At 40.7% G+C, this 72,089-nt stretch overlaps 1 long non-coding RNA gene and 1 pseudogene across 1 annotated transcript; one reads left to right on the forward strand and one right to left on the reverse strand.

Moving 5' to 3' along the window:
- Window positions 1-16,759: 16,759 nt before the first annotated feature.
- LOC106999726 (uncharacterized) lies at window positions 16,760-43,215 on the reverse strand. Its single transcript, XR_013396885.1, has 3 exons — window positions 43,104-43,215; window positions 18,798-18,932; window positions 16,760-17,112 (listed from the first exon to the last, which is right to left on the reverse strand). It is a non-coding gene; the product is annotated as an uncharacterized LOC106999726 (long non-coding RNA).
- Window positions 38,034-39,265, forward strand: LOC700784 (SWI/SNF-related matrix-associated actin-dependent regulator of chromatin subfamily E member 1 pseudogene; annotated as a pseudogene).
- Window positions 43,216-72,089: the final 28,874 nt, after the last annotated feature.

The raw sequence follows: 72,089 nt of genomic DNA on the forward strand, positions 1-72,089 counted from the left end.
TTAATCATTACAAATTGTATGTTTGTATTGAAATAGCCCACCTCACAAATGTGTGCAACTCCTATATATCCATGAAAATTAAAAATAAAAAAATTAAAGGAATAAATTGTGGAAACCCTTTCTCATGATAGAGGAGGTGCTAGGTTGCTCTTAGGCTCTCTGGACAGTTCTCTGGTTTTGCAAAAGTAATAGCAGCATAATTATGAAGCCAAATCAACCCACCCCCCAAAAATGTTGGTGATATTGTCATTGTTATTCAGAAGAGAACAAAGATCCTGAAATATAGAACAAAAGAGGAAATTAGAGACATTTTTAGAGTGATGGTGAATGTAGCCCCAACTACTAGCAATAAGTCATAGGTGGCCAAAGGATCATGGCATTTTCTGAAAATTTTCATATGGCAAGAAGGCTGAAAGCATGGTTTCAGGCTGTGTGTTATTTTTGCTGTACTGTAGTACATTTTACTTTCATGGTATTTCATTTTACCTCCAGATATCACTAAGTCTGTTGCACACGACATGGTTTGGTTCTGTGTCTCCACCCAAATCTCGTCTGGAATAGTAATCCCCATGTGTCAAGGGAGGCACCCAGTGGGAGGTGACTGGATCAAGGGGGTGGTTTCCCCCATGCTGTTATCGTGATAGTGAGGGAGTTCTCATGAAATCTGATAGTTTTAAAAGTGTCAGTTTCCCCTGTGTGCTGTCTCTCTCCTGCTTCCTTATGAAGAAGGTGCCTGCTTCTCCTTCTCCTTCCATCATGATTGTAAGTTTCCTGAGGTCTCCCCAACCACATGGAATTGTGAGTCAATTAAATCTCTTTTACTTCTAAGTTACCCAATCTCAGGTAGTATCTTTATAGCAGTGTGAAAATGGACTAATATACACACAATAGCACTGATTAATAAAGAAGGAAGAATAAGCCCTTCCAGGGAGAAAATACTATGGGGAAGGGACCACAGCTGCAGGAATTTAAAGAGAAAGTAGGGACCACTGACTGACTTTGGAGCAGGAACTTAGTGTAAAAGGTGACAAGTCAAAGCAAGCCCATACTACCTTTCTATTCCTAGACCGTTTTGGATTCTTTAAAAATATTTGGGAAGTAGGCTGGGCATGGTGGTACACACCTATAATTCTAGCACTTTGAGAGGCTGAGGCAGAAAGATCACTGGAGGCCAGAAGTTCAAGACCAGACTGAGCAACATAGTAAGACCCCATCTCCACATTTAAAAAAAATTACATGGGTCTGGAAGCATGTACCTATAGCATCAGCCACTCAGAAGGCTGAAGTGGGAGGATTGCCTCAGCCCAAGAGGTTGAGGCTGCAGTGAGTTCTCATTATGCCATTGCACTCCAGCCTGGATGACAGAGCAAGATCCTCTCTAAAAAAAAAAAAAAAAAAGAGAGAGAGAGAGAAGGGGCTGGAATTCTCACAACCAACCCGTAGTTAGGCTTCTGTTACCTTCAGAGAAGGAATTTATACAAGAAAAGCATTTCACTTCTTTTACTCTAAATTCTTTCCAAGTGTTGGCAGCAATAAGATAAAGATCTCGTCTAAGGAACCCTGAGTCTGTCTTCCCTATGCTTCATCTTTTTCTGATGCATTTCAGCAGCCGTCTCTTCTTTCCTTATAATTGGCTTGAAATCTCTTCTTGATTCAAAGAAGGCAAGTTAGAAAAAAAAGTGATACATTTATCCAATATTTCCCTTTAAAGACTACCATTTATAGTTATCGGAACCACATTTCATCAACTTTTAAAAGTTTGACAGAGATAGGGAGCACTGCCAGTATTTGCACTCTCCTTCTCCAGTTTTGGCCCCAGGCGTAGATCAATTAATGCATGAATTAACAATGCTATTGGCACTACCTGCCATGGAGAAAGATGCTATAATTCTTAATGGGCCTTAGAAATGCCACTGACCCAACTTATTCTTAATATTTCTGGAGACAATTCTTATCTCCAGTTTTACTGTTTCCCTTGTATAGTAATCAAATCTGGGTAAAACCTAACCTCAGACATCTCTAAATAAGCAAAGGGATTTTTAAGTGTTGAAGCTAGAAGGAACTTCAAAAATCATCTAAGGGAAGCTGTTTTTTTTTTTGAGATATGGAATCAGAAGCTCATAAATATGAAGCGATTTGACTAAGGTTGTATATTTCCTGATGTCATGTCTAAGATCAGAATACACTAATACTACTCATTCATCAGTCAATATTTGTTAAGGAAATCCATGTGCCAAGCACTTTTTGAAGACTGATTTGAGAAACAAAAATGTAAAGATATAGTCCTCTGACTCAAGCTGCTTATAGATCTGAGACAAATATATAAAGGATTACATTTTCTTAAATATAGTTTTCAATAGTATACATTTCAGTAATTTAATCTGCCAGGGGATAAATGGGGAGGCAGGCAGACAGGGGAACACTGTGGCACTGGAATCTCAATAGTCATGCCTCCTGATCCCTAAATCACATTAAAGATGGTGTATTTTTGAAAGCAACAGTAGTTGGTGGCTTACTCGCACTCTAAACTTCTTTGGGGTGTTTGTGTTAGCAACTTGTTAATAAATACTTCTGTTTTAAGTATAATACCACACACTAGAGGGTTATCCTGATGGTGTCTTTGGTGACTCCACGACTCACTGCAAAGGGAGAAGGGGAGTTGGAAATTATTGCATTCAAGGCCATGAAGGTGTCTGTTTGACCACAGTCCCAGAGCAAAGAGCTCAAAGAATTCATAGGTCAATGAAATCCTGAGTTTAGGAATTTCTGTAGTTTGGTAAAGATGGAATGGGAGGATCAGAAGTTAGAGAACTACATTTTTTTCAGGCCATGCAGGTTAATACTACAATGAAAACACCATAGAGTTACTAAAGAATATATATATCTTGACATCAGGGAGGGAAATTAGAAACCCAGTCATGCCCCTACAGAGCAAGTCTGCAAATCTAGGTGCTTACCTCTCTCTCTGAATCCTAGATTCCTCTGGTGCATAATTGGCACCACAATGGTTCTGTAGCGCCTGGCAGATATTTCACACCTCCTAAATCAGACTACCTGGGATCTGCCCAAGCAGGCACACTCATCCTGCACAGTGGCCTCATTGTCTGGAAAGAACCTGCCAGTGTTATTGACAGAAGGCTCTGAAAGTATATTGCCTCCTTCCCCAAGAAACCATAGTGCAGCAAACTTCAAGCCAAAAATATAATACTGCCCAGTAGAGGTTACAAGACAGTGCTTTAGAATGGGAAGGCAAGTTGCATGTATCAGGAGTGGAGCTGTGCAAATGCATTAGCCCAAAGGCATGAGAAGGCCGCCATGGTACATGGTCATTCACCCACTGAGGAGACAAGGACCTTGACAGTGGCTGTCTGGTTGACTTTCTGGGGGCATTCAGCCAAATAGCCCTAACTCCTTGCTCCTATGCTAGAGAAGAGATGGTCCAATGTTTCTAGATGTTTCTTGAGCTTATAAATCATATTATCCCAGAGGTCATTTCCAACAAATCTCACATGCAAAGGAATGTTAGGATTATTGCCATGTTTAGAGCAAGAAATAGGTATGGGTATGAAGTGATTCAGTTTTCTCTTCCCCTAAAAACAATCATTTCATGAATAGCAAAGATCTGTAGAAGCAATAGTAAATGCATGTCATTTAGTGTTTATTTTCTTACATGTAAAGCCAACTATGCACTGCCCTTTTAAAATCACGGATAGATGAGTCTACAAGTATACCTTCAGAATCATTAAAGGTTAACTTTGCACATTTCATGAGAATGCTTTTGAGGATATCTGAAACTCTCGATGGTGACACCTGTCAGTCTATCTCTTGGACCGAGGAACATTCTCTCATAGAATTATGTCTATTTTCAGTGTGGAAAAGTCCACACATCTGAAAGTATTTGAAGGATTTCTGCATGGTCATGGCTTTAGACTAAGATACATGGTGTCTTGCTTTCTTTCCTTTGATATCATCTCGCCCTACACTGTCATTTTACAAACAAGAAACTGAAGCTATGAGGTGTGGCCTGACTTCAAACGTGACAGAGGCAGAGCTAGAACTGTAATCCAGCCCTCCAGTCCAAAGCTTTTCATCTATGACAGTGATTCATTTTGGGCCATGATTGGATCAATAGCCATTCCACATTCCACAGCATTAGCAGAAAGTTTCACAAAGAGGGAAATGAACAATGCAGAACAAATGATAATAGTATTCCACCAATAATTTCATTTAGAACAAATGTATTGTAGTCTTGCAGAACTTCTATAGGATCAGCCTATGACATAAGCGGGACAGGGAGTGGGGAAGTCAAGTTATGTGTGCACATGTGTGTGTGCACATGCCAGGGGGTGCTGGGGGAAGAGGGGCAGAATTGGAGGTGAGCCAAAATCATAAGAGAAGCCTTCCTCATAGATTCTGCTTTTCTTAGCTTCCCGTGGAGCCTAGTATGAAGAAAGAAGGCTCGTGTCTTTGCTGTGTGTTTACCTTCCAGTGGGCTATTTTATTGCTTTCCTGTTTTTCTCCTGCTCTATTTATTCAGGTTGGGTCCATGCTTGGGAGATGAGGGTGGGAGGAAATTCAGAGCCGTGTGGTGAGGCCTCAGTGACTCCTCTGAGATTTCCACGGTTGGGCTAGACACCTTCCTGTTTGCCAAGTTTCCCACCAAGGCCGTTGAATAAGGAGTTAACTACAGATCCATACGTGACCCACAACGGTCAACCTCCAGTTGCTATTAGCTATGAGCTGAGGGGAGCATAGTCCCTTTAACAAGGATGGTACAAGAAGAAAAACATTTTAAAACGTAGCCTGGAAAAAATGCTAAAATTGGTCTTTTAATATGTCTTGACCACTGATGGGCCAAAAAAGTTTTCTATTAACATATGAACCTGCACTTATGTTTTTCACTTATGGACTCGATGCCTCTAGCTCTCCATGACACTCTAGTGCCTTGGTTTTACAGCATCCATGAGAAGAACTACGGGACCTTCTTACAAGCCGTGGCATATGGAAGGGAAGTGTCTCCATGACACTCTAGTGCCTTGGTTTTACAGCATCCATGAGAAGAACTACGGGACCTTCTTACAAGCCGTGGCATATGGAAGGGAAGTGTCTCCATGACACTCTAGTGCCTTGGTTTTACAGCATCCATGAGAAGAACTACGGGACCTTCTTACAAGCCGTGGCATATGGAAGGGAAGTAATAAGTACCTTTCATGAACTGAGTACCTTTCATGTGGCAAGTTCTGTTCTTAATGCTTTGTGTGCGTTACCTTGTTTTATTCTCAAGGAAATTCTATGAGATCTTAACTCCTTTGAGGTTCAGAGTCAATGTCTGATCCATGTTTATTTATCTGTGTGCTCTGTGCCAATATAATGTCATCATTCCAGCTTAAGTGACACAGTTAGAAAGTGTGGTTGAGGAGAGAGTTCAGTGTCACTGTGTCCCAGAGATGAGACCTCTAACAAGTTACCTTGATCTCTATCTACATCAATTCCTCAGCAAATAATGAGGATAATAGCAGTGGCCAATACCTACATCATTAGATGACTTTGAGAATCAAATGAAATACTTTAAATAAAGTGTTCAGTGAATCATAAAACATCATGCAAATATTAATTACTAGTAGAATGGAATTTTGGCTTCTGTTTTAATTTATGTGAAGATACAAGAAACTTATGAACTACGTATAAGTTAAGCATTTGTATAAGTTAAGCATTTGCAAGTCTACAGAACAGAATCAAATACTAACTCAGTCCTGATCAGAGTGCAAATACAATGGATTCCATGTCTGCGTAATCTAATGTCCTTTTTATGTTTAACTCTTTTAAACTTTTTTTTAATCATCCTGAAGAAATTTATAAAAAATATAAACTGCTGACCAGGCACAACTGGCTCATGCCTGTAATCCCAGCACTTTGGGAGGCTGAGGCAGGAGGATCACTTAAAGTCAAGTGTTTGAGATCAGCCTGGGCAACATAGCAAGACCCTGTTTCTACCAAAAAAAATTTTTTTTTAAATTAGCCAAGCATGGTGGCATGTGCCTGTAGTCCCAGCTACTCGAGAGGCTGGGGGAGGAGGATCGCTTGAGGCCAGGAGTTCAAGGCTGCAGTGAGCTATGATCATGCCACTGCACTGCAGCCTGGGTGACAGAGCAAGATCCTGTCTCTAAAAGCAAAAACAAAAAACCCACAAAGTTATAACCTACCTGAACACGTAAGTTTGAAAGTCATAGAGCACTCTGTTTTTAATCATATGATGGGGAAATTCAAGGAAAGGGTTGCAATATGTCAATACTCAAGCATGACTTCCCTGGGAGGCAGCAATACCCGAATACCTTCTCCTCTGTGTGCAGCCACCAGGAATGTACCAGCCACAAATGAACACTGTTGCTGATACATTTATTGTGATTTAAAATAACACAGTGGCATCTCTGTTAGTGATATATTTTCTAAAATAATGAACAACCCTTGGAGAAGTGCCATATGATGCCATCCTTGCAGCTTGAGTGACACAGCAAGAATGTGTGATTCAGCAGAGAGTCCAGTGTCACCGTATCCTAGAGATGAGATCTCTAGAAAGTCACTTTGATCTCTAGTTATATCCATTCCTCAGCATCTGTGTGCTTTGTGCCAATATAATGCCATCCTATTTTCTGTCAATTTACAAAATTGATGCTTTACTGAAAGATTCAGGGAGTATTTGAACAGTGCAAAAATGTTTTTGAATTTACACACAATATAGATTTAGGCTTAGATTATTCCAAATAGGTCTTTCACCCAACTGTATGTCCAGTGAAACATTTGAAAATTACATGTGAAATGGGTAACTTTTTCATGTATGGAATTGACCTGTGTATTGCAAGAGGTCTGTTCCCCTTGACCCCATCTACTAAATGCCAATTACAATGATGGGTGAAATCCCACCTCCCCTAGGAGTGGCAGCTATTCTCCATCCTGTCCCACATTGAGAACCACTGTTTTATCAGCTTTCTTGTGCTTCAAGTTCTCACCCTTCTGTCTGAGCTCACCCTCTCTCCCCAGTATCCAGGATCTCTCTTTCTCCTTTTTACTTTTTTATTCTCTATGTCTTATAATCCAGCATTTCAACATAACAAAACATATCTTTCTTTCCTAACTTCTTTATGCTAGCCTGGCACACTGGGTCCTCTGAATTATTTTGCTTCCAACTCAGCCTGGGTTGAACCCTGAAGGAGTCAGCAAGGCTTAGAAAAATTTCTTGGAACCAGAAAGTCATGTGAAAGTCATTTAATTTAACCCTCCTTTTCTACATGATCAAACTGAAGTTTAAATATGTGCAGTGATTTGCCTGGAGTCCCACAACAGGTAGCTTTAAGACCTGAGTGTTTCCACTATCCTTATACCTAGCTCTCTCTTGCTCAATAAGCCAATAAACCAAGCAACAAACCCTTATTAACATCAAACGTAAGGCACTTTGTTAGGAATGCCTTACACTTCCTGAATTTAAGTACAATTGGAAAGATAAGATAAGAAATGGCAATAAAACAATTATTCCATTTAACAAAGTGTATGTCTTGTATTCCAGTTTTGCACAAGACTTTGTGCTACATGTTTCAGGATATACAATGAACGGCAGCAGCTTCAGCCTACTCTTCCTCTAGAGCACATGGTCTGCTAATGAAATAAGACCTTACTATAACACAAGGCAGAACCAAACACAGCCGACCCTTGAGCAACATGGGTTTGAATTGTGCAGGTTCACTTATACAGAGATTTCTTTCTACCTCTGCCCTGCCCCAAGATGACAAGACCAACCCCTCTGCTTCATCCTCCTCCTCAGCCTACTCAATGTGAAGATTATGAGGATTTTGGGGTATGGTGTGAGATAGGGGTTCGATTTCATTCTTTTGTATATGGGTATCTAGTTTTCTTAACAATATTTGTTGAAGAGACTATCCTTTCCCCATTATGTATTTTTTGGCATCCTTGGATGCATGGGTTTATTTCTGGGTTGTCTATTCTGTTCTAATGGTATATACATCTGTCTTTATGCCAGTACCATACTTTTTATTATGTCTTTGTAATATAATTTGAAGTCAGGAAGTGTGATGCCTTCAGCTTTGTTCTTCTTTTTCAAGATTAGTTATTCAGGGTCCTTTTGGTTCCATAGGAATTTAAGAATATATTTTCTGTTTCTATAAAATGTGCCTTTGGGATTTTGATAGAGATTGTGTTGAATATGTACATCACTTTAGGAGTATGGACATTTTTACAATATTAAATCCTCCAATCTGGGTACATAGGACTTGTATCTTCCCATTTATTTGTATCTTTTAAAATTTCTTTCATGAATGCTTTGTAAGCTTCAGTGTATAAGACCTTTACTTCTTTGGTTAAGTTAATTTCTAAGTATTTTATTCTTTTTGTTGCTAATGTAAATGGGACTGTTTTCCTGTGGAGAAAAGAGAACGCTTGAACACTGCTGGTGAGAATGTAAATTAGTAAAACCATTATGGAAAACAATATGGAGGTTCCCCAAAAACTTAAAAATAGAACTAACATGATGCAGCAATCCTAGTTCTTGGTATCTAAAGCAAATGAAATCAGGATTGTAAAGAGTTCTCTGCACTACCATGTTCATTACAGGATTATTCACAAAGCTAAGATATGGAAATGACCTAAAGTCTTTCAACAGATGAATGGATGAAGAAAATGTGGTGTGTGTGCGTGTGTGTGTGTATGTGTGTATAACAGAATGCTATTAAAAAAGAAGGAAATCCTGCTGTTAGCCACAACATGATGAAGCTGGAAGACATTTTGCTAGGTGAAACAAACAAGACACAGAAAGAGAAATCCTGCATGATCTCATTTATATGTGAAATTGAAAAGAGTCAAATTTATAGAAGCAGATAGTAGGATAGTGGTTTCCAGGGCCTGGTCGAGGAAGAAATAGGGTGATACTGGCCAAAAGATACAAAGATTCAGTTATGAAATATGAGTAATTTCTAGAGACCGAATGTACAGCATGGTGATGTTAATTAACAGAACTGTATTGTATACTAGTAATTTGCTGACACGACAGATCTTAAATCCTCTCTCTACACACACACACGCACACACACACACAATGGCAACTATGCAGAGGTAATGTACACGTTTAATTAGCTTGATTGTGGTGATAATTTAATAATGTATACTAAAACATCAAGTTGCACATCTTAAATATATACATTTTTATGCGTCGATGATGTTTTAATAAAGCTGTGTAAAAATGAGACAGCCAGGTGGACAGCTCCATGGAAGCAAGACAGAACTCCCTGGGGAAGTGAACCCTGCCTGAGTACACAGTTGGGAAGATGATCAATTTTGATGTCGGAGTCGCTCGGATTTTAGCAAGGAAAGGGAAGGCTGTGAGCCAGATGCTGGGGTCACTCAGGAAAGCAAGAAAGTGTTAGAAAGTGCTGTATGGAGTCCAACACCAGCAAAGCTCTTGGATAATAATCACAAAACAATGGACGGGAGAAGTACCGGAGAGAAGGGAAAAGCCGATTCCACTTCCGTTCAGTTAGGGGACAGGAATGAGAGAAAGATACTTTGAGAAGATTATGAGAAATGGTGTCTTCAGAGAAAAGGCAACGGTCACCTAATGGTAGAAGCAGAAAGAGGTACAAATAATTTTTTGACAAGATCTGTGCAGGTTTTTAAAATATATAGTCTCAAGGAATAGGTTGTACAGGTTCAGGTTAGACAAACCTAAGACAAGAGGTTAAGACTCTCTGGATAGGGATGAAAATAAGGGCCCAGGTGCGGGGAGAGTGGAATCCGAGATTTAAGACTTTGACTTTAATGACCAGGGCTTGGGAAGAAGAGGATGGAGGAGGCACTTGTGAGCAACTAACAAAAGAGGAATGTAGATTAGGCAGAAATCAATGAATGTAGGAAGTGTTGGGTTTACATGACGACCACTTGGGGGAGCTCCAGCCCATTCCTCCCTTAGGAGCACAGGTTCCGGAGCTCGACAGAGGAGTTCAAATTCTCAATCTCTTCACTAGTTCTGGGACAAACCACTTAATTGTGTTGTAGGATTCGCCACTTAATCTTTCCGTCAAATGGAAGTCATGAAATGGGGATAATTACAGTTTCGAGAATTAAATGAGATACTACATGTCACGTGTTGTTGCGTCATCAGCCCAGAAGTTGTGTAGTTACATCAGGCAACAGTACCAAGACCGTGAGTGCTGCTGAGCAATGGTGCTCAGGGCTTGAGGCTTAGTATGACAAGAGAAACTGTTAGCAGGTGTTGACTCTTCCTTAGGACGATGGGGATTGTCTTTTTCTCCAGCACTGCCACTCGAGCCATACAGTAAAAACAAGGTGAAGGTGCCTCCAATTGTCTTTTCCAGGAAGAACCAATTGACACGGAGTCCGGGACCAGGACCCCTGGCCTCCCTCGGGCTTTGAATGAAATCTGCTCCTTCGTTGAGGTATGCATCTCCTCCCTTGCCTCTTCTCGCAGTAGAGTGGTGGGATGCTGGGATCGTGGTGAGGGTCTGGGCAACAAGGCCAGGGGCGCGCATCAGCCCGCTTCGGACCCGGCCTTGGGGCTTGGGACTCATGGCTCTCTCGTGGTCTAAGACCGCCATGGGCACACAGGCCTGGAGCGCAGTGGGCTGTGTAGACAGCTCGATGACACCAAAGGGACCGCCCACTCTAGCGGGAGACTGGAGGAGAGAAGGAAACCCACCTCCGCCCACTGTTTCCATTCCGGGAACATCTCTCCGGGCACACAATCTCTCAGATTTTGCAGGGCAGTCTTCGCATACATTGATTTGGGATAAGAATATGGGCTGCTGGGCACCGCCACCAAGGGCTGGACAAGCAGCAGGAAGTTTCCTTGAAGTAACTACTTGCAGCAGTGCCCTTGTGCGGGTCCTGGGTCTCCTCATTATCATTTTATTGCATTTCTCTTCTTTGCACCCTGGGGACTTTTTTTTGGAATAAACGTAAAACCAGTTACTTTAGAAATAAAATGTGTTTTTCATTAAAACCCCATTCTGGCTCCTCCAGTCCCAACAAAGCGTTTCCTGTTTGAACTAATTGGCTTTCAAGTTATCAATGATGCTGTTTCTCTACAAGGAGGTAAAAGTATAGGACATCCCGGTGTCCAACTAAAAGCCCTCCTACTACCTATATGAAATGAAACTTTCCTTTGTGAAGCTTTAAGGAAAATGCAAGTATAAGAGGAAAAGTTGTTCAGAACTTGAAAAGAAAGCCTCTCATCCTCCTTGTGGACCACGGGTCCACATTCCTTCCACTTACCCTCATCCAAACTGTCACCCTCCCCACTAAGGTGTCCTCCCTCATCCTACCAGCCAAGGGAAGTACACATCCAAGACTAAGAAAAGCATGGTCTCTTAGCCTGCCCAAGTTGGAGGCACCCAGAATTTGTCCCAAGAGCAAACTTTCTAGAATTCTCAACAGAGAAAACCCAAGCAGAGATCTTCCAGAGCAAGTCATTCTCCATCACACCCCTGTCCAACAAGAAAACAGCCATGGTTAACACGGGCACCTACTGCGTGGCGCCCCTGACTGTCCCTGAGCCACGGTTCTCAATTCTGGCTGAACATTACACTCACATACGAGGAACTCTGACAACTTCTGATGCAAGGATCCCACAACAGAGACTCAGATTTAAGTGGTGTGGTGTGGAACCAAGTCACCAGTACTTTTGAAATATCTTCAGAAGCTCTGGGTGCAGTGGCTCACACCTGTAATCCCAACACTTTGGGCGGTAGAGGCAGAAGGATTGCTTGAACCCAAAGTTCGAGACCAGCTTGGGCAACAATAGTGAGACCATGTTTCTGTGATATTTTTAATTAGCTGGGCATGGTAGCATGTGCCTATAGTCCCAGCTACTCCAGAGGCTGAAGTGGGAGACTCACTTGAGCCAGAAAGGTCGAAGTTGCAGTGAGCCATAATTGTACCACTGCACTCCAGCCTGGGCAACAGAGTGGTGAAACCCTGTCTCAAAAAAAAAAAAAAAAAAAAAAATTCAGATGTGCAGCCTGATTTGAGAACCACTGTGGTAGCACAGTGCTGTCCAATACAGCAGCTACCAGCCATACAGCCATTCATGGCTCCTTAAAGTTAAATCAGCTAATATGAAATAAAGTTAAAAATTTAGTTCCCAAATTGCACTGGCCACATTCAAGGGCTCAATAACTACAGGTGACCAGTGACCAGTGACTACTATGTTGAGGAATGGCAGATATAGAACATTTCCATCATCACAGAAAGTTCTACTGGATGGAGATGTTCTAGAACATCAAAATGTCAAAGAGTCAAAATTCAGCTTTTCTACTAACCCCTGAAGATTGTTCTTTCCAAGTCTACCTGTCTCATCTTCTCCCTGAGCTGTAGACCTCACAGCAGAATTCAGTCGTCTAGTACTCCTTGGCTTCCAAGAGCAACGCCAGTATTAAACTACACGATGACAGGGGCTTTCATTCATCACTGCAACAGGAAAGATGATATTCAGTGATTCCCTGATTTGCCCTAAATCTCACAGCAAGGAACAGAGTCATGACTTTAAACCAGGCTTGTTTCTATCAAAACACAAGCTCATTTATTCAGCCCAACCACTCCTCCACTGGGACTCCTGGCCACATCTGAGCTTTCTCCTCCAAAAGGAAAGGCCCTGAGATGTGATCTGCTGACCACAGGGTTTCCATGTCAGCCACTTCCATGTCATTCTGAGTCCTTAACTGCTACCATCTACAAGGTCAGCTACTGCAAAAAAAACTACATGGATGCATTTCAGTAAGCTTGCCTAGTGGTGGCCAAGGAACAAAGGGAAGCACCATCCTCTGCCTGGCTGGTAAGACTTGCTGACAGGGGCACTTCCGATCAAAACATTGCCTGGACCTTAGGAGCAAGGTGCGTTACAGGAATGCAAAGAAAGGAACCAGCTCATGCAGTGGACAGGAGCTCAGGCAACTTCTAAGACAGGAGTTTCCAAGGGAAATGCCACAGGTTTGGGGCTCCCGTGGTGTCCTGTTGCCTGAAGCAAATTCGCTTATTTTGTATCATTTTAGTACCTGAGAGAAAACACCTGGCCTCCGTTTGACTGCCATTGGCTTGATTTAAACTTAAAATTGTGTGCAAGTATGATGAAGTTTCTCTCTCCTACTGTGTGTGTGTGTGTGCGCGCGTGCTAGCCGGAGGGAAAGGATTGAGGAAGGAGGAAATGGGAGCTAAGAATATTCCTAAACACAATGAATGTTTACATTTTAATTATTTTCAATTATGTTTTCACAAGCCATCAAAAATGGTACAAGAAGATGTTAAAAGGGGTAAATTTTGAGTACATTCATCCCAGTCTAGAAGAACATAAGTAACTCACATCATGATGGATTCGGGCCCCTGACTATCAGGTGTAGACTTCCATATTGTCTTATGTACCTTCTTTTTAAAAATTTATTTTTCGTACAGATGGGGTATTGCTAGGTAGTCCAGGTCTGTCTTGAATTCCTGGCCTCAAGCAACCCTCCCTCCTAGACCTCCCGAAGCACTTGGATTATAGATCTAAGCCACCATGGCTGGCCTTATTTACCTTCTTAAATGTATTCATAGTCACCCAGAGTTACTGCTTTCTTTTTATTTTGTCAACCTTTCCTGTCTGGTGAGTTGCTGCAACTGTGAATCCCAGGCCAGTGGCCTGAAGACAAAGCAAATGGCTTTGAGCCTTTGAATCCTGGACAGGCCAGGGCTTCCTCTATTAAACACACAGAAATCTAACTGCACCCGAGTACATCATCTCACAAACAATGCAGAATGGTTTTCTGCTTTAATGTCAAAATTATAATTCATATCACTACCTTATAATTTGGGACTTTTTCTCCCAATAATGCTATTATCCAGTCCATGTTTTGGTGGTGGCAATTTTATTCTCATGGATGAATATGGCAACAACCATGATATAAATAGATAAAAGCACTTGGTTAATTTCCTCAATTCTACAAAAATCCAGGACACCAGCAAGAACAATTTTTTGATGGAGAAACACTGACTGTATCCACTTGGGCCACAAGCCAGGGTCTTTTAAAAACTAAGAATCAGAACCTAAAGCCCAAGTTGGAGACTCCTTTTGCTAATGGTATGATCACTTGGCTCCTCTTGGTCATGAGCCCTTTGATCATGACTGTCAGCCAATACGGAAGCTAGATGCAGACTTTCTTTTGACTGAGGCCCTGGAGAAGCCAGGAAGTAGTGATGAGGCCCACTCTGCATGAGGTGTCTGCTTGCAAATCCAGCTCCCCATTTCAGGGGTGAAATAAGAAGCAACTGCTCACTCCTTTCCACTCCCTAATAGCTTTATACCTGCTTTGTTTTGATTGCTGCTGCCTCAGACTGCTCCTTAATCCTGTAAAACAAAAGACTCTGCTACCTGTTGAAAGGCACGAACATGCCCAGAGTCCACTGCCATTTCCAACCCAATGGGGTGCATGGGATGGCATTCAGATTGTGCATGCAACTGGTCAAACATGGAGAGGTTTCTTGTCCCTTACCTATAGAGACGGGGCTAGCTCAGGCCAGAACTACATGAAGCATTTGGCTGAGTTTATTTGGGCTTGATTTCTGATTACCATGCCAGTTGCCCAGGGGACAGGCAAATCACACACAGATGATCTGATCTGATTTTTAAGAAGTAGTCTGATTAGTTCACTTGTTTTAACAACCCAATCAGATTGACTAGGTGGCAATGCATTGATTTTATGGCCCTGCCTGAATCAATCTGAATAAAACCATTTAGTGGCACTTATAAACACAGCTGAATGTAGACAAGTAGGATGAAATCTTTCCTTTAAGCTCTTGAGGAATAGAAAATAAAACTACTTAGATAGTGTCTCTACTGAGGAGATTATGTATATAAGGCTAACGCGACCCTGGTTTCCTTGGTTTCTATTCTATCCTAACTTCCTAAACAGAATTCAACTTCTTTTCCGAGTTTCATTCCACAGACATCCCTTCCTTGCATACATTAAGCTCCCAAATTTGTAATTGTGATAGATAAGGACAGAGGACAAAAGGCACATGTGTAAACTGTCAAATAGTTTATTTCCCCAGGGATTATGAAATCTCTGGCCTCTGACCCAGGGCCCAAAGACAGATTGATTATTTTCTGAAATAAAATTGATCCAATGGAATATATGCAAAACAGGGATTCCAAAAGATTCTTGGTCAACACCATTTGACTAACAACTTACTCCCTCTCCTTATTAACAGTCACACTCCTTTCTAGTTGGACAAAAGAGTGATGTTTCAGGGCTTTTCTTTTGACTGCCCCCTCTGGAATGGCCAGGTCTCTGCTTCATGACTCCTCATGCTCCTTAGACATCACTCAAATCAAAAGGCCAGTTGATTACAGTTCTCCTGGAATTAGAGTGCAGTGCATATTCCTAACGACTCTTCTTTCTTGTTGGCTGTGCCCTCCCTACGTCTCAGTTTTCTCATCTGTAAAATAAGATGGTTGACGTGACTCATCTCTGAGATCCCTTCTAGCACTTGTATTGTATGATGTGATTTGATTTGATTGATTTGATTTGATTTATTTATTTATTTGAGATGGAGTCTCACTCTGTCGCCCAGACCGGAGTGCAGTGGGGCGATCTCAGCTCACTGCAGCCTCCACCTCCTGGGTTCAGGTGATTCTCCTGCCTCAGCCTCCTAAGTAGCTGGGACCACAGGCGCATGCCACCATGCCCGGCTAATTTTTGTAGTTTTAGTAGAGATGGGTTTTACCACATTGGCCAGGTTGGCCTCAAACTCCTGACCGCAAGTGATCCGCCCAGCTTGGCCTCCCAAACTGCTGGGATTACGGGCGTGAGCCAGCGAGCCCAGCCCCATTGTGTGATTTTAATAATACATTCTGCTGGTATTTGCATAGACATTTCTATCCTGTACAGCAATTTTGTATCTATAATCTGCAATGCTCCTATTCCATTGCTCTAGGAAAACAGACCCTTCAATTTCTTCAGAAATATTGGCCTGTCAGATCAGATCAGATCCCCAAGGGTCCATCAGACTTACTATGGTAATATGCTAAGTTCCTAGGGCTGCCATCATGCTGACCATTGGGTTTGCAGCTGATTCTAGATTCCTTAGGCATGATAATGCCTGGTTTGTTTGAGAGTTAATGCCACCCACAAGTGTTTGATGTGGCAAGGACTGTGGCATGAGGCAATGAACTCTAACCATCTTGTGCTGAAAGACAGAACTTTTCTTTCTTATAACTCAGCTTTTATCAAGACTTTAAAATGCAGCCAAGGCATTAAAGAGAGAGAGGGAAAAAAAAAAGAACTTTGGAAGGTTTTTATACTTTTTGTAAAAAAAAAAAAAAAAAAAAAAAAAACTTTCATTTTTTTTAACCACTACCAAAATCTCCTCCAAACACACAGACCCTACAGTATCCCTATTAAATTATATAGAGCGAGTCCAGCCCTTGACTGTCAGTAGGGCCCATCAGTCCTAATTTATCGCCCCAGGAAACACAGTACAATTATGGTAATAAATAATAATAGGGTTCAGTACATGACAACATGAATGATGGAGCCTCTCAGAATTCATTTACATTGCTTTGTGTTGCAATCATCATGCCTCTAATGTAATGCCAAGCAAATGAGCCCCTTTGAATATTGTGCAATCTATTGCAAGTCAACTGGCACAAAACTCACTCAATAAATCATGTTCAAACACATGCCTGTAATGACAGGTAAATCAACAATGAAGTAATTGCATTTAATGTATTGAAATACTGGACAAAAAAAAAGTGACCTCAAAGTGACTTTTTGTAAAAGGTATGATACAGTTACAACAGAGAGTGAGATCCTTCCTGAGAGGCACGGCTTGCTTAGATGCACATGCCAGAACTGATGATGATGCTGTTTCCCAAGCAGATCTTGATTTACCTCTTTTCTCTGCAGTAATTACGGGATCAGGATGCCAGAGGCTTCAAGGGTTCACTACCTTGAACGTAATAGTCACAGGTAGAATGGAAATCAGCCTCAAGTACAGCCAGCTCTTTTGTGCCTGAGCCATCACCAAGCTCTAAGTTTTGTAGCCAACTCTAAAGGCAACCTGATGAGGAGGAGAGACAAAGCGTCAGGAGTCAGAAGGGCTGCATCCCTGCCCCAGCTCTGGTATTCACTAAATCACTGCATGACTCTGGCCAAGTCACACTACCTCTCGGTCCTTTGTCTGTGAAATAATGCTGTTGGACTGTCGTAGCCAAAATTCATTGCAATTCAATGAAGCTCTGATTCTGATTAGAGGCCTTCACTTTTAAGCAGACAGAAAAGAGTTCCCTGCTCTTCCTAGAGCTATGCTGTTCCTGAGCATTGAAGGCACTGGTTTAAACCGGCATGCATCTCTCCTCATCATTGCCGTTGGCCAGGCCAAGTGTATGTGCTTCTAATTTCTGTGAATCCTGGGCCTGCCCCTTTCTGGGCAAGCAGACAAGTCTGAAAATAGGGCCCCAGGGGCTATGTGGATGAATAACAGACAACATTGAAATGACAACCTTCCCTTCCTTCCCCATCGCATCCACCCCAGCTCCCCTCTTCCCAGGGACAACGTCAAGAAGAGATGAAGCAGAGCCTCTGCAAAGCCAAAGGCCACTTAAGGAACTTTCCTGTTCTTGTGAAAAACTCATTCTTGGCTAAAGGGCTTCCCAGGCCTCCCCACTAACCCGCCTTCCTCTCTCTGCTCAATCATCAGTCCCTGACTGTTATCAAAGTAGCTCTCATGAACCCCATAATCTTGGAGATGTGGAGACTTGGAAAAGCAGGGAAAAAGAGCACTAAATTTAGAGTGAGAAGATCTGGCTTTAAGTACTGGGTCTATAGTTTATCGACATGTGATTTTGTGCAAGTCCCTTAAACTCTCTGTGCTTCTATTGCTTCATCTGTAAAGTGATAATAATACTCACTGTGTCTCCAATGAGGTTGTTGTGAGGACAGGATGATATAGATGAAAAGGTTTTGCTAGTTGTAAAGCACAATACAAAAGTCTCATTTTTGTCATAATTTGGGAGTAAAGAACACTCTGACACAAGTTTACTGTGTTCTGCACTCAAACAGTGCTTCTTATCATAAAAGCAATCATCTTGTTTATTTGTCTGGGTATTTTTATTGTCTGACTCTCCTGAGAGTCAGAAGGAACTTGGAGAGTTTGTTCATATTGTTCATGTGTTACTAGCACCTAGGACAATGTTAATTAGCATGTATTGAATACATGAATAAATGAATGAATGAATGAATGAATGAATGATAGCTTTTCTTTCCTTTAGGAAATTACAACAAAACACTGAACTTCAAGGTATTTTTCAGAAATGTATTTGATGCAAACCTGCCCCAACCTGTAAACATAACCTCCTGCTCCATTTACTTTTTGTGCTGAAATGGAGCTGTTTAGGGGGAGATGGCTTTGTAAGCAATGACCCCTACTGGAGGGGTAGCAATTGGAAAGTCTTTCATGCCCACTAAAATGCCTTCTGAGGCCAAAACTGGGCCACAGTTTCCCAGGCAACAACAATCTAGAAAATGACAGCTCACTTCAAAGCAGGAAGGGATCTGGGAAGCTGGAAAAACCCACAAACATTTCCATATTAGAGAGGTGTAGGAAGTCATGGTTAATGAAAACTGAAAACCCTTGAGTGAGAGCTAACAGGTTTCTATTCTTAGTGTCGTACGTCCATAGACCCCATCCACCCTCTTTAGGATGTCATTCTGTCACCGAACCACGAAGGCTTACTCATAGATTACCTGTGTTCCTTCTTGAAGCAGGCCCCACTCTCCTGATAGCTCCCATATGATACACTCTGATTAGCAAGGCAGCATCAGGCAGAACAAAAGCTCCATTAACCAGGGCTGGTGGGCGGGAAGGCAAAGCCAGGGGCCCTGAGAAGGGACAGAATGAAACAGAAAAAGTCTAATTTTAGAAAATTGTTACCAGTTGCAGGATGATGAGAATGTTCCCTAAAGATGGGAACATCAGGAATGGAGGGACCCGGCTTTTCTACCTGACCTGTTAGCTCTCTGATGGGAAATGTCAGCCATGTAGTTCTTGGGTTTTCTCAGCACTGCTGGATTCAGATTGATCCTGGAAGCAAGACAGGTGTTTGGCAGCAAATTGCTACCAAGTAACGAGTTGCTACTCGGTAGTTACAACTCAAAGGCCACACCCTCCACCCTTGGGATTCAAAGGTCCCCTTCAGAAAACAGCCAAGGGCAAGCTGCCTCTAGAGTTAAGGAGGAGGAAGATGGCACCCTATGTCACAAGGCAGCCTCAGGCTGAAGGTACAGGTCTTCTGGTAAGCCCTTTTCAACCGAACACAGTATTGAAGTCAATGGATTGTCGTTTGATCAGTCAGTATGAAGGATGAATGTGTACCCCAAAATTCCCACAATTAAAAGGACAGCCGTATCCCCTCAATTCAGCTTCCCTCAAGTCCCTTTTCTTTACTCTCATATCTACCATCAACTCCCTCCCATCTCCATCATCTAATTCCTCTCAAGAACTCAGGGACAGGGCATAAGCTCTTGCCTTTCGCCATTTGATTCAGCAGCTCCCAAGAGCTGCAGCCCTGCTTGGGAAATGGTTCTGCGCAGGCAGCTTGATTAATGACTGAGGGTCAGCAGATGTCACCTCTTCCACTGAATCCCCAGGGTGCATGCACAGCTCAGCTGGAAACGGGACACCAGAGGACTCTGAGTGAACCCAAGAGTCAAGGGCAAATCCACATGATACCCAACAGGAAGGCCTTCCACTGGTTTTCTCCATCTTCCTTTTAGAGTGGATGCTTGGTACTCATTCTTTAAAAGGACCCCTCTCCTTGGAGAATACCTAAATGAAACATGCAAACTGGTGAGGAGAAATTATGATCTATGATTACCTGGATGCCCCAGGACCTCAGGCAGTTACCTGAGGAATCTTAGTACCTGAGAGGAACGCCTATCGTTTTAATGGGAATTTTCCATAGACAAGCATTCGATTTTGTTGTTGATTTTTTTTTCTATAAATACCCCTTTCAACCCTACTTACAGGAAGCAATCATATATTCTGCTAAAATGGACTGAGATTATACTTTATAGTTTTCAGCCACTCTTGAGAATTTCAGGCTGGGCACAGTGGCTCATACCTGTAGCTCCAACACTTTGGGAGGCGAAGGTGGGAGGATCACTTGAGGTCAGGAGTTCCAGACCAGCCTGGCCAACATGATGAAACCCCCTCTCTACTAAAATACAAAAATTAGCCAGGCATAGTGGCATGCACCTTAATTTCAGCTACTTGGGAGGTTGAGGCATGAGAATTGCTTGGACCCAGAAGATGGAGGTTGCAGTGAGCTGAGATCATGCCACTGTACTGCAGTCTGGATGAGAGAGCGAGACTCTGTCTCAAAAAAAAAAAAAAAAAGAATTTCAGCCCAGGTACCAAGAGCACACTGCATGTGCACATTAGAACCAGCAATAGAGGGAACTGCAGTGGTGAAGGGAAGCTCCCACGTAGACTTCAGTCCAGAATTCAAGGTGCCTTTGCTGTCTCTGAAATACAAACACTTAAGATATACTTTTTCTTTCTAATTAATGTTTTAAAAATTTTTACCTGAAACTCTGAATTTTAGGATTCCAGGCTATCCATTATGAATTATTCTCATGCTTGTATTAGGATATTTTTTTCTGGGCTGTTTACTGCTGAGAACAATCTTTCCATATAAAAATCCCTTAGAACCTGAGAGCTTAAGATCAACCTCCTGAGTGGGAGACTGGGCATATCTCCTCTACCTTCATGTTTCCTCCAAGCTCAGACAGAAAACAACCACGTTTCAAACTCAGAAATAGTAAATTAATCAAAGGGACCTTATGGATCATGGAATCCAAATCATCATCTTCCACATGAAACAACTAAGGCCTAGAGGGGTTAATGGTTGATTTGGGGAGGTATGAATAGATGTGCCAGGACTGAGGTTGGAAGCAGGGTTCATGTTCATTCCAAAATAAAACATTTTTCCTGGTAGTTGACAAATGAAAAGTTATAGGCCAAGATGAGTGAAAGCACACAAACTTGCTAACTCAACTAGTCAGAAAAAGGGCTGAACTGAATGCCAGGAAATATTACCCTAAGTGTGTTCTACAGAAGTAGTCATTTTTGAGATGCTGCAACCAAAAAGAGTTATCAAATTATAAGAGAGAAATATCACTGTAAACAAACCTGTTTAACTTAGCATAATCCAACATTTTCTAAAGTTCTTAAATCAAGATTCTCAAAGATCGCTCTTTCTCTTTCTCTCTCCTCCCTACCCACAGCTGCTTTGCATAAAATGTATTAACATACTATATAGAGCTGGCATTCTTCCACAGTGCATACTTCAAGAAATGTTGGTAAAGGGGAAGGAACTCTGCAAGGAATAAAGAGGATTATCCTCTGGTCATGGAATTTAATTATGCTACTAATCACCTGTGAACCTTCAGCCAGTCATGTAATTCCTCTGGGTCTCCGTTTCCTAATCCCTTAAATGGTGGTGGTTAGGAGTGTGATGGTTGGCAAGATAAACCCTGCAGTCCTTCCAGTTCAAAATTTCTATGATGACCTGATGTTCAGCCTTCCCAGCAAGACTAGGAGATTGTGCCAATCAGAAAAGCCAGAGGTTTGCCCTATATGGACAGCTTAGGCAAGGCACTTGTGTTTGATATGCTCTTCTGTTCCAGCTTGAGGTAAGGAAAGGAAGAAGATTTTAAAACACAGGATTCTCCAGTGGATAACAGTCAGTTCCTCAGGGGTACTAGTTTGAGCCTGGCTGTTACCAAGGTAAAACCGTTTTCTTGTTAAACTTATTAAGTCTGCTAAGTATTCAAATGAACCTGATTTTTTTCTCATCTTTTTTCTCATGAAGAAGTCAACAAAACATTGAGCCCTTTGATTAAAACTCCTCCCCAACTTCCCAATGCTGAAATAACCCATCCATGCATCGCCCAGGGGAGATGTTGCCTGGCTTCACAGGAAGCTCAGAAATAGCCTATCCTATCAAATCACATAAATCCCTGAAACTTTCCATCTTGTTTTTACGATAATTATTAACTTTCTTTTTTCTTTCCTTTTTCTTTCAGGATCTACTTTGTGCTGCAGGCCAATAGCCCAGCTACGCATCTGGGTCCCCAGCAAGCGCTCTGTGCTTTTTTTAAAAACACGCACACATGTTCTGCCTCTTATTTCCTGAGCAGTCGCAACACCTGGAGTGGTCAGAGTCCAAAAAAGTCAGGCCAGGAAATTGAGTTCTTCTTGACTCCTGGCTGGGACATTTAGCCAGGAACATTATGAATGTGTTTTGTAACTAACCCTCTACGAGAGAAGAACAGGCCCCTGCCAAGGAATTCACGAGACCCTGGAGTTCGCAAAGAGGGAAGAGAAGAGAAACCTCACTGATCCATCCGACAAGGAGCTGGACAATTTGTGATTTCATCTCAAATGTTCCTTATCTCCTACCAAGCAAAAGGAAACTAAATATCACTCTCCCTCCTACATGCACACATACATAAAAGAAGAAATTTTTTAAAAGAGAGAGGAGAAGAAAAAAAACCTGGAAGCATTTTTGAAAGCAAAAGGCTGTTTATTGCTGCCAAAGTGCTGATTTTTTTTTTTTCTGCCTCTGGCAACTGTATGAGAATTGGAGACTTCAGCAGAGAAGAAATCCATTCACTTGTCATCGCATAAAACCTCTGTGTTCCACAGAGGAAATGGCAAAATTTCACCCTTAACTGGATTTGTAAATTCTTACAGGGGGCTGGGAGAGGGGGTGGAGGAGAGGTCAGACTGTTCTACATCCTGGGGCTTTCGGTAACCTCACTCTGCCATGTGAGGGAACGGCTTGTCCATCACAGCAGCCTTATGTCAGCAGGGGACAAAGGTAGAGGCTGAAGAGTCAGAACGGGGCGGGCACCAGTCCCCAGCCCAGGCCACAAAAGAGCAATTCCAGCCTGCGCCACTGCGGAGGGTTCCATCTAAATGTCTTTTAAATGACTCAAGCACTGGGGATGTTTTCTTTTCCCTGGAGTATATCCCACAGCCTTTTTAATAATGATTGTTCGAAACAGTTGCTTGTGATTAAGCTTAGCACTGTCACATTCAGTCATTGTGCTAAGCCCAGTATTCATTTCCTCTTTCCCTTTCCTGCGTGTGATTTTTCTTACTATCCATCTACTACCTGTCCTGCTGGATTTACCCCCATTCACAGAGACAAAGTAAAAACAGCAGGAGAGAGCCAAAGGTCATTTAGTCCGTCCAGTCATTCTTATCAGGTCAGCTATCCCATTCTGACCCTCTAGGTGTGATGTTTCCATCTCTTTTGCCAAATTCTCTTTGTTCTGCTGTTTTCCATTTTGATATAAAAGTCAAAGTGTGGCGATGCCAATATTCCTAAACGTCCCTGTATCAAATTCTCCTGACTTTCAAAGTGCTGAGGTCAAGATCCAGAAAACTCGAAACCAGAGGAAATCAGGTTGCTAGCATGCCGGGACCGTTATGATGCTCTCAGCCTTAATTAGGTGTAAGTAACATCTTGTCAGTGTTCTGCCACATATGCTAAAGCTGCCGGGGCAATTTTACCGACTCTGACAGCTGAAATCAGAAACAAGAGAATCAACATGTCAATGATGTGGCTGGACATGATGGATATATTAAGAGGAGTCTGGAAAATTCTGGACTTCATTACATCGACTCTACTTCTCAAAAGTTCCTGTCAAAAGAATCTCAGCCTCATCAGAAAAGCTCCTCTGGGATCTGATTACACCCAATTACAGGGCCTCCCACAGCCACCTGGACACAGGGGTACTTCTGCCCAAACTCATTGGAGGAGTGATTAAGGGAAGATGAGAACAAGGAAATTGCTGATTTTGGTATAATTTCTACAAATAGATCTATTGAGATTTAAAAGGTGCAATAACTTGACATTTTTGGTAAGTTAAAAACTGCTTAAAAATTGGTTTGCAGGTTGTTTCTTTTTCCGTCTTGGCCCCGGGCTATTTTCAAAATGAAAAGAATGGGATCAAGTCCTGAAAACTGAGGTGGAGTTGAAGGCAATAATAAAATTTTAAAGATGACAAAGAGGAAAGTGATAATCTCCTGAAAGTGTTAGAGGCACACTTGACTTCAGATGGCGAGTTTCTCAGAAGGAAAGAATGAGGGCAAGAGAAAGGAACTTCTTCTGCTAAGGGGCTGGCGCATTAGCAGGTTGGCCTGAACATGGCTCTTTCTTGTCCAGTCCCAGGGGTGCTGTGCTCTGGAAGGCGTCTGCAGCCAAGACCCCAAATATTGGCACATCGTGAACTGCCATTGACATGTCATTTTAAGGATGGGAGAATGCTTGCTGCCCCAGCCAGGGAGAGAGAAGATATAGTAACCAGTGACAGAGCTGGTCATGCTGATATGGCATCATGTTCCTGGAAGATTCCATATCTGTCGATCATTAAATAAGAGGGCTGAGCCCAGGCTAAAAATACAGCATCACGAGTGCCTTGCAGAGGGACTCACAAATACCTTTTTGCCTGCTCCATTCCCTTTAAAAGTAAGAATTGTCAATCAAAAGTGTGTGTTTACATTGCTGAATGACAAGGTTTTAAATCTCAGACTTGCTGCAAAGACTCATGTCTACGTAGTGCCGAGAGTGCAAGGCTCAAAGAGGGAGAGTCTCCATGGATTTCAACGGGAACACCTAGCTTTATAATGGGCCTTTCTATATCACCGTTTTGGCTAGGGGTCCATATGAATTTGTGGTGATATTAGGCAGAGGCTCTGTGGCCTGGCAATGTTGACACTGCTTCAGAAGTTTAAACAAATGTTGCGTGAGTTTTGAAGTGATGAATAAAAGTCAGTGAAATGGTTTGGAAACAACAGTGGGAAGGGGAAAGTAGTTGTACATTACCTAGTAAGGAAATCATCTTGCCTTTCTATTTTTTCCCCCCACAAGCAAAAAGCAGAAAGATTCCACAGGCTTTACTCTGTTAACAAGTAATGGATCATTTTTCTTTCTTTTCCTTTTCTCAGTAGTGTAAATGCTAACTGTTTCCCCCTCTGTCTTATGCTGGATTGGATTGGAAACCTCTTTCCCAAATCACTCTGCAGGCAATGAATCATCAGTCCTGGTGGCTAATGGCTCTTTTGTGAACCCAGCAGGTGTGTAACAAGCTTCCTCTAAGTGGCCTGTCCTGTGTCTCTTGCCTCGTAGACTCCCAAGAAAGGAGTCAGGGACACGTGAGAGCTCAAAGGGTCTCAATCCTGGTCCTGTACCAAACACGAAAGAAAACACGAGGCTCTGTGGCCACGAGGACCTACATTTCTATTTCTCAGTGATTAATGCTGCAGACAAAGATTAGGCCGATTAAAATCTCCAGCACTCCCCTGGTATGTCCTTCCCCACATCACTTGGCCAAGTGTAACAATTTCACTCAAAACAACACGATTTTTCTTATTTTTCAAGAAATATCTATTGAGTTCATAATGCATAATGTGGCCTATGATAGGTTCTGGGAAATATGAAAACTAATATAATAGCTAATATTGATGGGATATTTACTTTGTCCCCAGCAGGAAATTATACCTAATTTCCTGATATAAGATAACTCACTTGATCTATAGGTCAATAAATAAGTACTATTATGATATTATCGTCTTCGTTTAATAGATGAGGAAATGGAGGCGTAAGTTAAGGAACTGGAAGAGCTAGGATTCATATCCATGCAGGGTGATTCCAGAGCCACAACGCTCTACGACACTGCCTGCCAATAGCAAGACATGATCCCAGCCCTCGAGGACATCACAGTCTATTGGTTGGACATTATCTAGTCATATAATTGAGTAATTGGACATCTAAATATAAGTGAATAATGCTGTGAAACACCAAGGCATAAAACCTCATCAGACATTTGCTGAAGCCTCATCTTAATCAAATCAAGTCTACGCTGATCAATCTACGAAATGCTGCACTCCTGCAATACGCACCACCTCCCCGGAAAAGCTGACTTCTGCTGCTCCTTCTTCAGGAATTGGCATGGTTTGGATGATGTGAACTTCCACCCTGGCCACAAAAAACAAGACCAGGAAGGTTACTTGTATTCATTTCCTAGGTTTGCCATAAACCACAAAGTTGGTGGCTGAGAACAAAGAAATATGTTGTCCCACAGTTACGGAGGCTAGAAGTCCAAAATCAAGGTGTTGGCAAGGCCTTGCTCCCTTATAAATCTGTAGAGTGAGGATCCTTTCTTCCAGCTTCTGGTAGCCCCAGATGTTCATTGGTTTGTGGAAGCATAATTCAGTCTCTGCCTCTATCCTTATAGGGCATTCTCCCTGTGTATCTTCCTACTGTCTTCACTCTATGTATGTCTGTCTCTGTATCCAAATTTTTCATGTTTGTAAAGGCACTAGCCATATTGAATTACAGCCCACACTTACAACCTCATTTTCACTTGATTACCTCTGTTAAGACACTATTTCCAAATCTGATCACATTCTGAGGCACAGGGGCATTAGAATTTCAACACATCTCTTTTAGGCAAACACGATTCAACCCCTAACAATACTCTAGGCAAATGTAAACCGAGAAACTCCACAGCCTCAGAGCTGACCTGGCCCAAGAACTCTGCCCAATAAGAGTGTGCCATATTGAATGGTAACTGATCCACCCCATTAGATTCTGCCTTGGGAGTTTTGGATTCTAGCTGTAGTTTAACAGACAAATCCATGGGGGTGATGGTGTCTCTGGAGCTGCTTCTGATAGACTTTGAAGACACCCCCATCACTAAAATGTCTCCAAAGGCTGAAGAGGAGAGTCAAGCACAGGTTCTCTACTGGGCCGAGGTAGCTGCTGAGGACCCTTCCTGGGCTTCCTTGCTTGTTTTTACTAAATATATCAATTAAACAAACTAGCCAAATGTACTTTTTGGTCTTTTTATGCATACTAATAAGACTCCTGCCTAACCTATTCTGACTTTTTTCATCCTGTCAAAACTACACTTAAAATTCATATACTATGGAAAACCATTCAAAATTCATCATCTTTATCTTTGGTCACTAATCATTCCAACATCTCCTTATCACATATGTACACATATATTTCATATACATGTGTGTACAGTGTATATGATTAACAATACACACATATATACATATATTATAGGTATACACACACATATATATGCATATGATGATATCTGCTTCCACATTCCAAACAAGAGTTATAATAACTGCATTTATGAATATATGTATGCACAGAAATGATTATAACTTTCTTGAGATGGTCCTTTGGTAAAATAAATAATTATGATGATAATAATAATAGCTGTTACCCAGTGTTTAATACGCCAGACATTTTGCTAAGGATTTTACATATATTATCTAAATTTGTCTTCACAAGAATCTGGAGAGGTAGGAATTTTTATACCCCTTTTACAGATGGGCAAACTGAGGCTTAGAGAATTCAAGTGATCTGTCTAGCATGACATAGCTAGAATGTAAAATATGTGGGATTTGAACCCATGTGGCCTACTGTAGAACAAATGCTGTTAACCACTTTATACTGCCTGTGACTTAACCAATGTGGCGTCATAGACACCTACAACTAAAGAGGACTCAGCAAGTCATTAGATCCTGCAGCTCCATTTTATTTATGAGAATTCTGAGCCACCAGTAAACTGTAGGGCCCAGTGGCTCAATGGTTGGCAAAGCTGGAAATGAAATCTGATCATCTACCTCCAAAGCTGATGCTTTTGTACTTCAACTGTGACCTTTCTGGGCTGTATCCAGTAGAAATGTCTTCAATTTTTTCCCCATGAATGACTTCCCTCCTCTGTTTCCTGTACTGATACAGGGTTTCTCCTATTTTTAGAGCATGTTGATTATTTCAATTAGAACCAGAGAAGAGATGTCATGATAGGGTCTTTGTCTTTCCAGAAAGTTTGACCAAGATTTCTTTAAAACTTGAAACAAAAATTATGATGGTTCATAAAGGGTTCAGCAGGAGCTCACCTGAAAATCTAATTAAGCAGAACACGCATGCCTCAAGCATTGGTAGTAATCAAGGGTTTCCTGGGCTTTCTCTGTATTGCTATCCCCAGCTCAAATGCAGCATTCAGCTTCAAGTGGGGGCTCAGCAGATAGTTTTGACTGACAAAAGCAATTAAAAACATAATATAACTTCCCAGCAAACCTTGTTATTATTGTGAAGGTGTCTTACATATGTAAGGCAGTTTTAACAATCCTTTTGATTAGTCATTCATGTAAGTATTTGAATAAACATTTCAAATCAAGTCAAAATAATCACAGAGGATAATAGCACTTATGGTGTTGCTTAGAGAAATTGTGATCACGGTGTGTCTTTTTTTCTTCTTTTCTTTTCATTTTTTTGGAACTGAGTAAATCCATGTAACCTCTTTTGCCTACTTTTCAGTTTCAAAATGCAAAGTAACTTGATGTTTTTCCTCTTGGTAATGATGCTCCCTAGTTGGCTCTAAGAGGAAGACTGAATGTAACTCTTTTAACATATGTGGCTTCACAAAGAGAAGATGGAATTTCTGCAACAACCATTTTCCAAGGATTTCCTTATCACTAATAGGAAACCCACGAGAAGAGGGTAAGAGTAGAAATGTAGATGTGTCAGTAGAGGAGTCACCAGATGTTGCCTTTGCTCTCAATCCCAGTTATGCCTGTCTTCTCTGGAATAATTTTATTGTTAATTATCATCAAAGTTCTCATACTTAGCAGATGTTCTCTTACAATTAACCCATGTGACCCCCCCAGAAGTATTTGACACCACTGCTAACCCTGCCCTCTCTAAACCTCTTTCCTTGCCTTCTCCCAGTCTTTCCTCCTTCCTCCCTGTCTGCCCCTGTCTGCCTTTTCTATCTACATTCCTTCCTCCACCATGCCTTAAGACCTGACAAACCTCAGGCCTGCCCTCATGTTTCTATTTTTCTCATTCCATTCTCACCCGGGAAGAGGGCATCAGTGCCTAGATATTCCGCAAACATGGTCTGACAGCAAGCCCCATGTTCCTCTAACCAATCTAAGATTCTTGCTCCCACAAGCCTTCGAAGGTGTGGACTTCCCCATTCCAGGCAGGCTTTCATGTCACCATCATCATGGTCTTTCTGTGCTGAAAACCTGAGGCAATCAATCTACTTCTTAAGATGAGTCAAGTGTCTCCATCACCTTAAGAAGAGATCTGAAAGGCCTTGGCATGTTATACAAGGACTTCCATACTCTAGCTTTTGCTCATGTCCCTAGCACCTTTTCTCGCCATCGCCACACCATACCTTTACCCACCCTTCCATGTACAGGTCTACCTTCAGCTTCTCATCTCCATGACCTTCCTGTGCTCTTCAATATGTTTGATTCATGCCTCCCTTTCTTGACACACCAGCTTGCTAACTTCTACTGACCTTTCAAGGATGCAGTTCAAACAACCTCCAAGAAATCTCTGAACACTCCCACCCCAGCTGAACTTAGGGGTCTCTGAGCATAGCTCTGCTTGTTCTTCTGCGCTTCCTATGAGACACTATGGCTACACATTACTAGTTACACAGTGTTAAAATAAGCTTAACCTAAAACTGCCTCCTTACATATTATCGGTTTGGCCCAAAAGTTTCTCCATACATAGTAAACTATAACTTAACTGGATGTGTAAACAGACCATAACCTACTCTTACACCAGTAACTGAGTTTCAGCCAATTGAAGGCAGCCAACTGTTCAAATCATATTCAAATAAGGGAAACACCAAGCTGTAACCTATATGAAACCACCTTGGCAAAATGTATGACAGTGAGAGAAATCCGACATAGCTGACTTTATCTTGCTTCTAACCTCAAAATCTGTGTATGTACATTCTTGAGCATAGGCCATGTTAACTCTGGGAGAAATTTAGTTTAGAGTTTAATGTTAAATCAGAGATGATAACAGTCTCTTCTGAAAGTAATCCCCTCCTTACTCAGGGACCAAACCACCTTTGTAAAACTAACAAATTAGCCACAGGTCAGAATTATGGTTCAAGAGTCATGTAGCTGTGCCTAGAAATAACATCAGTCTTATAAACCTAAGATTATTGTTTAAAGTATTTTTCAGATCCTTCATTCTGATAGACCAGCTGGCACCAACAAGATTACTAACCCATACCAAGAAACTGACATAAGTGGTCTTGTCATCCGCACCCAGGGAACTAACTCTGCACAAGAAGACTGCTTCATTGACCTATGATTCCATTCCCAACCCAACCAACCAAGATTCCCCATTCCCCACTGCCCTGCCCATTAAACTATTCTTGAAAAACCCTACCCTCTGAATTATTGGGAAGACAGATTTGACAATTATCTACTGTCCTTTCACTTGGCTGGCCCTCCAATTATTAAATGCTTTCTTTGCTGCAAAACATGCTGTTCTTGGTGCATTGGCTTTTCTGGGCAGCAGACAAGATGAAGCTGGTTGGTCAACTGCAAATCCAGCTGTTTTGTACCTCGCTTCTGCTTTCTGTATGTCATTTTCCATTTTCTGTCCATAAATAATCTTCAACCACACAGCAGCACCAGAGTCTCTTGGAACCTATCCTGGTTTGGGAGGCTGCCTGACTCATGAGTCATTCTTTGCTCAATTAAGCTCTGTTTAGACAATTTTAATTTGTCTGAAGTTTTCCTCTTAATAATATTTTACTTATTTCTGTGACTCCTTCTACTTTGCCACAACACACACTTGCCACAGGAAATATTCCACAGCAGATATTTATAAGTATTGGTGCATTAGTCCATTCTCATGCTGCTGTGAATAAATACCCCAAACTGGGTATTTCTAAAGAAAACAGGTTTAATTGACTCACAGTTCCACATGGCTGGGGAGGCCTCAGAAAACTTACAATCAAGGTGGAAGGCACCTCTTCCCAGGGTGGTGGGAGAAAGAATGAGTGCAAGCAGGGGAAATGCCAGATGCTTATAAAACCATCAGATCTCATGAGACTCACTCACCATCACAAGAACAGCATGGGGGAAACCACCCCCATGATTTAATTACCTCCATCTTGTCTTGCCCTTGACACGTGGGGATTATTACAATTCAAGGTAAGATTTGGGTGGGAATACAGAGCCACACCACATCAATTGGATAAATAAATGATGGTCATAGTCACACCATAAATTATGAAGTAGGAATTCAAATGCAAGTAAGTCCAAATTCATTATTTTTTTCATTACAATATATGGATCCCAACAAAAATGGAGATCCCATGTGCACCAAGATAGTGACTGAGGCAGATAGTTCATGTAAATAATAACAGGAGACTCTGTTTCTACTGTTAACTTTATTGATATTTTCTGTGCATAATTAGAACACCACAATCCTATTGGTCTACCCACAAATAACAAGTTCTTTCAACACACAAACAAAATTTTTTAAAAAACTTATTTTCCTTCTGTGTGCCACTGGTTAGAACCAGTATAGTAAAAAATCCCTTTTGAGAGAATTTCCCCTGTGTTCTTCATCCCAATGGTTTTGTAAAGGTTGAGATGTGTTGAAGTAAGTGTGACTATGAACTCAGGAGCAAATGGTTCTAATACCTCCGTCTACCTACTTCCTCATTTTATTTCCATTTCTCTGGTAAAAGATGTTGAAAGTTCAAAGAACTCTAATGTTGGTAAGATGAGGAAGAAATAGCCCAGCCTAGAAAGCTGTTTTAGGCACAAGCATCTCAAATCACCCAGGCAGGGAAAGTTCATGAGAATTCAGACTGAAAACTCCACAGCTTCCTTTGGTAGAACTTCATAGTGTTCCATCTACAAAGAAGTGTCATCCCTACTTGGTGATCAAGAGGTTTCTGTAGAGGATGTGCTTTGTTCTCCGGGAAGCATCTTCAGAAGGCAGCCATGGTGGTCCAACTGCTTTATATGCTTGCTGGGAACCATCCTGTTTTCCAGTCAACTGACTCTCAGGTTAAAGGGGGAAAATGGTGATTTTTTTTTTTAACAGAGTCTCCTTCTGTCACCCAGGCTAGAGTGCAGTGACACGATCTCAGCTCACTGCAACCTCTGCCTCCTGGGCTCAAGTGATTCTCCTCCCTCAGCCTCCTGAGTAGCTGGGATTACAGGCATGTGCCACCAAGGCCAGCTAACTTTTGTATTTTTAGTAGAGATGGGGTTTCATCATATTGGCCAGGCTGGTCTCGAACTCCTGACCTCAGGTGATACACTCCCCTCTGCCTCCCTAAGTGCTGGGATTACAGGTGTGAGCCACTGCACCCAGCCGAAAATGGTGATTTTTAACCTAAACTACTTTTCTTGGAAGTTGCTTCTGAATTTTCAGGGCCATAGGAAATAAAAGCACAAACAGTGAATGTTATGACAAATCAGTGGAATTAAGTAAACATTGTTGATTTCCCATGTTTCAATGCTAGTCAAGAATAGGTCGGTATAATATTTATAAATTTTGAATCCTAGAATACTTCCCTTCCAGATGAATGACTTTTCCTTATCTGCTTTTGGGCAGATGTGTCATACCTTATTTAAGCCCAAGTTACATCTTTTTAAGCGAAGGACAAAACATTTTGGAGTGATCTACCAGCCACATGTTCTGGTTCTCATTTGCAGCGTCAACAACTACCAAAATAATAACAGGTGGAATTGAAAGTGTTTCGGCAGCCATTTCTCTCATCTTCTTCTCTTTCCTTTTTCTCTTTCCTACTACCCAACAAGCCAGGATAATATCATATTAAAGAAAAAAGATACACAGATGACTAGGAAATCCTTTATATGAACTAAGAAATAAAGATATCTTTTGAGTTTGGAATTAGAATCAAACATGAAGGAGAAATGAAAAAAAATATGTACTTGGTGCTTACAATATACCAGAACCTTAAATAAGAATTTTGTTTACATATTCGTATTTAATCTTCAAATTAACCCTATGGGGTAGGTGATATTTTTTCTACAGATAGGAAAAATGAAGCTAACATGATTATTGCCTAATGTTACACAGTTAGTAAAAGGGAAAAACCTAGATTTTTAACCCAGCCCCAATGTCCAAAGTCTAAACTACTACAACTTTCTCCCTTCTGAGATAAAAATCATGTTTTAGGCTGGGCGCGGTGGCTCACGCCTGTAATCCCAGCATTTTGGAAGGCTGAAGTGGGCAAATTACCTAAGGTCAGGAGTTCAAGACCAGCCTGGCCAACATGGAGAAACCCCGTCTCTACTAACAATATAAAAATTGGCTAGGCGTGGTGGCACATGCCTGTAATCCTAGCTACTCAGGAGGCTGAGGCAGGAGAATTGCTTGAACCTGGGAGGTGGATGTTGCAGTGAGCTGAGATCGTGCCACTGCACTCCAGCTTGGGTGACAGAGCAAGACTCTGTCTCAAATAATAATAATAATAATAATTTAAATAGTAATTATCAAAAAATAAATGTTTTGATAAATGTGGTTAATTAGGAGGAAAGCCCTAACATATAAGACTGGAGATTTATCTATGGGACAGTCAGGATTGAAGGGGACTTTCCAGAGCTATGTTTATTCAGAACTAAAGTACTAACTGAACTTTGAGTTACTCCTTTATACAACGTGACACACCTGCCTGGAGTTCACTCCATCTATCCTTGGGCTAGGCCTCCAGGAAGGTAGGAACCGAGAATAGAGGATCAACTTTTGCAAGTTAACCCTTCCTTGTTAATATATTTTTCTAAACAAGGGGGATGGCCAATAACAGACACTTACCAGCAACCTAATAGGATTCAGAATCGTAATGGGTGCCAGTTCATACTATTAGTAAAATCACCTGAAGGAAAAACTAATCATTGTGTGATATAAGTAGGCTAGGCAGTTAACCCAAGCATTAGCAGGCTCCTTCCAGACAGCAGAGGGCACTGAACAGCAAGAGGAGAAGCCAGAGGAGGGAAACCGCATTCACAGGCTGCACTCAGTAGTTCTGACATTCATGACTGCTGTTCTAGTTATGTGTACTGCCCTTAAAAGGAAGGAATAGGCTGCGCGTGGTGGCTCACGCCTGTAATCCCACCACTTTGGGAGGCCGAGGCGGGCAGATCACGAGGTCAAGAGTTCGAGACCAGCATGGCCAACTAAAAATACAAAATTAGCCAGGTGTGATGGTGGGTGCCTGTAATCCCAGCTACTCAGGTGGCTGAGGCAGGAGAATCACTTGTACCCGGAAGGTGGAGGCTGCAGTGAGCCGAGATCATGCCACTGCACTCCAGCCTGGGCAACAGAGCAAGACTCCATCAAAAAAAAAAAAAAAAAGAAGGAATACCACAAAGTCTAATTCTCAATATCCCCTACACAACACAGAACACATGAAATATGAAACAAAAAAAAAGTGTTAAGGTTCGACATAATTAAATACACAGCCATTTGTTCTGAGTAATACATTTTATTCCTATGAGAAGAACCACTGTTTAAAAAAGAGAGAAAGAAAAATTCTAAAGACACTTTTATGGCCCAGTTATTTGCACAGCCAACCACCCTCAGTCCAATCCCAAAATTTTATCGTGGATCTGTTTACTGTGTAGGAAAAAAGAAGATAGCACCTGTGCTAAAATTTAGAAGGTAGGAACAGTTGATAAGAAAGAAAATTGCATCATAGTTTTGTAGACTGTTCTATTAAATTTCTTAGGCAAAAAAATTGCTCTGAGACTGGCTATGATTCAGTTCAGCTATTTCCTGATACACTTCTGGGTTTAGTTTATGTAATAACATTCCATATCCATGGCATGTCTTTTGTTTAAGGACCTCAGAGCACTTTAAAATGCATCAAGTTCTTCATCCTCCCAACATGCCCGTGAAGTGGGTTGTAGGCAACCGGTGGCTTCATCTGTCTTTTACAGATGAGACCCTCAAGGCCCCAGCTCAAGGCCTTTGCCACTGCCCTGCACAGCCTCTCATTTTTTCTTCTTCTTCTTTTTTTTTTTTTTTTTTTGAAACGGAGTCTTGCTCTGTCACCCAGGCTAGACTGTGGAGTGCAGTGGCAGCACAATCTCGGCTCACTGCAAGTTCCACCTCCCAGGTTCATGCCATTAGCCTGCCTCAGCCTCCCGAGTAGTTGGGACTATAGGCGCCCACCACCACACCCAGCTAATTTTTTGTATTTTCAGTAGAGACGGAGTTTCACTGTGTTAGCCAGGATGGTCTTGATGTCCTGACCTTGTGATCCGCTCTCCTTGGCCTCCCAAAGTGCTGGGATTACAGGCGTGAGCCACTGCGCCCAGCAGCTTCTTCATTTCTTAAACCTGTATCTCCTCCATATAAGTCTAAACATTAAATCTTCAGGGATCTCCTTCTTCCCAGAGGGTAACATTGATGAAAGTCAGATACACAGGAGACTAAGTTTCCATTCATTCAGAAATATGTATTGAGCACCTAGTGTATTCCAGACACTGTTCTAGGAACAGGGCATGAAAAACAGGAAAAAAAAAAAAAAAAAAAACCATGTTCTTTTGGAGCTAACATTCTCATGGGGAGATACACAATCTACATAATCAGTCAATTATATGGTATGTCAGAAAGCGATAGGTTCTCTGGAAAAAAAAAATTAAAGCAAAGTCAGGGGAAATGAGGAGGAGTGATTGTTAGGAATTGCTGGTCTCACCAAGCAGGTGACATTTAAGCAAAGGTTTAAAGGAATGAGCCAGGGTGCTGCCTGGGTCCCAACCTTCCAGTCAGGGGAGGAGCTTATGTGAGGGCCTGAAGAGGGGGCTTGCCTGGAGAGTCTGAGAAAAGGGAGGCTGTCTGTGTGGCTGGAGTGGAGCGAGGACCCAAAGCCAGAGAGGAGCTGGGGCAGAGGAGCAGGTTTTGGAGGCTGCCATGACAAGACGGCCACTTCCTACCCCAGACCAGGTGACATGCGGACACACAGGAGGGTCTGAGCAGAGACCCGTCGCCTTCTACTTGTATGCAGAAGCCTAGAGGAATGTGGGCGCTTTATTTGAGATGTCTGTTTTTTCAGAACAAGAGGATTTTGTTTTGATTTTCCACATAGAAAATTCTGGTAAAATATTAAATACATCTTTTTTTCCTTCAAATTATGCATATATCCTAGCTTCCTGGGGCTGCCTTCACTAAGCACCATAAACTGGGCAACTTACAACCACAGTTAAGCACTGGAGGCTAAGACTCCAAAGTGCAGGTGTTGGCAAGGACATGAACCCTCTGAGTCCTTCCTTGGCTTTTCCTAGCTTCTGGTGGTGTGCGGACAATCAGTGGCCTTGCGTGGCTGGCAGGTATGTCAATCTCTGCCTCTGTCATCGTGTGACCTCTCCCTGAGTGTCTCTCTTCTCTTATGAACACACCAGTTATATTTGATTGGGAGCCCAACCTACTCCAGCACAACCTCATCTTAATGTAACTACAGGCACACCTTATCTTATTACGCTTCACTTTCTTGCCCTTCACAGAAATTGCATTTTTTACAAATTGAAGGTTGGTGGCAACCCCGCAACAAGGAAGTCTACTGGTGCTATTTTTCCAGCAGCATGGACTCACTTCGTGTATTTGTGTCCCATTTTGGTAATTCTCCCAATATTTCACCCTTTGTTATTACCATTTATTTTGTCTGTCTTGGTGGTCTGCGGTCCATGATCTTTGATGTTACTATTGTAATTGTTTCAGGGCATCGTGAACCACACCTAAATAAGACAGTGAACTTAATAAATGTTGTATATGTTCTAAATGTATATGAACTGCACCATGGACTGCTAGTTTCTCCATTTCTCTCCCTCTCCTGGGATTTTCCTATTCCCTGAGACACAACATATTAAAATTTGGCCAATTACTCACCCTACAATGGCCTGTAAGTGTTCAAGTGAAAGGACAAATCACGCTTCTCTCACTTTAAATGAAAAGCTGGAAATGACTAAGCTTAGTGAGGAAGGCAGGTCAAAAGCTGAGACAAGCTGCAAGCTAGGACTCTTGCACCAAACAGCCAAGTTATGAATGCAAAGGAAAAGTTCTTGAAGGAAATTAAAAGTGCTACTCCATTGAACACACAAATGATAAGACAGTGAAACAGCCTTATTGCTGACATGGAGAAGACTTTAGTAGTCTAGATAGAAGATCAAACCAGCCATAATACTCCCTTAAGCCAAAACCTAATCCAGTGCAAGGCCCTAACTCTCTTCAGTTATGTGAAGACTGAGAGAGGTTAGGAAGCTGCAGAAGAAAAGCTGGAAGCTAGCAGAGCTTTGTTCATGAGGTTTAAAGAAAAAAGCCAGCTCTGTAAAATAAAATGCCAAGTGAAGCAGTAAGTGCTGATGTAGAAGCTGCAGCAAGTCATCCAGAAGATCTAGTGAAGATCATTGGTGAAGGTGGCTACACTAAACAACACATTTTTAATGCAGATGAAAGAGCCTTCTATTGGAAGAAGATGTCCTCTAGGACATTCACAGCTAAAGAGGAGCAGTCAGTGCCTGGTTTCAAGTTTCAAAGGGCCGCCTGACTCTTGTTAGGAGTGAGTGCAGCTGGGGACTTTAAGTTGAAGCCAACGCTTATTTCCCACTATGAAAACCCTAGGACCCTTAAGAATTATGCTAAATCTACTCTTCCTGTGCTCCAGTAATGGAATGACAAAGCCTGGATTACAGCACATCTGCTTATCACATGTTTTACTGAATATTTTAAGCCCACTGTTGAGACCTACTTCTCGAAAAAAAAATTCTTTTCAAAATTACTGCTCATTAACAATGAACCTGGTCACCTAAGAGCTCTGGTAAAGATGTACAAAGAGATGAATGTTGTTTTCCTGTCTGATAACAAAGAATCCATTCAACAGCCCCTAGATCAAGGAGCAATTTTGACTTTCAAGTCTTATTATTTAAGAAATACATTTTGTAAGGCTATAGGTGCCCTAGGATTTGATTCCTCTGATGGGCCTGGGCAAAGTGAATTGAAAATTTTCTGGAAAAGATTCACAATTCTAGATGCCATTAAGAACAATCATGGTGCGGGACAAAGGGAAGCGAAGCCGGAACTTCAGCCACTTTTTCTGCCCATGGAAAGACCGTCTTACACTCCACCTCCCACCCCAGCTCCTGCAACACAAATGCCCAGCACACCAGGGTTTGTGAGATACAATCCATACAGTCATCTCGCCTACAACAACTACAGGCTTGAAGGGAATCCAGACACCAACAGCCAGGTCACCGCATCCTCTGGTATTACGATACCAAAATCCCCAAAGCCACCAGATAAGCCGCTGATGCCCTACATGAGGTACAGGCAGAAAGGTCTGGGACCAAGTAAAGGCTTCCAACCCTGACTTAAAGTTGTGGGAGATTGGCAAGATTATTGGTGGCATGTGGTGAGATCTCACTGGTAAAGAAAAACAAGAATATTTAAACGAATGCAAAGCAGAAAAGATAGAGTACAATGAATCTATGAAGGCCTGTCATAAATCCCCCAGATACCTTGCTTACATAAATGCAAAAAGTTGTGCAGAAGCTGCTTTAGAGGAAGAAAGTTGACAGAGACAGTCTTGCATGGAGAAAGGAGAACCATACATGAACATTTAGCCTCCTGAAGATCCAGATGATTATGATGACAGCTTTCCAATGAAGCATATAGCCACCGCCCATTTCCAGAGAAACCACTGCCTCATCAGTGAAATCCTTAGTGAGAGCGTGCCAGATGTCTGGTCAATTGTCACAACAGTTAGAATGCAGATCCTCAAATGGCAGGTCCAGTCCTTAATCATTCATCAGCGAAAACTAGAAGCTGAACTTCTTCAAATAGAGGAATGACACCAGGAGAAGAAGAGGAAACACCTGGAAAGCACAGATTCATTTAACGATGAACTTAAAAGGTTGTGTGGTCTGAAAGTAGAAGTGGATATGGAGAAAATTGCAGCTGAGATTGCACAGGCGGAGGAACAGGCCCACAAAAGGCAGGAGAAAAGGGAGAAGGAGGTGGCAGAGCAAGCTGAGCATAGACAGAGCAGCATTGTTCCTAAGGAAAAACAAGCAGCCAGCAAAGGCGAGGAGAAGAAAGATGACAAAGAACATTCCAATGGAGACGGATGAGGCATGCCTTGAAGAAACGACAGAGAGCCAACAGAACAGTGAAGAAGGCACGTCTACTCCTGTGGACAAGGAGAGTGGGCAAGAGGGGGTAGACAGTATGGCAGAGGAAGGAACCAGTGATAGTAACATTGGCTTGGAGAGCAACAGCGCAATAGTGGAGGAGCCGCCAAAGGTCCCATACCAGAAATGAGAAAAAAAGAATAAATCTTGCCGTGTTTTATGTGTTGTAAATACTTTTTTAAATGAAAAATGTTTTTTGGTTTAAAAAAAGGAACATTCATGATTAATGGGAGGAGGTCAAAATATTCTTATGAACAGGAGTCTGGAAGAAGTTGATTCCAGTCCTCATGGATGACACTGAGGGGTTCAAGGCTTCAACGGAGAAAGTCACTACAGATGTGGTGGAGACAGCAAGAGAACTAGAAGTGGAGCCTAACTCAGTGAGACGTGACTGAATTGTTGCAATCTCATGACAAAACTTGAACAGATGATTAATTTATGGATGAGCAAATAAAGTGGTTTCTTGAGATGGAATCTACTCCTGGTGAAGATGCTGTGAACATTACTGAAAAGGCAAAAAAAAATTCAGAATATTATGTACACTTCGCTGATAAAACAGCAGCAAGGTTTGAGAAAAGTGACTCCATTTACAAAGAAGTTCTACTGTGGGTTAAATGCTATCAAACAGCATGACATACTACAGAGAAATCTTTCTGGAAAAGAAGAGTCAATTGGTATGGCAAGCTTCATTGTTATCTTATTTTAAGAAACTTAAAAATTTTAAGAAATTGTCACAGCCAACCCAACCTTCAGCAATCACCACCCTAAACAATTTGTGTGACTCAATTTATTGTAATGTTTACTTTATTATGGTGGTCTGGAATTGAAGCCACAATATCTGTGAGGTATGCCTGTAATTCCACCTGCAATGACCCAATTTCCAAATAAAGTAACCTCTGAGGTACTGAGGATTAGAATTTTAACATATCTTTTGCAGGAGGACAAAACAAGTCGACTCGTAACACTATGTCTCCCAATAATTTCGACTCTGGTCCCTGGGTTGAACACCTGCCTCCTGAGGATCAGGGTAGTCAGCAAACATCCAGGGTATAGATTAGCTCTGACAGAGATCTCTATTAGCTCTATAGAAATCTCGGCAAGAAATCAGGGATGGTACCCAGCACCTGCTCTCAAAAGCTCATCCCTCCATGATGCGCTGGAGAGGAGACTCTTTCCCAAGACCCAGCTGGGTATGCAATGCTACAAACGCCTCTGCTGCATTTCTTTTCTGGGTTGGTACTTTGTCTAAGAGTGTGTGTGTGTGTGTGTGTGTGTGTGTGTGTGTGTGTATAAAACTGAGAGAGAGAGAGAGAGAGAATGGAGAGAGAGAGAATCAGTGTGCCTTTGTGTTTGTATATGTGACTGTGTGTGGATGTATGCATGCCTCGGCCTGTGTGCCTCTGTGTGACTCTATGGGTGTGACAGTATGCAACTGTGTGATAACACTGTGTATTTACATCTGTGAGTATATGTTATCTGTGAGTATGTGATAGAATCTGTGACTACGGATACAGGTTTGTGCAGGCACGTGTACGTCTGTTAGTATTTATACACGTTTATAGTACAGGCACAGAATCTGTTGAAACGCTCAATGCTGTATTGAGCAAATTGAAAAAAGAACAGGTATGGATTGTCTGTGACTGTCAGCCCCAAAGAGAAGCTTCATCTCTCCAGAATCCATTGGTGTTCACAGTCACTTCTCATTAGGAGAGAGCAACCCCAATGGCCTTTCCCTTACCCGGAAGCTGAAAAGAGAACAGCAGGATTTCTGCAAAAGGCCAGATCTTCTAAACTCACAGCCAGCACAATCATTTGGAACAATCTGGTAGCAGGAAAAATAAGTCATGGATAAGTTAGGCAGATGTCTCCAACTTACCAAGATAATCCAGAAACTCCCTCATTAAATCTGGCTCACGGGAAAATGAAAGAGAAGAATGACTGTCCTACATTCATCAAAGTGCACATGACACAAAAAGATAATGTATGAGAAGATGCTTGAAAAAGGTGAAAGTACTACACAGAAGCAGAATATTGTCTGAAGGCTGAACACCCAATCTTTAGTGAGATGGCCTGTAGAGGGGAAGAAGCAGGGTGGTCCGCTGAGGCTACTCTGGAAAAGAGGATGACATCCTGGGACCTCACCCTATAGCACCAGCCAGAGTGTGAAGGCCAGGTGGCCTGGGTGGCCTGGGCCAGCACCCCTAGCCTTCTCACCAGTTTCATAGAGGGCTCCTCCTATCAGCTCCTAGCCATAGAGTAAGAGCCACAGTGTGCTCTACAGCTTTGCTCTGAACATTTTCAACCCATGGAGCCAATAGGGAGGTCATGGTCATGATGACCGAAGGACGAGGTTGTCAACTACAGAAGAATGGTAACAACATTTTGAAGGACTACATAGCAAGCATTGGTCACAAAACTCATTTGATCTTCATATCAACTTACAAGGTAGAATGATTGTCATTCGCCTTTTACAGATGAGAAAACTGACACACAGAGCAATTGGGTAACTAACTCAGGGTCCACAGCTAGTAAGTAGCAAGGAAAGCACTTCCACAGAGGTTAGTTACATTGTAAGTCTTCCTTAGTTTTCTTGAAGATTGACCAGGTTACCATCCTTCTTTCCTGGCAGCTATTAGATAGATAACGCTAACTAAGTCTTTGCTCTAAAAAGTGTTCAACTTCCCATCATACCTGTGCATCTGAGTAGGGTTAGACACAAGACTAAGTCATCCCACCTCCCCGAACCACCAATATCGAAGCCATGGAATTTAAAGACAAGCAATGCCCTTCAAGGCACCCCGGGTAGGGAATTCCATAGGCATTTTTTTTCCCTTATCATCAGTCTAATGATATGCCACAAATCATTGAACCTTTCTGGCCTGCCTTTCCGTATCTGAGATTTGGGGAGTTTTGAATAGGCTAAGCTCTAGTATTCTGTTGTCCACTAGGAAGGTGTGTCATGAAAAACAATCAAGACTCCCCCAGGAGAGACCTAGGATTTGCACAGATCTTTGTAAACAAAAAAAGCATTAGAGAGTCATCAGGTGTTATGATTGTTTCATGATTATAAAGCCTAGGCAGGAAGCACTTACAAATGTCAACAGGAGCAGCATCAAAGCCCTGACTAAGAGTTCTGTTAACTCTTAGTCAAACAGAACTCTGTTTTTGGAGGAGACTAAAGGAACAGCCCAGGTTTTCCAGCTCCTAGGCCCTGACCCAGTGCATCCCAAATATTGCAGGCATCACAGAGGACCAGGCAGGGCTCTCCTTAGTATTGTTTCCCATGACTGTTTAAGATCTGATCTTCAGATTGGCTGAGCGGAGCCTGGCCCTCTCTTTCTCCTCCTTCCTGCCTCTCTCACCACCTCCCTCCCCATCAGCCCCATCAGTTCAGGCTGCATTTTTCCAGTCTAGACCCATGAGCCCATGACCACAAAATTGTGGCAATACCGACAGACCTGAGGACTCCAGCATTGCCAGGGAGGGGAAAACAAGGGTCTTGTCTGCATCCTCCCCAAACTGCCATTCCTTTCAATATTAGGAACTCTGCTGAAAAAATAAATAAATGCAAGAGGCAGCCCTGTCCAAAAGAGGGAGATTGATGAGCCTGGCGCCTGCAGAGGCTCTCTTCCTCCTTTCCGGGATTCATCAAGATTCCCCATGCTGCTGGAGCGCTCAGAGCTGAGCCCTGGCTTGGAGGCGCTGTAGCCCTTCCCAGACTCCAGTTTCCCCTCTTCCCTCCCGTCCCTGCCTGCTCCTCCTTCCTAGAGCCCTTAGCTCCTCCTAGATGTTGTTTACACGGAGCTCCCCAGCTCTCTAAATTAAGCCCCGTAAGGTCTGCCACTCTTGGAGGCCATGTGTTGAGCCCCATGAGCCGAGTTGTGGCATTTATTAGCGCAAGAGGAAAAGTGCTTGTCTCATCAGAGAGCAGCTGGAGGCAGCGAGCTTTTCAAAGGCATGTAACTGACCTCTAGCGCAGCTGCAGGATGCGTGGGGATTGCAGACTCAGAGGATTCTCATCTTCTCTCTCTCTCTCTCTCTCTCTCTCTCACTCTCTCTCCCTCTTCCTCTCTTCCACCCCCCCCTTCTCCCTCTCTCCACCCTCCTCCTCCTGCCAGCCTCCACCCTCCACCCACTCCTTTCAGTAGTGTCCTGACCTTGCAGGCCTGAATCCCCCCATCCATCTCCCTACATTGTGTCTCTCTGGTGAACTCATGCTGGGAGATTAATTGCTGCTATCACCCCTAATCCATCACACTTCCCAAAGATTGTTTTGACATCTAGTTAATTTTTGGCTGATGATTTATCAAATTCTTATTACTGTGCTCTGAAGGGGCTCATTTATTGTGTTGATTCATGGTAATGATAAAAGGGAAGCATTTTGAATTTTAACTACATTTCCCTCATGCTTCTTCTACCCAGTGTAGTAAAAAAAGAAAAGGGGAGGGGGAGGGGATTGTAGCCAGGGAACTCTTAAACAATTCAGAATGTGCAAGGAAAGGGAGAGGGGAGAAAATTCTTCCATTATGTGCGGAAAAGCCAAAAGGCCAAAAAAGGTTACACACACACACACACACACACACACACACACACACACACGAAGTATTAAAAATACTGGGTCTGAACTACATTTGGAAAGCTCATACCCCTAAGGCTCTTAAACATTGATTGCCCTGTAATATTACCTAAATGTCTACTACCACTTTATTCAAATGGAACTTAATGGTAAATGACTTCAGTCATGTACCAGTGGAGATGTAAAATGACTGTCTCTGCCAGGCCAGATGGCCATCCCACCTTTTAAAAGTGCAAAGAGACTTTCCTTCACTGCTTCAGCCACTCTCCAGACCTTCCAAATTTCTCACTTGCCACTCAGCTTTTTAAAATAAACCAGATGGTGAGGAGCCCAAGGCCAATGTCCACCCTTTTTGCAAAGACTGAAGGAAGCTAATGTCTCAAGAATTGAGCTCAGAAGAGACTTGGGCACCCCAGGGAAAAGGCACTGTCCCATAATCACAGGGGTGGCTGTAGTGGATACGGTTAACCCAGGCAGAAGGGCCAGGGAATGGCCTGCACCACCAGAGCAGACTCTAGACCATGCGCGTCCACAAAGATAAAGAATTCTGATGAAAAGGAGAGGATGTGAGGGAATAAAAGACTATCATAAGTCTTTTCATCAGGAATCTCCAACAGGAAGCTTCCAGCAAAATATTCCATATATGAGCTTTCATATTCCATATATGACTATATGAGCTTTCATATATAGACAAACTTTCTGGAGAGAGAACTAACCCATATTTGGTTGTCCTTAGCTCAAGACTGTATCAGGGAAGTGTCCATCCTATCTCTCCACACTACTCTCGATACCTGCCCCAGGTTTCACACTCCCACCCACTGCCTTTCCACTACCCAGCTTTCCCTCTTTCTTTCCATCTCACAAGGTGAGGGCATCACTGGAGAAAGTCAGGATTACCCCAAAGTCTTTCTGCATCAATAGGTGGTAAAGACCTGTGCAGGGGAGTGCAGGAGTTTCACAGGTGCCATGACTTTGTGTTTAAGATCATGTGGAGGGAAGAAAGTATCAGGTACCTTCCCTGTACCTTTAGGAATAAATTGTGAAGCTTTCTCTCTTTTCCATTTTTTGAAAAATTATATAAAGTATCTATCTCTTAAACATAGCAAAATTCATATATAAAATAATCAAGGCCTAGAAATAGATTTAGTTACATTAGTTATATATCCTATACACACACACACACATATATATACACACACACTGGGAGAAGCAATAATTGAAATTATTTTAGTATTAACATAATTATCAATTTTGTCAGACTTTAATTTATATTTTGCCAATTTAGATATTGTTTTTTGCCTCTGTTTACTAACGTATTGACTCATAGTTGCTTAAACATTTCTTTTAACATTTAAAAATATCTAGGGTACCTATAATTCTGGCTTGTTCAAATTTATGTTGCACATTTTTGCATCTTTATTTACCTTTTTTATTCTTTCTGAGACGGAGTTTTGCTCTTGTTGCCCAGGCTAGAATGCAATGGCGTGATCTCAGCCCACTGCAACATCTGCCTCCCAGGTTCAAGTGATTCTCCTGCCTCAGCTTCCCAAGTAACTGTGATTACAGGCATGCACCACTATGCATGGCTAATTTTATATTTTTAGTGGAGACGAGGTTTCTCCAAGTTTGTCAGGCTGGTCTCGAACTCCTGACTCAGGCGATCCACCCACCTCGGCCTCCCAAAGTGTTGGGAATACAGGCGTGAGCCACCATGCCCGGACATATCTTTATTTATCTTGATCAGTCTTGCTAAAGATTTGCCCACTTTGCTGACCTCTTCCAGTCAGAGTAAGGGCGCCATCATTCAACTAGCTTCCCAGGCTAAAGTCCTGAGCACCATACTGGCTGCATCTCATGCCTTACATCCAATCCATCTACAAATCATTTAGGGTGTATCTGGCATCTGGTGAATCCTTAGCACCTCCCTCTTGATCACCCTGGGCCATCCTTCCCCAGCCTACGTGCCATGTTTCTCTTGTTTCCTCCATCCCCAGCCAAGAGCACTGGCCACCTATCCTCCCTCTCCCCAACCCCAGCCTCCCTTTATTATGTCTGAGGTGAAGCAGGTCCCAACTGGGCACACATTATCTCCACTTCTGCTCTTTCCCTAGTGTAGTTCATCAGACCAGTTATCTCCTCTGTGTTCCCCACTGTCATCCCCCAACTCACTCCCCCCACCACAAAACCTTCTCTCATCAACATTAAAGCAAAGTCAAGTTTAGTACTGCCTACAAAGAAAAATACCCTTTGTTGTAGTTTCCACCCTCCCTGACTCTACCCCATTCACAACCAAGATTCTCAGAAGAGGCATCTAACTCCTTGTCTCTACTGCCTCACCTCCATCTCACTCCTTAATGCACCTTGGGCATGATTGCACCCCACTACTCCATCTAACTAGCTCTTGCCCAAATCCCAATGCATCCTTACTACTGTACTTCCCAAGCTTGATTTTCCTGACTCTTGGCAGCATCTGACATGACTGACCCCACCCTTTTTCCTGAAATGCACCAACCCTCAACCTGTCTCCTCTCTCCAGCAGCCAAGGATGGTCTCTTTTAGTGTTTTATTGCTCCCACCTCATCTTCTCCCTTGGATTCTATGACTCTGCTCATGGCTTTCTCTTATCTCTCTGACTTCTAAGTAGTCTCCTCTTTCTCAGTCCATACTTTCTATGACATCCCTTAAATGTGATTTTTCCCAGTGTTCTGGGCTCAGCCCCCTTCTTTGCAAAATCTCCCTTGGGTGGTCCTGTCCTGGCTCCAATAGTCATCTGTAGGTTGCTATCTTACAGATACAGATGTTGTGATTAAACTTATAAGTTAATATTTATCTCTGTGAGTTGAGGAAAATGTTATTAATTCAAGTCATCTTTTATATGTTTTCATAAAAGTATAACATTTTCTTCAAGTAATTCCTGCCTATTTTCTGTTTGATTTTTTTCCCAGAAATTAAATGAAATTACTATTCACATATGTTCTTTTCTTTTGAGACAGAGTCTCATTCTGTCACTGAGGCTGAAGTGCAGTGGCACAATCTCTGCTCACTGCAAGCTCCTCAACCCAGGTACAAGCGATTGTTGTGCCTCAGCCTCCTGAGTAGATGGGACTACAGGTTGGTGCCACTACTCCCGGCTAATTTTTGTCTTTTTAGTAGAGACAGGGTTTCACCATGTTGGTCAGACTGGTCTCAAACTCCTGACCTCAAGTGATCCTCCCACTGTGGCCTCCCAGAGTGTTGGGATTACAAGTGTGAGCTACCGCACCCAGTCTATTCACACATTTTCTAATAGGTTGTTTTTAATGTAGATGGAAGCTATAAATGTTTGTATATTTATTCTGTAACTAGTCACCTTATTAAGCACTCTTCAATGATAATAGATTTGCAAATTCTTCTTATACATTTTCCAGGTTATTAAGAATATAATCCATAAGTCACAGCAACTGTTTTCTTCCCCTTTCCAATATTTAAGCCTCATATTTTCTTGGGCTATTTCTGGGACTCTCAGAATACTATTAAATGATGATGCTGGTAGCCAGTATGTTTAATTTTTCTTAGATTTTAATGGGACTGTCTCTAGTGTTTCATTATTTAAATATAATTATAGCTTTTTATTTAATATGCATATCATTCATGGTGTTAAAGTATCTTTATACTTAAAGTTTAGTAAGAATTGTATTTGTAATTAATCAGGAATGGAAATTATACAAATTATTTTGGAGCACCTATCAAGATGATATTATAATTTTGCTTGGGTATTTGTACTGGTGAATTTTATTTAAAACAGATTAATGTTAAAGCATCTTTGCATCTCTGGAACAATCCTTTCTTGGTCATGTATAATCATTCTTAATATTGTGTTAGATATAATGGTAATATTTTATTAAGAATTTTTGCACTTATACTCAAAAGTGAGATTGACCTATAGCTTTTATATCTAAAGTATTAATTGTCATGTTTTAGGTACAATATTTTGACAGCTAGTCAGTTGGGAAGATTTACTTCTTTTTCTATGCTCTGGAGTGGATTAAATAGTATAGGAAGCATTGTCTCCTTACATATTCCCCCATAAAATTGTTTTGGAAAATAATTACTTTATTGATTTTTCACATGCACTTATACTTATGGTTTACTTGCTAAATAGTCTATAATCATATATACTATTTGCCTTTTAATTCTGCACAAAAGTGGTTTCTCTTTTTTCTTCTAATGGCCAACTGTTTGGATTGCTTACGTATATACTTTTATTTGCATTTCTTTAAATTTTATTTTTGCATTGTGATCAGTGAGGCCTGTAAAATTTCTAGTCTTTGAATTTATTGAAGATTTCTCTTTTTAGCCAGAGTAAGATTAAGTTTCATAAACATAGCATGGATGTTTCAAAAGAAGATATATTTCTATTTAGAAAGTGCATGCTTCTGTATATATTAAGAGATATGATATATGTTTTATTAGATACAATGTCACTATTTACCCAAACATTGTTGAAATTACATGCTGGATTGTAAATAACACTCCTCCTAGTCCTTGGCACAACTATATGCTTTTTCCTATTTTTTAAAATAGGAAGTTCATTTTCATAATATTCCATGAGGCAGAAATTAGACATCCATAATCACAACTCCATTTTATCCAGGAGTCCCAGAGAAATCTTTCTAAAATGCCAATATCATAATAAAACATATTGTCTAAAACTTTTAAAAATTTCATTTCCACTTCCTAGTCCCTATGTCTTCCTCAATTGTCCTTAGGTCAAGGTGCAGACTCCTTTGAATTACCCCAGGTTCTGGATCCTGCTTGCCTCTCTCTCACCTCCTTTCTTGTTTCTCCTCATATTTTTTTATTTTATTTTATTTTATTTTATTTTATTTTATTTTATTTTATTTTATTTTATTTTATCTTACTTTTTGAGACAAGATCTGGCTCTATCATCCAAACTGGAGTGCAGTGGCACGATCAAGGCTCCCTGCAACTTCAACCTCCAGGGCTCAAGCCATTCTCCCACCTCAGCCTTCCAAGTAGCTGGGACCACAGGCGTGCACCACCATGCCTGGATAATTTGTGTAGTTTCTTTGTAGAGATTGGGTTTCACCATGTTGTCCAGGCTGGTCTCAACTGGTGAGCTCAAGCAATCCGCCCACCTCGGCCACCCTAAGTGCTGGAACAGTCGTGAGTCACCGCACCCAGCCGCTCCTCCTCATACATAACTTAATTCATTAGTCATAGAATAGATAACTCTTGTAGTTCCACGTTTCTTTCTTCTTGCTTTAGGGTTTTTGTACCTGTTACTCAGACCCCAGAATATATTACCTACCTTCTGTTTTGGCCTAGTTAGACCTTACTTGTCCTCTAGGACTCAGTTTAAATGTACGTTCCCATTTCCTGACTGTAAGATAAGGCTTCTGGAAGCTCCCTCTGATTTCAGCTCGTCCTTTTTGCTGTCTTTAGCATACATCTCATCGTGCTATAATTGCCAACCTTCCTAATTAGACTATGAGCTCCTGTGCCCAGAGATTGGGTGACTTGTTTAGTGCCTAGGGTAGTGCCTCTCATAAAATCAACGTTCCACAGAATCACGTCCAGGATCAGGCTGCTAAATTAGTTCCAGCCCCACCATTTGTGAGTCTGCTGCGCTTTTTACCAGACACTGGGCAGAACTGAGCTTTCAGGTTGAACACCTTGTAAAAATAATGATTACAACTGACTTCTTTGAGTACTGACTATATTTCAGGTATTGAACAGAGGTATTATTATTCAGGGACAGCTTCATGGGTGTGTGACCAGTGAAGTTTCACAAGGACACCATGTTCAGTAGGGGTCTCATTTTCAGAGTCTGGTCACCATCTTGAAATTTGTGTCCTGTAGGTAAAATCTGATGGGACAATGAAGTGTATGTTGGCAGCTGTTTGGAGTCTCATCTCATGTGTGGTCCCACGTCTGTCTGCACCCCACCCACAGATGTCTCCAGGATGGGTTCTCACTTCCTGCTCCCCCAACCCTGCCCAGTTAGTGCTACCATTCCTTGCTCCTGGTGGCAGCCTGGGCACAGCAAGGGTTAGGATCAGGCACTTACACACTGCATGGCAATCATATGTTGGGGCCCTGGGCACCTGGGAGGGTCTGCATTGCCCTGAAAATATATGTTGTCCTAGGGAGCATGACATCAAGTGGCAAAGAAAAAACACCATGAGAGGTTGAGAGAGAGACAATAAAAGAAAGAAAAAAGCTTTCCTGCCTTTTCTTCTTACACAGGAGCCCCACAGATTATGTAGCCAGCCCTGCTGTTATCATTCTTATTTCAAAGACAAGGAAACCACAGCCACACTGCTAGTCTTATATGGTGGCCCTGTGAAAATGAGAAAGACATACCCTCTAGGCAGACCAATTATGAAAGAACACCTCTTTTTATCTGGATTCACAAACAGAATGCTGGATTTCAGACCATTCTTACCAGTTTAGCCAGATTCCTTTGTGTAGGGCACAAAACACACAATCATCTGCATTGACCCTGAAGGAAATAAAGGGATAAAACATACTCAGGCAACAGAGCTCCCAGATAGTGCATTATATCCAAACCTACGCTTTCTGGCTTCAGAATCTGTGCTCTAAACTACAACACAAGTGTTTCCAAGTTTGCCTGGATATATACATGTGAGATATCTTTTGAAATACAAATTTCCAGTCTCTACCTAATACCATGGAAATCAGACTGTCTCAGGGAAATGTCTGGGAAGCAAGTTTCTTTTTTAACAAGTTCTACAGGTAATGCTTATTATTTTAGAAGCTAGGGAAACATTGTTATATTATACAGATTTTACAAGATCTAAGTATTTAATTTGCAAAGGACACAGCCAGAAAGTACCTAGCAGATTCAGACAGGCAGAAATGTAAAAAATAAAAATCTCAGCCAGTGGCAAAGTATTATGGTCCAAGGAAGAATATGTCTTGGTTTTGCTGTTGCTCTTAAAATGTGTGCTGTTGGCTGGGTGCAGTGTCTCATGCCTACAATACCAGCACTTTAAGAGGCCAAGGCGTGTGGATCACGTCAGGAGTTCAAGACCAGCCTGGCCAACATAGTGAAACCCCGTTTCTACTACAAATACAAAAAAATTAGCTGGGCATAGTGGCAGGCACCTGTAATTCTAGCTACTTGGGAGGCTGAGGCAGCAGAATCACTTGAACTCAGGAGGCGGAGGTTGCAGTGAGCCGAGATCACACCATTGCACCCCAGCCCATGCGACAATGTGAGACTTTGTCTCAAAAAATAAAATAAAATAAGGGCTATATTTATTTTTGACAAAATCCCATGTCTTTAACACAATAATTTTCTTCTAAATTGAGAGATAATTAGAAAAGGATGACAAAACTTCCCCTTCTGTTCCATAATGAAGTATTTATGTGAAATTGGTCTTATCACCATAAAATCCTACAAAACTGAACAAAATATGTGAAACAACCCTTTTCAGACAAGATAGTACAGGTAGTGAAGGACTGTGAACCCTGAGAGAAGGGAAGTACTTGAGATGAGCCATGCAATCATCCAGGTATCCTGTCCTGAGGCTTTTATGAAGACCTAGTCCAGGGAGAGAAAACCTAAATAGAACAATCAGAGCGAAGAACTAAGGAGATCAAGATTGGAGTTCAGAGAGGTTGTAGAAGCTTAGATTTATTAGGAAGAATACCAACAAACTGCATAAAGAGCTCCAGAAATCCACATGAAGAAACCAGGGAGTCTTTGGCTGACATTAAATTACACATGTGTAGTGTGAGTATCTGTAAGGCTAGGCAAAGACAACTCTCTGGAAAATGTAACCTGAACAACTAAAGTTCACAAAGGGTGGGGAAGTGTTTGAGTTATAATAAACCTGAATAAAAGAGTTTTCGTTGAACACCCAGCATATTCAGTAAAGACGCTAGAAGGCCATGACTTAGAGATAGAGTTATATTACTCTTAGTATAAAGGCAATTTTAGACCTGCCCTTAAAAAATATCTTATAACAAAGCCTTAAAAGCATCAGAATAATTCACAAGTAAGTTAAGTGCCTGTTAGACCCAAACTCAACACTCTTTAAAAGAAGAAAACAAAATTCAGGCATTCAACAATGCAAGAATTAAAATGTGCAACACTCATTCAAACTTATTAGACATACAAAGATGAAAAAAACACTTTTTAAATCAATTACAAAATATTACAAATCAACAGAATACTGTTTACTATGTTCAAGCATTTAAATGAAAATATGAATGTAATGAGGAATAAAATGGCAACTGTAAAAATTATTAAAGTGGAAATGCTATGTCAAAAATACTAAATCTGAAATTAAAAATTCACTGGAATTAATACTAGATTAGGCACAGCAGAATAAAATAAAAGTAAGTTTGAAGGCATAGCAATAATGATGATCAAAACTGAAACATTCAGAGAAAAAAATGCTGGGAAAAACTTTATTAAAATCTTAGTTGTTCTTGAAACAATATCCAGTAGTCAACATATAAGTAACGGAGTTCCAGAGAAGATAGTGGAAGGAAGCAAAATAAACTTCTTAAAGAAATACTGGCTACATTTTAAAAATATTCCATGAAAAATAGAAATTAATGGATCAAAGGTAATCTAGAGACTCCCTAGGAGAATAAACACAAATAAAATAATTCATTATTTTAAAATGTTTTGAAGCCACAAAATACTTGCAAACTGAATCCAACAGCACATCAAAATGCAAATTCACCATGATCAAGTAGGCTTTATCCTTCAGAGGCAAGGTTGATTCAACATATGCAAATTAATAAATGTGATTCATCACATAAACACAACTAAAGACCAAAAACACATAGGTATCTCAATAGATGCAGAAAATACTTTCAATAAAATTAACATCCCCTCATGTTAAAAACTTTCAAAAAACTAGGAACTGAAGGAATATACCTCAAAATAATAAGAGCAATCTATGACAAATCCACAGACAACATCATACTGAATGGGCAAAAGCTGGTAGCATTTCCTTTGAAAATCATCACAAGACAAGGATACCCTCTGTCATCACTCACACTCAACATTGTATTGGAAGTCCTGGCCAGGGCAATCAGGAAAGAGAAAGAAATAAAGGGCATCTAAATAAGAAGAAAGAAAGTCAGACTATCCCTGTTTGTAGATGACATGATTCTGTATCTAGAAAACTCCATAGTCTTGGCCCAAAATCTCCTTCAGCTGATAAACAACTTCAGCAAGGTTTACTGACACAAAATCAACATATAAAAATTATTAGTGTTCCTATATACTAACAACAGCCAAGCCAAGAGACAAATCAGGAACACAATCCGTTCACAATTGCCACAAACATAATAAAATACATAGGAATACAGCTAACAAAGGAGGTCAAAGATCTCTACAATGAGAATTACAAAACACTGCTTAAAGAATACTACCCAAAGCAATGTACAGATTCAGTGCTATTCCTATCAAATTACCAAAGAGATTCTTCACAGAACTGAAAAACACCAGTTTAAAATTCATATTGGAACCACAAAAGAGCCCAAATAGCCAAGGCAAAAAGAATAAAGCTAGAAGCAACACGTTACCTGACGTCAAACTATACTACAGGGCTACAATAACCCAAACAGCATGGTACTGCTACAAAACAGACACATAGACCAACAGAACAGAATAGAAAGCCCAGAAATAAGGCTGCATATCTACAACCATCTGATTGTCAACAAAGCTGATGAAGACAGGCACTGGGGGAAGGACTAACTATCCAATAAACAGTGCTGGGATAATAGGTTAGCAATACGTAGAAGATTGAAACTGGACCTCTTCCTTATACCATATACAAAAATCAACCCAAGATGGATTAAATATTTAAATGTAAAGCACAAAACTACAAAAACCCTGGATGACAACTTAGGCAATACCAGCCTAGACATAGGAACTGCAAAGATTTCATGATGAAGATGCCAAAAGCAAACACAACGAAAGCAAAAATTGACAAATGGGATCTAAATAAACTTAAGAGCTTCTGCACAGCAAAGGAACCTATCAACAGAGTAAACAGATAACCTACAGAATGGGAGAAAATATTTGCAAAATGTGCATCTGACAAAGGTCTAATGTGCAGAATCTATAAGGAACGTAAACAAATGTCAAATGTACAAGAAAAAAACAAACAACCCCATTGAAAAGTGGTCAAATGTTACCAGTGGAGGGCCTTGACTATGTCATCCAGGTTCTTGGCATTTTAAACAAATAATTGGACAAAATACACAAAGAAACAAAAGAATTAAGCAAAAAAAAGCATAGATTCATTGAAACAAAAGTATACTCCACAGAACAGGAGCAGGCTTGAGCAAGTGGCTCAGGAGCCCAGATTACAGAATTTTCTGGGATTCAAATACTCTCTAGAGTTTTCCCATTGGTTACTTGGTTACACCCTATGTAAATAAAGGAGTGGCCCGTGACCAGTCTGATTGGCTCTAGGAGGGGACCAATCATTGGCTGAAGCAGAGTTACAAAGTTACATATGAAGACTTGGCCCACAACCAGTCTGATTGGTTGTGGGACAGGACCAATCAGAGGTACTTTCCATCTTTCATCTGTGACGCAGTGCAAAGGGAGTAACCTTTTGATACTTTTGTTACTTGGGTGTGGAGAGGTGGGGGTTTTCCTTTTGATTCAGTTCTAGGAAGTCAATGAGAATCAGCTTTAGGTTCCCCGCATCCAGACCCTATTCTTCTGCCTCAAAAGAACATGAACAGACGCTTTTCAAAAGAACAGATATATGTAGCCAAAATCATATTAAAAAAAAAAAGCTCAACGTCACTGAAAACTATATAAATGCAAATCAAAATCACAAAAGTAAAAAAATAACAGATGCTGGCGAGGCTGTGGAGAAAAGGGAATGCTTATATACTATTGGTGAGAGTGTAAATTAGTTCAACAATTGTGAAAAGCAGTGTGGTGATTCCTTAAGGAGCTAAAAATGGAAATATCATTCAACCCAGCAATCCCATTACTGGGTATATGTCCAAAGAAACATAAACTATTCTATCATAAGGACACATGCACGTGTATGTTCATTGCAGCACTACTCACATAGCAAAGACATAAAATCAACCTAAATGCCCATCAATGGCAGACTGGATAAAGAAAATGTGGTACATATACATTATGGAATATTATGTAGCCATAAAAAGAATGGAGATTATGTCCTTTGCAGGAACATGGATGGAGCTCAAGGCCATTATCCTTAGCAAACTACTGCATAAACAGAAAACCAAATACCACATGTTCTCACTTATAAGTGGTAGCTAAATGATGAGAACACATGAACACAAAGAGAGAAACAACAGACACTAGCTCCTACTTGAGGGTGAATGGCAGGAGGAGGGAGAGGACATGAAAAAAAAATAACTATTGGGTACTAGCCTTAGTACCTGGTGATGAAATAATCTATACAATGAACTCCTGTAACACGAGTTTACCTATATATCAAAGCTGTATATGTATCCCTGAGCGTAAAAATTTAAAAAATGAAAAACTTTTTTTTCTTTTTTTTTTGGTTTTGAGACGGAGTCTTGCTCTGTCGCCCAGGCTGGAATGCGGTGGTGGAATCTCGGCTCACTGTAAGCTCCGCCTCCCGGGTTCATGCCATTCTCCTGCCTCAGCCTCCCGAGTAGCTGGGATTACAGGCACCTGCCACCACGCCCAGCTAATTTTTTGTGTTTTTAGTAGAGAGGGGGTTTCACCGTGTTAGTCAGGATGGTCTCGATCTCCTGACCTCGTGATCCACCCGCCTCGGCCTCCCAAAGTGCTGGGATTACAGGCGTGAGCTACTGTGCCCAACCGAAAAACGTTTTTTAAAAATGCTGAGGAGGATAGTGTTTAAGAGAAAAATATTTAAAATAGCCAGATATATAAGAGACACAAAGATGAGAACACCCACTGATTTATGAAAAATAATGTACACCAGAATACAACTAAATGATATATAAATGCAAACAAAAACAAAACAAACAAAAATTGTGAACCTAAAAGAATATACTTCAAACATGAAGGTTAAAATTTTCAAGCAACAACTGAGGTGATTCCTCATAAGCAGAATTCTACTACAAAATAATGTTTAAGGGAATTATTTACACTGAAGGAAAATAATCCCAAGTGGAAATTCAGATTGACATAAAAGAATAAAATTTGCCAGAAATGGTAATTATGTGCATAAATATGAAAGACATATTATTTATGTTTTAAAAGTAATTTAAAATAAAAATAACTATATTGTGAAATTAATAGTACATGAAGAGGTAAAATATACGACAAAAATAGAACAAAGGACAGGAAGGAGTAATATGGTGATATACCATTTTTTGGTAATAACTTTATTGAGATATAATTCACACAACATACAACTCACCCGTTTAAAGAGTATAATTCAGTGGTTTTTAATATACTCACGGAGTTGTGCAACTCTCATTGCAATCAATTTTAAATGTTGTCTTCAATTCAATAAGAAATCCTATACCTTTTAGCTGTCACCCTTCTACTCTTCCCATCTCCATACCCAGGCCTAAGCAACCACTAACCTATTTTCCATTTGTACAGAATTTCCTGTTGCAGACTTTCATATGAGTGGAATCATGTGGTATGTGGTCTTTTTGACTGGCTTTTCTCACTTAGCATAATGTTTTCAAGATTCATTTATGACGTAGCATGCTGTATTAGTCAGGGTTCTCTAGAGGGACAGAACTAATAGGATAAATGTAGATATAAAAGGTAGTTTATTAAGGAGTATTGACTCACATGATCACAAGGTGAGCTCCCACTACAGGTCATCTGCAAGCTGAGGAGCAAGGAAGCCAGTCTGAGTTCCAAAGCTGAAGAACTTGGAATCCAACACAGTAGAAAGATGTAGGCTGGGAGACTAAGCCAGTCTAATCTTTCCACATTCTTCTGCCTGCTTTTATTCTGGCCACGTTGGGAGCTGACTAAATGATGCCCACCCAGATTGAGGGTGGGTTTGCCTCCCTCAGTCCGCTGACTCAAATGTTAATCTTCTTTGGCAACACTCTCACAGACACACCCAGGAACAATACTTTGCTTCCTTCATTCCAATAAAGTTGACACTCAGTATTAACCATCACACATGTGATGTACTTCATTTATTTTTATTTCCAAATAATATTCCATTACTTGGATCTACATTTTGTCCATTCATCAGTTGATGGAAATTTGACTTGATTACACTTTCTGGCTCTTATGAATAATGCTGCTATGAACATTTGTGTACAAGATTTTGTGCAAACATGTTTACCACTGTCATGCCTACATAAAAGTGTAATTAATAAGTCATATGGTAATTCCATGTTTAGCCTTTTGAGAAACTATCAGACTGATTTTCAAAAAAGCTGCACCATTTTTACTTTCCTATCAGGAATGTATGAAGATTCCAATGACTCTACTCGCTCATAAAAATCTTGTTGTTGTCTGTCTTTCTGACTGCAGCCATCCTAGTGGGTTTGAATTGGTATGTCATTGTGGCTTTAATTTGCATTTCATAATGACTTATGAGGTTGACTCTCTTTTAATGTACTTGTTGGCCATTTGTATATTGTCTTTTAGAAAAAGTGTATTCAGATCATTTGCTCATCTGTATATTGGGTAACTTATCTTTTTATTACTGAGTTGTAGGGGTTTGTTTGGAAGTATACTTTTTTCATGTCCTTGCGTTGTACAAAAAAAAAAAATGGTATAAGATTACAGGAATACCTCAGAGATTGAAGGTTTGGTTCTGGATTACCACGATAAAGCAAATATTGCAATAAAGCAAGTCATACAATTTTTTTTTATTTCCCAAGACATGTAAAAGTTATTTTTACACTATACAGTAGTCTATTAAGTGTGCAATAGCCTTATGTCTAAAAATAGCACACATACCTTAATTTTAAAAATGCTTTATTGATTAAAAAATGCTAATAATCATTTGAGCTTTCTGGCAGTTGTAATCTTTCTGCTAGTGGAAGGAGTTGTAATGTTTTTGCTTTGATATTGGTGGCTGCTAACTAATCTCAATGGTAGTCACTGAAGATTGGGGTGACTATGACAATTTCTTAAAATTCTTAAATTTCTTTTTTTGTTGTTTTTTCTTTTTTATTACACTTTAAGTTCTAGGGTACATGTGCACAACATGCAGGTTTGTTACATATGTACACATGTGCCATGTTGGTGTGCTGCACCCATTAACTCGTCATTTGCATTAGGTATATCTCCTAATGCTATCCCTCCCCCATCCCCCCATCCCACAACAGGCCCCGGTGTGTGATGTTCCCCACCCTGTGTGCAAGTGTTTTTATTGTTCAATTCCCACCTATGAGGGAGAATATGCAGTGTTTCGTTTTCTGTTCTTGCGATAGTTTGCTAAGAATGTTGGCTTCCAGCTGCATCCATGTCCCTACAAAGGACATGAATTCATCCTTTTTTGTAGCTGCATAGTATTCCATGGTGTATATGTGCCACATTTTCTTAGTCCAGTCTGTCATTGATGGGCATTTGGGTTGGTTCCAAGTCTTTGCTATTGTGAAGAGTGCCACAATAAACATACGTGTGCATGTGTCTTTATAGCAGCATGATTTATAATCCCTTGGGTATATCCCCAGTAATGGGATGGCTGGGTCAAATGGTATTTCTAGTTCTAGATCCTTGAGGAATCGCCAAACTGTTTTCCACAATGGTTGAACTAGTTTACAGTCCCACCAACAGTGTAAAAGTGTTCCTATTTCTCCACATCCTCTCCAGCACCTGTTGTTTCCAGACTTTTTAATGATCGCCATTCTAACTGGTGTGAGATCGTATCTAATTGTGGTTTTGATTTCCATTTCTCTGATGGCTAGTGATGATGAGCATTTTTTCATGTGTCTGTTGGCTGCATAAATGTCTTCTTTTGAGAAGTGTCTCTTCATATCTTTTGCCCACTTTTTGATGGGGTTGTTTTTTTCTCGTAAATTTGTTTGAGTTCTTTGTAGGTTCTGGATATTAGCCCTTTGTCAGATGAGTAGATTGCAAAAAGTTTCTCCCATTCTGTCGGTTGCCTGTTCACTCTAATGGTAGTTTCTTTTGCTGTGCAGAAGCTCTTTAGTTTAATTTGATCCCATTTGTCAATTTTGGCTTTTGTTGCCATTGCTTTTGGTGTTTTAGATATGAAGTCCTTGCCCAGGCCTATGTTCTGAATGGTATTGCCTAGGTTTTCTTCTAGGGCTTTTATGGTTGTAGGTCTAACATTTAAGTCTCTAATCCATCTTGAATTAATTTTTGTATAAGGAGTAAGGAAGGGATCCACTTTCAGCTTTCTACTTATGGCTAGCCAGTTTTCCCAGCACCATTTATTAAATAGGGAATCCTTTCCCCATTTCTTGTTTTTGTCAGGTTTGTCAAAGATCAGATGGTTGTAGATGTGTGGTATTATTTCCGAGGGCTCCATTCTGTTCCATTGGTATATATCTCTGTTTTGGTACAAGTACCATGCTGTTTTGATTACTGTAGCCTTGTAGTATAGTTTGAAGTCAGGTAGCGTGATGCCTCCAGCTTTGTTCTTTTGGCTTAGGACTGTCTTGGCAATGCAGGTTCTTTTTTGGTTCCATATGAACTTTAAAGCAATTTTTTCCAATTCTGTGAAGAAAATCATTGGTAGCTTAATGGGGATGGCACTGAATCTATAAATTACCTTGGGCAGTATGGCCATTTTCACTATATTGATTCTTCCTATCCATGAGCATGGAATGTTCTTCCATTTGTTTGTGTCCTCTTTTATTTCATTGAGCAGTGGTTTGTAGTTCTCCTTGAAGAGGTCCTTCACATCCCTTGTAAGTTGGATTCCTAGGTATTTTATTCTCTTTGAAGCGATTGCGAATGGAAGTTCACTCATGATTTGGCTCTCTGTTTGTCTGTTATTGGTGTATAAGAATGCAAGTGACTTTTGCACATTGATTTTGTATCCTGAGACTTTGCTGAAGTTGCTTATCAGCTTAAGGAGATTTTGGGCTGAGACAATGGGGTTTCCTAAACATACAGTCATGTCATTTGCAGGGACAATTTGACTTCCTCTTTTCCTAATTGAATACCGTTTATTTCTTTCTCTTGCCTGATTGCCCTGGCCAGAACTTCCAACACTATGTTGAATAGGAATGGTGAGAGAGGGCATTCCTGTCTTGTGACAGTTTTCAAGGGGAATGCTTCTAGTTTTTGCCCATTCAGTATGACATCAGCTGTGGGTTTGTCATAAATAGCTCTTATTATTTTGAGATATGTTCCATCAATACCAAATTTATTGAGAGTTTTTATCATGAAGGGCTGTTGAATTTTATTGAAGGCCTTTTCTGCATCTATGCATCTATTGAGATAATCATGTGGTTTTTTTTGTTTTGTTTTGTTTTGTTTTGTTGAGACAGAGTCTCACTTTGTCACCCAGGCTAGAGTGCAGTGGCCCAATCTCGGCTCACTGCAAGCTCCACCTCCCAGGTTCACACCATTCTCCTGCCTCAGCCTCCAAGTAGCTGGGACTACAGGCACGCACCACCACGTCCAGCTAATTTTTTGTATTTTTAGAGATGAGGTTTCACCGTGTTAGCCAGGATGGTCTCGATATCCCGACCTCGTGATCCACCCACCTCGGCCTCCCAAAGTGCTGGAATTACAGGCGTGAGCCACCGCACTCAGCAATCATGTGGTTTTTGTCGATGGTTCTATTTATGTGATAGATTACATTTATTGATTTGCCTATGTTGAACCAGTCTTGCATCCCAGGGATGAAGCTGACTAAAATTATCTTTTTTTGTTGTGTCTCTGCTAGGCTTTGGTATCAGGATGATGTTGGCCTCATAAAATCAGTTAGGGAGGATTCCCTCTTTTTCTTTTTATATTGATTGGAATAATTTCAGAAGGAATGGTACTAGCTCCTCCTTGTACCTCTGGTAGAATTTGGCTGTGAATCCATCTGGTCCTAGACTTTTTTTGTTGGTAGCCTATTAATTATTGCCTCAATTTCAGAGCCTGTTATTGGTCTATTCAGGGATTCAACTTCTTCCTGGTTTTAGTCTTGGGAGAGTATATGTGTCCAAGAATTTATCCATTTATTCTAGGTTTTCTAGTTTATCTGTGTAGAGGTGTTTATAGTATTCTCTGATGGTAGTTTGTATTTCTGTAGGGTTGGTGGTGATATCCCCTTTATCATTTTTTATTGCATCTATTTGATTCTTCTCTCTTTTCTTCCTTATTAGTCTTGCTAGTGGTCTATCAATTTTGTTGATCTTTTCAAAAAACCAGCTCCTGGATTCATTGATTTTTGAAGGGTTTTTTGTGTCTCTATCTCCTTCAGTTCTGCTCGATCTTAGTTATTTCTTACCTTCTGCTAGCTTTTGAATGTCTTTGCTCTTGCTTCTCTAGATCTTTTAGTTGTGATGTTACGGTGTCAATTTTAGATCGTTCCTGCTTTCTCTTGTGGGCATTTAGTGCTATAAATTTCCCTCTACACACTGCTTTAAATGTGTCCCAGAGATTCTGGTATGTTGTATCTTTGTTCTCATTGGTTTCAAAGAACATCTTTATTTCTGCCTTCATTTTGTTATGTACCCAGTAGTCATTCAGGAGCGGGTTGTTCAGTTTCCTTGTAGTTGAGTGGTTTTGAGTGAGTTTCTTAATCCTGAGTTCTAGTTTGATTGCACTGTGGTCTGAGAGACAGTTTGTTACAATTTCTGTTCTTTTACATTTGCTGAGGAGCGTTTTAGTTCCAATGAGGTGGTCAGTTTTAGAATAAGCATGATGTGGTGCTGAGAAGAATGTATATTCTGTTGATTTGGGGTGGAGAGTTCTGTAAATGTCCATTAGGTCTGCTTGGGGTGGCGTAAAGTTCAATTCCTGGACATCCGTGCTAACTGTCTCATTGATCTGTCTAATGTTGACAGTGGGGTGTTAAAGTCTCCCATTATTATTGTGTGGGAGTCTAAATCTCTTTGTAAGTCTCTAAGGACTTGCTTTATGAATCTAGGTGCTCCTGTATTGGGTGCACATATATTTAAGATAGTTAGCTCTTCTTGTTGAATTGATCCCTTTACCATTATGTAATGCCCTTCTTTGTCTTTTGATCTTTGTTGATTTAAAGTCTGTTTTATCAGAGACTAGGATTGCAACCCCTGCCTTTTTTTGTTTTCCATTTGCTTGGTAGATCTTCCTCCATCCCTTTGTTTTGAGCCTATGTGTGTCTCTGCACGTGAGCTCGGTCTCCTGGATACAGCAAATTGATGGGTCTTGACTCTTTATCCAATTTTCCAGTCTGGGTCTTTTAATTGGAGAATTTAGCCCATTTACATTTAAGGTTAATATTGTTATGTGTGAACTTGATCCTGTCATTATGATGTTAGTGGGTTATTTTGCTCATTAGTTGATGCAGTTTCTTCCTAGCATCAATGGTCTTTACATTTTGGCATATTTTTGCAGTGGCTGGGACCAGTTGTTCCTTTCCATGTTTAGTGCTTCCTTCAGGTACTCTTGTAGGGCAGGTCTGGTGGTGACAAAATCTATCAGCATTTGCTTGTCTGTAAAGGATTTTATTTCTCCTTCACTTATGAAACTTAGTTTGGCTGAATATGAAATTCTGGGTTGAAAATTCTTTTCTTTAAGAATGTTGAATATTGGCCCCCACTCTCTTCTGGCTTGTAGAGTTTCTGCCGAGAGATCTGCTGTTAGTCCGATGGGCTTCCCTTTGTTGGTAACCCGACCTTTCTCTCTGGCTGCCCTTAACATTTTTTCCTTCATTTCAACTTTGGTGAATCTGACAATTCTGTGTCTTGGAGTTGCTTTTCTCGAGGAGTATCTTTGTGTCATTCTCTGTATTTCCTGAATCTGAATGTTGGTCTGCCTTGCTAGGTTGGGGAAGTTCTCCTGGATAACATCCTGCAGAGTGTTTTCCAACTTGGTTCCATTCTCCCAACCACTTTTAGGTACACCAATAAGACATAGATTTGGTCTTTTCACACAGTCCCATATTTCTTGGAGGCTTTGTTCATTTCTTTTTACCCTTTTTCTCTAAACTTCTCTTCTCACTTCATTTCATTCATTTGATCTTCAATCACTGATACCCTTTCTTCCAGTTGATGGAGTCGGTTACTGAAGCTTGTGCATTTGTCACATAGTTCTCGTGTCATGGTTTTCATCTCTATCAGGTTGTTTAAGGGCTTCTCTCCATTGGTTATTCTAGTTAGCCATTCCTCCAATCTTTTTTCAAGGCTTTTAGTTTCTTTGCGCTGGGTTCATAATTCCTCCTTTAGCTCAGAGAAGTTTGATTGTCTGAAATCTTCTTCTCTCAACTTGTCAAAGTCATTCTCCATCTAGCTTTGTTCCATTGCTGGCAAGGAGCTGTGTTCCTTTGGAGGGGGAGAGGTGCTCTAATTTTTAGAATTTCCAGCTTTTCTGTACTGCTTTTTCCCCATCTTTGTGGTTTTATCTACCTTTGGTCTTTGATGATGGTGACATACAGATGGGGTTTTGTTGTGGATGTCCTTTCTGTTTGTCATTTTTCCTTCTAACAGTCAGGACCCTCAGTGGCAGGTCTGTTGGAGTTTGCTTGAAGTCCACTCCAGACCCTGTTTGCCTGGGTATCAGCAGCGGAGGCTGCAGAAGAGTGAATATTGCTAAACAGCAAAGGTTGCTGTCTGATTATTCCCCTGGAAGCTTTGTCTCAGAGGTGTACCCAGCTGTGTGAGGTGTGAGGTGTCAGTCTGGCCCTAGTGGGAGATGTCTCCCAGTTAGGCTACTCAGGGGTCAGGGACCCACTTGAGCAGACAGTCTGCCCATTCCCAGATCTCAAAATTCGTGCTGGGAAAACCACTACTGTCTTCAAAGTTTCAGACAGGGACATTTACATCTGCAGAGGTTTCTGCTGCCTTTTGTTTGGCTATACCCTGTCCCCAGAGGTGGAGCCTACAGAGGCAGGCAGGCCTCCTTGAGCTGAGGTGGGGTCCACCCAGTTCGAGTTTCCTGGCAGCTTTGTTTACCCACTTAAGCCTTAGCAATGGCAGGCACCCCTCCCCCAGCCTCACTGCTGCCTTGCAGTTAGATCTCAGACTGCTGTGCTAGCAATGAGGGAGGCTCCATGGGCATGGGACCCTCTGAGCCAGGCACGGGATATAATCTCCTGGTGTGCCATTTGCTAAGACCCTTGGTAAAGCATAGTATTAGGGTGGCAGTGACCCTATTTTCCAGGTGTTGTGTGTCACGATTTCCCTTGGCTAGGAAAGGGAATTCCCTTTCCCCTTGCGCTTCCCGGGTGTAGCAATGCCTTGCCCTGCTTCAGCTCTCACTTGTTGGGCTGCACCCACTGTCCTGTACCCACTGTTTGACACCCCCCAGTGAGATGAACCCAGTACCTCAGTTGGAAACGCAGAAATCACTTGTCTTCTGTGTCGCTCACGCTGGGAGCTGGAGGCTGGAGCTGTTCCTATTCAGCCATTTTGGTGCAGATAAATTCTTAAATTTCTTAAAATAAGACAACAATTATGTTTGCCACACCAATTGACTCTTCTTTTCCTGAAATATTTCTCTGTAGCATGTGATCCTGTTTGATAGTATTTTACCCACAGTAGAACTTCTTTCAAAATTGGACTCAATCCTCTCAAACTCTGACACTGCTTTATCAACTAAGTTTGTGTAATATTCTAAGTTACTTGTCATTTCAACAATGTTCAAAGTATCTTCATCAGGAGTAAACTCCATCTCAAGGAAACACTTTCTTTGCTCACCCATAGGAAATAACTCCTCATCCAAGTTTTGTCATGAGATTGCAGCAATTCAGTCATGTGTGACAGAATTAGGCTGCACTTCCAGTTCTTTTGCTATTTCTACTACATTTGCAGTTACTTCCTCCATTACAGTCTTGAACTCCTCAAAGTCATCCAAGAAGATTGGAATCAACTTCTTCCAAACACCTGTTAATGAGGATACTTTGCCCTCCTCCCATGAATCATGAATGTTATAAAAGGCATCTAGAATAATGAATCTTTTCCAGAAGCTTTTCAATTTACTTTGCCCAAATCCATCAGAGGAACCACTATCTATGCAGCTATAGCCTTACAAAGTGTATTTCTTCAATAATAAGACATGGAAGTCAAAATTACTTCTTGGGCTACAGAATGGATGTTCTGTTAGCAGACATAAAAACAACATTCATCTCTTTGTACATCTTTATCAGAGGTCTTGGGTGACCAGGTGCATTGTCAATGAGCAGCAATATTTTAAAGGAACTTTTTTTCTGAGCTGTAGGTCTCAACAGTGAACTTAAAGCATTCACTTAACCATGCTGTAAACAGATATTCTGTCATCTAGTTTTCGTCTTTCCATTTCTAGAACACAGGCAGAGTAGATTAGCATAATTCTTAGGAGCCCTAGGATTTTTGGAATGGTAAATGATCATTGGCTTCAACTTAAAGTTACCAGCTGCATTAGCCCTTAACAAGAGTGTCAGCCTGTCCTTTGAAGCTTTGAAGGCATTGACTTTTCCTCTCTAGCATGAACAACATTCCTCTTCCAATAGAAGGCTGTTTCATCTACACTGAAAATCTGTTGTTTAGTGAGGAAACCTTCATCAACTATCTTAGTGAGATCTTCTGGATAACTCACTACAGCTTCTACATCAGCACTTGTTGCTTCACCTTGCACTTTTATGTTATGGAGTTGACTTCTTATCCTAAACATCATGAACCAACCTCTAGTAGCTTCCAGTTTTTCTTCTGAAGCTTCCTTGCCTCTCTCTGCCTTCATAAAGTTGAAAAAAAATTAGGGCCTTTCTTCGGATTGGACTTTGCCTTAAGGACATGCTGTGGCTGTTTTGGTCTTCTATCCAGACCACTATAACCTTCTCTATAGGAGCAATAAGGCTGTTTTATTGTCTTATTATTTGTATGTTCACTGAAGTCACACTTTTAATATTTTTATCTTATTAAACTTACTATACTTATTTATTAGCTAAAAATGTATGTTGCAAACTTCAAGGAAAACAAAAAAGTAAAAAGAAATATAATTGACATACTAAGAAAGGGGATAGAATAAAATTATACAAAATGCTCAATTACAACCAGAGGAGGCAGAAAAAGAAGAAAAGAAAATCAAAGAACGAATATATAGAAAATAGTTATAAATGTAGTAGACATTAATACAACTGTACTAACATTCACTTTAAATGTGAATAATCTAAACACACCAATTAAAAGACAGAGATTATTAGAATCGATTAAGAAAACCATAATCATCTTTATACTGCCCATAAGAAACCCATTTTAAATATAAAGACTCAGGTGAGTCAAAAATAAATGTGTGGATAAAGATATACAATATGGTAGTGGTTGGTATTATATGCCAACTTATAGGATAATTTTTAAAAAGATTGACAAACTTTGAGTAAGCAGAGTCCCTTCAACAACGTGGGTGGGCCTCAACCAATCAGTTGAAGGTCTGAATAGACAAAAAAATTGACCTCCTCAAGCAAGAGGGAATTCTTCAACAGAATACAGTCACACCTCATACCATCAGCATTCCTGGGCCTCCAGTGTTCCAGTCTTCATACTGGAACTGTACCATTGGCTCCCCTGGGTGACCAGCCTGCTGGCCTACACTGCAGATTTTCTACTTGCTAACCTCCATAACCACATGAGACAGTTTCTTCCAATAAATGCACACACATACTCTCCTATTGGTTCTGTTTCTCTGGAGAACCCTAACTAATATAAATTTTGGTACTAAGAATGGTTCTAGAGAAACAGAACTTTAAGGATAAATTTACTGAATTTTGAAGGGATTTCTGAAATCTGTTCCTTAACTTTATTAGACTGAAAAACACTAATGATTATTTCTAGTAGTAAAGAAAGCACTGATGGCATGATCTGGCAATAGAGATATACTAAATGTCATCAATGGATACTCCTAATCAAACACTTTTAAGAAGCAAGAGGACCCAAGTGACTATGTATATACTACTTTCAAACATTTTTGTCAAACTAGTAAGTATAATCAGACTGACTGATTACTCCTAGTGTTGCTGGACAAAGTGGGGAAAGAAAAAGATGAGATCAGTGGTTCAAATTCCCAGCTCAAGTGACACATAAATGACCTGATAGCTTCCATGTCTGACCTGAAAGAGACCCTTATCTGCTGTAGCCTAAGGGCTGAGATTGATGAAAGTCAATCCCAGAGTCTTATTCTATGAGTGGCTGATTTGCAAAGCAAATTGAATTCCCAGCCTTGCAGGGTGTCAACTGTTAAAGCACAATCTAGATATGAATAAGTGTCTTTGCCTTCCCTGCACACAGTTGCACTGCCAAAGCAACCATCCATGGACTTACAGATTCCTTATCCACCATCATGGTATTTTACTCAGTGTTGTTTTTGAACAAGGAATTCACTTTAGAGCAATCAAAGTATAGCAATCGACCCATGTTCATGGAATTCCCCGGTCTTACCATGTTTCCCACTCTCCTGAAGGAGCTGGCTTGATAGAACGATGGAATGTCCTTTTGAAGATTCAGTAACAGCACCAGCAGGGCTATGGCAAGATTCGCCAGAAGGCTGTATATGCTCTAAATCAATGTCCGATATATGATGCTGTTACACCCATAGCCACAATTCATAGGTCTAGGTACCAAGAGATGGAAATGGAAGTAACACCATTCACCATTACCCCCAGTGACCCACTAGCAAAATTTTTGCTTTCTATCCCTATGACATTATACTCTGTAACCCTAGAGGTCTTAATTCTAAAGGGAAGAGTGCTTCTGCCAAGAGATAACAATAATTCCATTGAATTGAAAGATAAGATTGCCACCTGGCTATTTGGGATTCATCATGACTCTGAGTCAACAAAGAATATTGTGGTGGGTGGAGTGATGGATTCTGACTACCAAGGGGAAACTGGGCTGTTACTGTATAAGAGAAGTCAGGAAAATTTTATCTGAAACACAGGAGATCCCCTGCAGTGTCTCTTAGTATCACTGTGCCCTGTGTCTAAAAACAATGAAAAACTTCAACAACTCAATTCAGGTAGGACTGCTAATGGTTCATACCCTTCAAGAATAAAGGTTTGAGTCAGTCCTTCAGGTAAAGAACCTTGATCAACAGAGGTACTTTCTTAAAGCAAGTGAATACGGAATCGGTAGTAGAAGAAGGTAATTATGAATACCAGCTATGACCTTGTGACCAATTTCAGAAATGATAACTGTAATTGTCATGAGTATTTTCTCCTAATTTTGTCGTGAATATGTTTGTGTATGTGTGTGTATCAAATATCTGTTTTCCTTACTGTCTTAGCCCCTTTTCATGTTACATGAAGTGCATTTATAGCACCGGATTTAAATTACATGAGATCAAGGAGAATAGTATACATCATTTAAGGACTCTGCATCTTCTTCTGAAAAAAGGGGTAGTATGTTTTTGGTTGTACCATGTTAGATGGAAATATGACCTTAATATTGTCTTCATTCAGGCATTAAGTATAGTTTATGGGTGCTATTATGGACTGAATGTGTGTTTTCCTCCAAAATATACATGTTGAATCCCTAACTCCCAATGTAACGGCATTTGGAGGTGCTGCCTTTGTGAGTTAATTGTGTCAAGAATGTTGAATCCTTTCTTAGTGCATTTGGATTGCTATAATAAGATACCATAAACTGGGTGGCTTATAAACAACAGAAATTTATTTCCCACAGTACTGGAGGCTGGGAAGTCCAAGATCAAGGTGCAGGTAGATTTGGTGTCTGGTAAAGGTCCTCTTCCTGGTGTATCAATGGACTGCCATCTTCTCACTGTGTCCTCACATGAGGGAAAGGATGAGAGATCTCTCCAGGATCTCTTTTAAATAGGGGCACTAATCTGTTTCATGAGGGCTTCACCCTCACAACCTAATTATCCCGGCCCACGGGATAGTCAGAGCAGGCCCTGGAGGAGGGGGTGGGAATTTGGGGAACAAGAGACACGAGAAATGGAGACAAGACAGTGCTCTGATCAAGTCTCGTTTAATGGCGGTAATGCACTGCCTTATATACACTTGGAAGGGAAGGGGTTGGGCTAAGGCGGAAATGATCTCATTGCCGAGGGCATGGCCAGGTTAGTTTCGGTTTCTCTGGTCGGAAGTCATGTTGCGCTTGCGCTATTAAGTAACAATTTTCCCGGGCGCGGGAAAAGTGAGTGAAGAAGAAGCAGGAAGAGCGCCATCTTTAACGAGGTATTAGTACAGGGGAAAAAAGGCAAAGATAGGGAGGAGGTAGAAGGTGGAAATGAATAGAGCTCAGACGTTTTAATCGTTAATTATTATTTGCTATGGCCGGGGCGTGCAGCTCCGGACACCTAATCACCTCGCCAAAGACCCATCTCCTAATATAATTACCTTGGGGGCTGGAAATTCATTATATAAATTTAGGAGGTATATAAATATTCAGTTCATTGCCGCCCCTCAGAATGGAAGTAGTTTTCTTATATGAAGAAGAGGAGATATCAGAGCTCTTTCTTTCTCTCTCTTCCATGTGAAGACATTGTGAAAATGTGGCAATTTGCCAGCCAGGAAGAAGACCTTCACCAAAAACTGAACCTACCAGCACCTTGATCTTGCACTTCCCAGTCTTTAGAATTGCAAGAAACAAATGTCTGTTTTTTAAGCCACCCAGTCTATGGTATTCTGAGCTGACTAGACAGGTGCTAAGTTGATAAGAGGTGATCTTATGATGATTAATTTTATATGTCAATTTGAAGGGTGTTTTCAGATAAGATTATTACTTAAATCAGTGAACTTTGAATAAGCAGAATACTCTCCTTAATGTACATGGGCCTGATCTAATCAGTTGAAAGTCTAAATGGAATAAAAAGACCAGCCTGCTCAGGCAAGAGAAACCTTCCCACCAGACTTCCTTTGTACTAGAACTGCACCATTGGCTCTCCCTGGATCTTAAGACTACCAGTCCACACTGCAGATTTTGTACTAACCAGCCTTCATATGAGCAAGAGAACTCATTCTAATATGTCTCTTTCCTTGGATATGTATGTGCCATTGGTTCTGTTTGTCTGAAAAATTCTGAATAATGCTAACACATATTAAGACTAATCAAAAGAAAGTTGGAGTAGCTATATTAATTTCGGACAAAGCAAACTGCAGAACAAGCAAAGTTATTGGGAATAAAGGGGAATGTTTTATAATGTTACAGAAGTCAATTTTTCAAAAAGATTTAACAATCCTACATGTTATATCTAGCATTTAGACATACTTGTACCTAACAGCAAAGTCAAAATATGTGAGAGAAAAAGAAATATAATCGAAAGGAGAAATGGGGGAAATCCACTATTAACGTTGGAGACTTCAGCATTCCCATTTCAGTAATTGATGGATCAAACAGACAGAAAATCAGTAAGAATATAGTTGGCCTAAACAGTACTATCAATCAACTTGATCTAATTGGCATTTATGGAATGCTCCATCCAACAAGAGCAGAACACACATTCTTCTCAAGTTTGTATGGAACATTCACAACCCCAATCTCTGCTACAAACAAACAAACTCACATTCTGGGCTACAAAACACATCTTAACAAATTTATAGGAAGATATACAAGTAGGCTCCCACACCAAGTGGAATTGAAGTAAAAATCAATAACAAAAAGATAATTGGAAAGTCTCCAAATATTTGGAAATTAAACAACATACTTTTAAATAACATGTGTGCCAAAGAAAAAATGACTTTGAAATTTTAAAATATTATCAGTTAAAATAAACGTCCAATTTATCAAAATTTATGGGATGCAGCAAAAGCAGTGGATAGGAGGAAATTATTAGCATTAAGTGCAGATATTAGTAAAGAAGAAAGATCTAAAATTAATCATTTAAGCTTCCACCTTAGAAAACTAGAGAAAGAAAAGCAATTTAAGCCTGAAGTAAGAGGAAGAAAAGAAATAATAAAATGAGAGGAGATTAATAAAACTGAAAACAGAAAAAGGAGAGAAAAAATCCTCCCCAAAATCCAAAGCTGATTCATTGAAAAAAAATTAATAAAAGTGATAAACTTATAGCCAGGCTAATCAAGAACGAAAGAGAGATGACATTTACTACCAATGTGAGAAATGAAAGAGGGGTCATCACTACTGAGTCCAAAGACATGAGAAAAATAATAAAGGAATACTACTAACATTTTTATGCCTACAAATTTGATAACTTAGATAAATTGGACAAATTTCTTGAAAGACATAAACTACCAAGACTCACACAAGCGTAGTCAGCAAAAGTCTGTATCTATTGAAGAAATTGAATCATAATTAATAAATGTACAAAAAAGAAAGACTCATATCCTGACAATTTCACTGGTGAATTTTACCAAATATTTAAGTAAGAGATGATAGTTTTCTACAGCCCAGAAAACAGAAGCATATGAAAAAAAATTCCTGACTCATTAAATGAGACCGATTGATACAATGTCAAAAGCAGCCATTACAAGAACAGTAACTTATATTACAAAGACATTGCAAGAACAGAAAACTACCCACCAATATTCTCCATGAACATAAACGCAAAATGCTCAGCAAAACACTAGTAAATTGAGTCCAACAAAGAATCAAAATAACTATACACCACAGCCAAGTGGAGTTTATTCCAGCTATGCAAGACCAGTTCTACATTTGAAAATTAATCAATATAATCCACCACATCAAAAAGCTAAAGAAGAAAAACCATATAATTATATTAACAGATGCAAATAAAAGGGATTTGACAAAACCCAACATCTATTCATGACAAAAACTCTTAGAAACTAGAGATGGAAGGTACCTGCCTGACCTTGTTAATAAACATCTACAAAAACACCACAATTAGCATACTTACTGGTGTGTTGGATCAGAAAAAAGGCAAGAATGTTACCTCTCACCACACTTCTTTTCATCATCATACTGTCGTCCCATCTAATGCAATAAGACAAGAAAAGAAAAAGTATACATATTGGAAAGAAAGAAAGAAAGAAAACTGTCTGTTTCTAGATGGAATGATAGTCTATGTGGATAATCCCAAATAATTAACAAAAATAACCATCTGGGAACTAGCAAGTGAGTACAGCCAACTGTAGGATATAAGGTTAAAACATGAAAGTCAATTACTTGCCTATATAGCAGCATTAACCTATTGGAATTTGAAATTTAAAAACAATACCATGTGCAATCACACACACACACACACACACACACACACACACACACACAAAAATACTTAGGGCTGGGTGCAGTGGCCAACACCTGTAATCCCAGCACTTTGGGAGACCTAGGTGGGCAGATCACGAGGTCAGGAGATAGAGACCATCCTAGCTAACACGGTGAAACCCTGTCTCTACTA

Source organism: Macaca mulatta, chromosome 8, assembly GCF_049350105.2.
Source record: "Macaca mulatta isolate MMU2019108-1 chromosome 8, T2T-MMU8v2.0, whole genome shotgun sequence".
NCBI classification, from domain to species: domain Eukaryota; kingdom Metazoa; phylum Chordata; class Mammalia; order Primates; family Cercopithecidae; genus Macaca; species Macaca mulatta.